This window comes from Zingiber officinale, chromosome 9B (assembly GCF_018446385.1).
Source record: "Zingiber officinale cultivar Zhangliang chromosome 9B, Zo_v1.1, whole genome shotgun sequence".
NCBI classification, from domain to species: Eukaryota; Viridiplantae; Streptophyta; class Magnoliopsida; order Zingiberales; family Zingiberaceae; genus Zingiber; species Zingiber officinale.
In genome coordinates, this window is record NC_056003.1 from 102,289,286 (window position 1) to 102,361,374 (window position 72,089).

At 39.8% G+C, this 72,089-nt stretch overlaps 1 protein-coding gene and 1 long non-coding RNA gene across 2 annotated transcripts; one reads left to right on the forward strand and one right to left on the reverse strand.

Moving 5' to 3' along the window:
- Positions 1 to 27,877: 27,877 nt before the first annotated feature.
- Positions 27,878 to 31,611, reverse strand: LOC122022258 (serine/threonine/tyrosine-protein kinase HT1-like). Its single transcript, XM_042580207.1, has 4 exons — positions 31,032 to 31,611; positions 30,558 to 30,923; positions 29,325 to 29,780; positions 27,878 to 28,306 (listed from the first exon to the last, which is right to left on the reverse strand). The coding sequence occupies exons 2-4, from the start codon at positions 30,921 to 30,923 to the stop codon at positions 28,094 to 28,096; spliced, it is 1,035 nt and encodes a 344-aa protein (XP_042436141.1). The 5' UTR covers positions 31,032 to 31,611; the 3' UTR covers positions 27,878 to 28,093.
- A 19,032-nt stretch (positions 31,612 to 50,643) lies between these two features.
- Positions 50,644 to 51,141, forward strand: LOC122022347. Its single transcript, XR_006122955.1, has 3 exons — positions 50,644 to 50,733; positions 50,810 to 50,902; positions 51,083 to 51,141. It is a non-coding gene; the product is annotated as an uncharacterized LOC122022347 (long non-coding RNA).
- The last annotated feature ends 20,948 nt before the right edge of the window (positions 51,142 to 72,089 follow it).

The window sequence follows — 72,089 nt, forward strand, 5'->3', positions numbered from 1 at the left end:
AGAGGGAAGGAGGTGAAGGTGAGGACGACGGTGTCTCGTCGGACTAGAGGAGGGGAGAGGAATCGGTGCCGGCAGTGGCGTCAGAGCTGGCTATGGCACAGAGTCGGTGAGGAAGAAAATGAGAAGAGGAATAAAAGGGAAGGAGAAGAAAACCGCCGGGGCCAGCGGTTAGGGCAAGCCGTCGGGCGCAAGAGAAGAGGCTGCGGCTCGGGTGCGCGAGGGAGAGAAGAAACAGCGAGGAAGAGAGAAAATAAAGAAAAAAGAAAAAGAAAAAGGAAATATAAAAAAATAAACATTTCCTCGCTTAAATGGGTAGCCTAAACATGCTTTTTCTCGGGCCCCGTTTTTATACCCATTAACTCGTCCGTACGAGCTCCGAAAAATTCCCGAAAAATTTCCAAAAATTCTGGAAAATTCCCTTATTAATATTCGCCTATTTTCGGTATTTTACATTCTCCCCCAGTAATAAAAATTTGGTCCCCAAATTTCGTTATCTACCATCAGCAAATATTAACAACAGGTAAAGCGTATAAATGCTGAACGGTAAATAAATCACATACCTCAAGTAAAAAGATGGGGATATCGAGCTCGGATAGTATCCTCGAGCTCCCAAGTAGCCTCCTCATCTGAATGATGCTGCCATCCGACTTTAACCAGCCGGATAGTCTTGTTCCACAATTGACGCTCTTTCCGGTCCAGAATCCGTACCGGAATCTCCTCATAGGTGACGTCAGGCTGAACTGGAACTAAGACATCTGTCAGCACATGCGTCGGGTCAGGTACGTATCTCCTAAGCATAGATACGTGGAATACATCGTGGACGCCTGCCAGGGACGGTGGTAGTGCTAACCGGTAAGCTACCGCTCCAATCCTCTCCAAGATCTCGAAAGGGCCAATGTATCGCGGAGCTAGCTTACCTCTGAGGCTAAATCTCTTCACCCCTTTCGTGGGTGAAACTCGCAGAAATACATGGTCCCCAACAGAGAACTCTAGTAGTTTGCGTCTCCGATCAGCATAACTCTTCTTACGGTCCTGCGCCTCTGACATCCTCCGTCTGATAGTACGGACCAACTCTGCATCCTGCTGAGCTCTATGAGGTCCCAACATCTAAGCCTCTCCAACCTCATCCCAGAGGACGGGTGTCCGACAAGGCCTACCATACAACGCCTCAAACGATGCCATCTGGATAGCCAAATGAAAGCTGTTGTTGTAGGCGAACTCTACCAATGGCAAGTGGTCCTCCCAACTACCTCCAAAATCCATAACACACGATCTCAGCAGGTCCTCTAAAGTCTGAATGGTCCGCTCTGACTGTCCATCTGTCTGCGGATGGAAAGCTGTACTAAATCAGAGCTGCGTGCCCAAGGTCTGCTGCAGACTTTGCCAGAAACGAGACGTGAACCGGGGGTCTCTATCCGAAATGATAGTCAAAGGAACACCATGTAATCTGATGATCTCTTGGCAATATAGATTTGCCAATCGATCCAGGGAATCAGTCCTCCGGATCGCTAAGAAGTGTGCGGATTTGGTTAATCGATCAACGATTACCCAAATCGCGTTATGGCCTCGTCGTGTCCTCGGCAATCCCACCACAAAGTCCATAGTAATATGTTCCCATTTCCACTCAGGAATATGAATCCGCTGAAGTAATCCGGCAGGTCTCTGGTGCTCAGCCTTCACCTGCTGACAGACAAGACATCTAGCTACAAATTCCGCGATGTCTTTCTTCATACCGTTCCACCAGTAAGAACGCCTCAAATCTCGATACATACGGGTCCCGCCTGGATGGATCGTAAATCGAGAGCGATGCGCCTCCTGAAGAAGCTCCTGTAAGACCGGATGAGACTGAGGTACGCACAATCTGCCTCAGAAGTATATAATTCCCTCCTCGTCTCGTGAAAACTTGGTCTACTGCCCAGAAGCTATCTGACTGCCAATAAACTGCAAATGCTGATCGCTGGCCTGGGCCTCTCGGATCCTCCTCCTGATCGACGACTGAGCAACTATGGTAACAATAATACCCTGCTCTGTCTGTCCCTGCTCCTCAAGGTCTAACTCAGAGAAACCCTGAACTAAGTCTGTAACTGAAACTCGGTGGCAAGCCAAAGTCCATCTGGATTTCCTACTGAGTGCATCAGCAACCACATTAGCTTTCCCCGGATGGTAGCTAATGGTACAATCGTAATCCTTCAGGAACTCCATCCATCTCCTCTGTCGGAGATTAAGCTCCTTCCGAGTAAAAATATATTTGAGACTCTTATGATCAGTGAGAATCTCAAATGTAATACCGTATAAATGATGCCGCCAAAGCTTCAGAGCAAAGATGATGACAGCTAACTCCAGATCATGAACTGGGTAGTTCTTCTCATGCTCCTTCAACTGTCGAGAAGCATAAGAGACTACTCTGCCGTGCTGCATCAGAACAGTGCTCAAACTCTGAAGAGATGCGTTGGTGTAGAGTACAAATCCATCCTCCCCAGAAGGTAAAACCAAAACTGGAGCCGACACTAATCTCCGCTTCAGCTCCTGAAAGCTGGTATCGCAATCCTCGGACCACGTGAACTTCACGCCTTTCCTGGTCAGGCGTGTCAGTGACATAGCTATGCGGGAGAAACCCTCGACGAAAGGTCTGTAATATCCTGCCAGTCTCAAGGACTGCGGATCTCCTGCACTGATTTCAGCTTCTCCCAACGGTAACAACCTCTATCTCCTGTGGAACCACGATATACTCTTACTGGTGACCGTGTGTCCCAAACATCTCATATAAGACAATCCAAATACACACTATTGATATTCACATATAGATGTTCTCGTCGAAACATCTCTAGAACTATGCAAAGACGTATACGTGACTCACCCCAGATCTGAAATAGACCAGATCCGAAATAGACCACAACATCATCAACAAAGACAATGGAAACCGATCCAAACATCCTAGAAATACCAGAAATCATCGAGTCCCTGAAAACATCTAAAGCTCCGCAAGCTCTAATGGAAAAAATCAAGGACTCACAACGTCCGTACTAAAGACATTCCTAACCATAAGATCTCTGACAATAAATCTGAAATCCAATCACCAATAATATAAATCATCAAAGAATAGATCCACCAATGTGAAAATACCACATATGTGGGAGCAACGCTCTACCACAATAAATCCTCACTATGTATATGGGGGCAATACTCCGCTACAAGAAATCCACAATAGGTGGGAGCAACGCTCCACTACAAACAATACATAACATGTGTGGGAGCAACGCTCTACCACAAACAATACATAAGTGCCCAAGGCACCTTAACTATCCGGCTAGAGACTGCACGAGATCTCTCTGTCACAGATCACTGTGAGTAGCCTAGGGTATAACAACCTAGTAAGCAAATCAAATCCATAGTCAACTCTATCATCATCCTAGTGGATCGGTCACCCACTAATAGGAGAATTAGTTGACAGGGTAATACAACCAAAGACATAATGATAAACACTCAACATAGGTAGAATCATCATGAGACTACCAATAATGCACCTAACACACGTGCACACACAACTAGGGTATGATCAACATGATCCTCTAATTAGTACACACCCAACACACTCATAACACAGGTATAAATCAGTGTGATACTTCCAACAAATCATAATCGACACGAGTGTACACACAGAACAAACATAATCAACAAGATACCTCGAATATTACACCGAACACATCTGCACATATCACAACTCAGATTAAATCGATAAGATACCTCCAATAAAACACTCAAACACATGTGCACATTTCACAACATAGATTTAATCGACGAAATACCTCCAATAAACAATCAGACATGTATGCCTAACCAATCGGGTATAATCTACTAGAAATTCACAATAATCATAACTGGATAAGTATACACCCATACGTGAAATTTAAACCGTCTATCAAGAACTCCTACAACACATAATAATCATATGTACACACCTCATAGATATGCAAAAATCAACATACTTAATCCAATCAACCCGACATTCCCTATTTTACCTTCTATGTTATCCAAATCCGACACAATACTCAACCATTTTCATCCAGCCTTGACATTGATGAAAAATTGGTTACATTTAACACTTCAATAAAATTTATATCCTCAATATCTGAAATCATTACTAATCATTCATATGGAGTTATATGATCAAAAAATTTGCCAGGATTCACAAACCAATCCAATAATAATCAACCGGATATCATGTTCCATACATGTATCCATTATAATTGTAATACTTGAAAGAAATCCATGCAAATTTGAAACCATCTTATACTAAACATGGGTTTAGTACATCTTTAGAATACTGCCCAGTTTTCCCGACTCATACACTGTTTAGAGACATTTTGCTTCATGGAAGTTTTAATAAGATTATATATATTTGAGAAGAGAAATGAATTTCTTGTATAAACAAACACAACGGTCAACGTATCCACTTAGCAGACCCAGAAAAATTTTTAACTATGACAACCAAAGGCAGCACAACAAAAATCCTACCAGTTCATTGATCCATAATCCATACAGAACTATCCGAAGGGATCCATCTTTATAGACACCAGAGCAAGTAACAACTTGACCCCCAAATAAATTGTCAAATAACTAAATCAGTTCATGGGTCAATTCAACACTAATTACATCAACTCAAACTAGAAAATGCCAACCCACATAATATCATATGTATAAATGTGTACGACCCAAAAGAAAAAGTCAGAATTCAAGAACATCAAGACACTCTCATTTTTATCCTAAAAAATATCAGCCCACATAATATCAGATGAATAAGTCTCTACTCCCCATGAGAGCAAGTTAGCATTCAAAACATCAAATCATTATTTATCCACATATTCCAATATCAGAGGAAGCAAATATCAATTTTATCATCCTATTAACTAACCACAACTAACCAGATTTATTAAAATCTCATAGGCACACTCAACCGTAAACTCTCTAGCACCCGATTTATAATCTGATCACCAACTATAATCATCAAACCTGTGAATATCATACATGACACTCACTATGTCACCATCAACGACAACCCAAATAATAGATCATCAAAATAGTTATCCACTAATAGATCATCAAAACAAATATCTAGTAATAGATCATCAGACAACCACATAACATTTACTCTCATAAATCATTAGAAATCAACATATCACAATATCTGATCTCACAATATCCCTCAACCTCAAACCATTCTCAACAATGATTAAACATAATAACTCCCCAATGACCAATTTTCATCGTATCGGGTACCCTAATATCCAAAAGATATGAGTTTAAAAACTCTACTGACTAAGTCAACAGGAATATGTAGGTATTATCCATTACCCAACTAACAATAACAGAGGCTGGTACGTGCCTCCATCTCCTACTAGTAGTAACAGAAGCTAAAACTACTGATGGTATGATATGAAAAATCACCAGAGACTATAATCCTTGATCTCTATTAAGGTCAACCATGCTCAATGGCTAACCCATCACATGTAATATGTGTTACAACAACCAGACAGGTACTAAATAAAGAATGCTAATACATGTCATAAACTATAAAATTAAACATCATACCTATATGCCGTCTGGAGATGTTCCATCGCTGTCCAGTCCCCAACTTCTGACCTCAAAATTCCGAACATGAAAATCACCGAAAATCCATATAAATCCGAAACAGAAATCCATAACATATACATAAAGGAAAATCCGTGCAATCCAAAATAACTACCCAGTTTGACTCGCAAACTTGGGCTAACCCAAATATCCAGAACACCAAAAGCAGGTAACATAACCCGCTCTGATACCAATAAATTGGTATCAGTTAAATCTCAAAAATTCGTAACACGAAAAACAACAAGTATCGCCAAACTTGGCGCTCTGATACCAAATAAATTGGTATCAGGTTATCCCAAATATCCAAAATACGAAAACAAAGGATCGTAAAACTTAAGCTCTGATACCACTAAATTGTCACGCCCCAAAGGAGTCCCTGTCCGAAGAAATTTCGGCAGCATCTCCCCTATACGGCGGATAGTCTGAAACTTTACTACATCACCATATACCTCAGCCACATGCGGCTGGAATAACAACAATAATAAATAGACAACAACATAGACAAACACGCATGATCCGGTGGTCAAGGCAGGGGACCCCATTGCAAGAGGTCAACGCCACGTGGAGATCAAAGGGCCAGGGGGTCCACCGGAGGAGGATGAGCCGACCGGACTTGGAAGAAAAGGATAGACCGATCGGCTAACCGAGGAGCATCCAACAGTAAAAGGTGCCCTGACAGGGGTCGGGGTTCCGACGCTCAGTTGAAACAATGTCTAAGAGCCGAGTGGAAGGCACTCGCCCGGAAGTCTCCCCAGCATATCAATGCAAGCGACAGGCGAGACATGAGGGGCGTGCCGCCCGGACGGCGCAGGGGATGAGGGCCGTCCGGACGACGGTCTCCGTCTAGCCGGCCGGACGTAAGTCCCAGCTGGCGGTGGGTAAAGGGGGACAGGAACATCTTCTGACAGCCGTCAAGTCCTATGGCTAGGCCATACTCCAAGTCTGACAACGAGGTGTTCTGTTGTCCCATCGAAGACGTGATTGGACTGTAGCAGTATGGTGTCAGGTAAGCTTTCTGACAGACACATACCGAAGTATGAGCTTCAGACATGTATGTGCCTCGGTGGATGCACAGGAACCCTTCCACCGTTCTATATAACGAGCCTCATACTTTGCCGGAGGTACGCGAAAAAACACCTTTGGAGCTAATTTTTCCACCACTTGCTTACCTGACTTGAGCGTCGGAGGGTCGCCGCCGGGAACCCCTTCCCGGCCTGACTTCTGTGCAGGTTGGCCGGAGCTTCGTGCCTCCAGTCGAAGATCCACGTCAGCAGTCGTAGAGCGCCCCGTGCCCAGCGTCCGTTGATTCAGCATTCGGACAGGATCAACGCAGTTTATATAAATTTCAGCCTCTGGTTGACACAACCATGCAGTTTAATAATAATCAAACTGAACAATAGTACGATGACTCGAAAACAACCCTACTCAACTACACCCATAAAGCTCAAAACATATTCCTACTCCACTACACTCGTAAAGCTCAAATCCGATGATAAAACCAACTTACCTCTTCTGCCATCTAGGTAGGCATGTAGTAAAAGTAAATCCAAAACCAAATCCATCGACATCACAAAATCCATACAATGTCCATACCATCAAACAGAACAAGTTTAGCATAATCTAAATAAGAAAACCAAAAGTCCAACAATATCCTCGTGGTCTGCAGGGGACTAGCAACTGGAACTCTCTCCTGACAGCATCAACCTGAAATAGCAACGGAGGAGGGTGTGAGTCCAACACTCAGTAGGTACAACTGATATGCAAAATAAGGAATATAACAACTAGCACTAATCATGCGTACAGTCTCTTGATACAAGAAAGATAAAATGCAACTGAAGAATGTAGGAGAAAAGCTGTACTAACCCGGACCAAGGTATAAGGGCAACATGGTCGTCAGACCGAGGGTGTCATAATCCTGTATGCATGTCAATCATATGCATCCATATAAATGCAGCAAGTAAATGCAACAGACACAAGCAATAAATGCATCATGCATATGATGCCAATGACATGGCCACCCCTGACGCCAGTCAACCATCTCACACACAATGGTGAGTCTAAGTGGGTAGGGCTGTGACAACCGTGTACTCTGACATCACTGCCCCTGATGAGTGACCGAGTGGACGGGATGCTGTCGGAGTACACTCATACTCCTACCCCAAATCATAAATGGGGGAGCGCAATGCTCTCATCTCCTGGTACACGATGACGGGGAGGAGTCTCTGCCGGCTACCACGCTGCGTCACACTACCCATGAGCGGACCAACGGAGCCAAACAAAGTCCAACTGTCTGCCGGCTACCACGCTGCTACACTAAACCAACGGAGCCAAACAGAGCGGAACTGTCTGCCGGCTACCACGCTGAGTCACCGACCAACGGAGCCAAACTGCAGAACTACCACACACCTGTCTGATATACCACTAACCCATGAGTGGTGGTGTGTACAGATACATGTAGCTGGCGATGTGCTCGACAATAATGGAGCAGATAATCGCACAGCATGCAATCATGCAAGATGATGCATGACACTAAACATGGCAATATCATGAACAACATAACAATAACCATATAAATAAATACAAAGTGTGCACCACAGGATAATGTATCAAATGGAAGGTACATCGATCAGATAGGGTATCAAATAAACCCTAGGTTCTGAACATAATGTATAATATGGTTGTGTCACTACATCTAAAGCATGTATGATCAGGTAAATAATAACATGTAGTGCATAATAAGTAAACAAGCATCATGTAACAGTTCATGTAGTGACCAACCGAAACAAATGAAAAACACAATCATTGCTATATGTTAAACACATTATTATGCATATCAAAAGACATAAGTTAAAGTACCCGCCTTAAATCGTAAAGTCCAATCTGGTCCAAATACGACGTCGAGATACTCGTCTCGCGTCAAAGTCCTGTGTCACGAATAGAAATACATCTTATTTAGCTACCATTCTTCTAAATAGCTAAATAAAATCTCAAATCCTAAATTAGGGCAAAACCCTAATTAACACATGTACCTAGGTTAACGTTAGTTATTAACCTATCTATCAATCATCGATAACAAAACCCTATCCTTACCTCACTTTTCACAGCAAGGATGTTGCTGGAAATTATGGCCGAAAATCACAACGGCTGCCGGGGACACCTGCTGTCGTTCCAAACCCAAATACCTCAAGTTAACATAACGTATGGATCTTAAATCAGAAATACACCAGTACCAATTGACTACCTCATACCAAGATGGTTCGGACCAAAAATTTCCCACAGAGCACAATCTCCCTGGATTCCAATGCACTGTTCGAATCAAGAGGAGTGGTGATCACAGATCAGTTTAGGGATTCAACCATAGAATATAATCAAATCCCTATTAACCTAACACCGACCATACTTACCTCCAAGATCCGGTTAGGGCACAACTCTGTGTCTTCTTCGGCACTGTCGAGCAGAAACACAAGTAGGACTCGGCACTGATGGCTCCTGTCCGAAACCAAACCCGAGCAGAGACGAAGTGGTGGTACTGATCCTTTCTTCCGGCGAGCTCTTGTGGCGATCTGTCGATGGCGTCAGTGGCTTCGGCGTCGCAGGAGGGGAGAGGGATCAGGAGGTAGAGGAGGGAAGGCCGGCGCTAGGGCACTCCTCGGAGGGGTAGTCGGCGACGGTGCTAGGGCACGAAGGTCGGCTGTGATGGTCGGCTCTGGCAGCACAGAGGGAAGGAGGTGAAGGTGAGGACGGCGGTGTCTCGTCGGACCAGAGGAGGGGAGAGGATTCGGTGCCGGCAGTGGCGTCGGAGCTGGCTAGGGCACAGAGTTGGTGAGGAAGAAAATGAGAAGAGGAATAAAAGGGAAGGAGAAGAAAACCGCCGGGGCCAGCGGTTAGGGCAAGCCGTCGGGCGCAAGAGAAGAGGCTGCGGCTCGGGTGCGCGAGGGAGAGAAGAAACGGCGAGGAAGAGAGAAAATAAAGAAAAAAGAAAAAGAAAAAGGAAATATAAAAAAATAAACATTTCCTTGCTTAAATGGGTAGCCTAAACAGGCTTTTTCCCGGGCCCCGTTTTTATCCCCGTCAACTCGTCCGTACGAGCTCCGAAAAATTTCCGAAAAATTCCGGAAAATTCCTTTATTAATATTCGCCTATTTTAGGTATTTTACACATATAATTGTGCCAACTGCTCTATAGAATGAGATACCTTGATGGCTAGGAAATGAGCAGACTTGGTCAATCAGTCCACTATTACCCATATCGCATCATGCCCATTCGTGGTTCTTGGGAGACCTGTTATAAAGTCCATGGATATTTCTTACCACTTCCACTCTTGTATTGGGAGAGGCTGTAGAACTCCTCCTGGTCTCTGGTGTTCTGCTTTGACCCTCTGACATGTCAGGCAGGTACTGACATATTTAGCAACATCTCTTTTGAGTCCAGACCACCAGAACCTCTGTTTCACGTCTTGGTACATTTTGGTAGAACCAGGATGCATGGAGTATGGTGTACTATGAGTTTCTTCTAGAATCTTCTTTCTTAATTCCTCATCATTGGGAACACAAAGGCGGTTTCCTTGATAAAGAACTCCACTGTCTGATACTCGAAATTCTGTATCTTCTTTTTGTATCCCTTGCTTGATCTTCTGGATGTCTGGATCTTCTCTTTGCTTTCTCTGTATATCCTTAAGCAAGGTAGACTCTAAGGTCAATGCAGAGAGTTGTCCATAAATAATTTCCATTCCAAAGTCTGACAACTCCTTCTGCAGTGGTAGGGCTAATGATGACAAATACATCAGGGATGCACTGGATTTTTTGCTTAGTGCATCTGCCACTTTGTTAGCTTTGCCTGGGTGGTAGAGGATTTCACAGTCATAGTCTTTGACCAACTCTAGCCACCTGCGCTGTCTCATATTTAAGTCTTTCTGGGTGAAGAAATACTTTAAACTCTGATAGTCTGTGAAGATTCTGCACTGGACTCCATACAGGTAGTGTCGCCAGAGTTTCAGTGCAAAGACCACAGTTGCCAGCTCAAGATCATGAGTGGGGTAGTTCTTCTCATAATCTTTGAGTTGTCTAGAAGCATAAGCTATAACCTTCCCTTCTTGCATGAGAACAGCTCCGAGACCCATCTTGGAGGCATCACTGTAGATGTCAAAACTCTTGTCACTCTCTGGAATAGTCAGAATAAGAGCACTGGTCAATCTCTTCTTCAATACTTGGAAACTTTGCTCACATTTGTCTGACCATTCAAACTTCTTGTTCTTCCTGGTTAAAGACGTTAGTGGAGAAGCTATCCTGGAAAAATCCTCCACGAATTTCCTGTAGTACCCCGCTAAACCAAGGAAGCTTCTGATCTCCCTGGCATTCTTGGGTCTACTCCAGTTGTTGACCGCTTCTATTTTGGCAGGGTCCACTTGAATACCTTCTTTAGAAATAATGTGACCTAGAAACGCCACCTGCTCTAACCAGAACTCGCACTTTGAGAATTTAGCATAAAGTTGTTTCTGCTGTAGGGTCTACAGGACTATTCTCAAGTGCGTGTCATACTTCTCTGGGGTTCTGGAATAGACTAGAATGTCATCGATGAACACGATGACAAATTTGTCAAGGTATTCTTTGAACACTCTGTTCATCAGGTCTATGAAGACTGCAGGTGCATTAGTCACACCAAAAGACATGACTACAAACTCATAGTGTCCGTATCTGGTCCTGAAAGCTGTTCTGGGTATATCACTTTCCTTCACCTTCAACTGATGATACCCAGAGCGCAGGTCTATCTTGGAGAACACTGTTGCCCCTTTCAATTGATCAAATAAGTCGTCGATTCTGGGTAGTGGGTACTTGTTCTTGATTGTCACCTGATTCAGAGCCCTATAATCTATGCACATCCGCATAGATCCATCCTTCTTCTTGACAAACAACATAGGAGCTCCCCATGGTGAATGACTAGGGCAGATGAAGCCTTTGTCAAGCAGCTCCTGAAGTTGTTCTTGTAACTCTTTCAGCTCCGCTGGAGACATGCGGTATGGAGCTTTTGAAATTGGACTGGTACCAGGAACCAATTAAATCTCAAACTCCACTTCTCTGCTGGGAGGTAGTCCAGGTAGCTCTTCTGGGAATACCTCTGGATACTCACATACTACCCGAACTTCCTCCTGCTTGGGTCTTTCTTGTTCTTCTGTACTCACAATGAATGCAAGAAAACTAGCACACCCTTTAGCTAACATCTGATGAGCTGTGAGGGAAGAGAGGAATTTCTGGGTCTTCCTCTTCGACACTCCCGTAAACTCAAAGGATGGGAGGGTCTGACTCGTTCTTTCTTTATACTTACTAGCTCTGAGTAGAGACGAGCTAGCCTATTGAACCTTTTGACTGCTTCTTCCATTGTCAGGTCACCTTGTCTGAATTCTATAAACTCCTCATAATGTTTATTGGTAATCCGTCGGCGGAAGAATTCTTCGTAAAAAAACTCTGTCTCGAAGTCAGCCCAGCTCTTCTGGTTGACTGCTCTCTTGCTCTTAACTCTCTCCCACCACATACGGGCATCTCCAGATAAGCAGAAAGAAGCACACTTAACCTTCTCGACCTCTGGCCAGTCAAGAAGCTTCATGGTGCTCTCTAGTGTCTTGAACCAAGCCTGAGCATCCCAGGGCTCAGTCGTGCCTGAGAAACTTTCTGGCTTCAGCTTCAGCCACTGTATTAGGTATGCTTCTTGTCTCCTAGGTGCTGTGACGACTTCCAAGGTGGCTGATGGGACCTCAGTCACCACTGGAGTCTCCACGTTTACCATTAGGGGAGTGGTAGGAACTAACTGTTGATTAGCCATCAGATTGACAATCACTTATTGCTGCTCTGCTACTTGTCTCTGAAGTTGAGCAACAACTTCAGAGAGATTAGGCTCAGTTATTCTGGGCTCTTCGTTCTCTTGAGCTCGGTCCTCAGTACGAGCGGTACGGGGACGCCCTCTTCTTGACATCTCGTCATGCAGAGGGAAAACTTAAAATCATCCCTATGCTTTCTAGACATATATACATATGTAAACAAAAGAAAACAAGAACTTTCATCTTACTTAAGCATATCTAAGCAAATACTCTATACTACAAATAATAAGGAAAGCATAAAAGAAAACTTAAATACTTTCTTACTTGAAGACGGCAAGGATGGTGCTGATGTGTGATGCTGGAGAATGGAACTGCTCTGATACCAACTGTAACGACCGCCCTTCTTACTACTACTCTCTAAGGGTGACCGTTACTTAACTACTGACTCTACTTAACCGGAATGAACGAAACCACGAAGAGTCTCTATCAAAAAATTTCGGCAGCATCTCCCCTGTACCGGTGACCATAAACTGAGATACATATAAAGTATACATCAGCCACAGGCGGCTGGAACATATATCAAACACCCACGCAATTAAATAAGGATCAAACTTATCCCAGCATACAATCTAAAACAAAATAATCTCAAATGACATGGATCTTAAAGTACAATTTCTAATGTTTCTTAATCACTAAAATGCGGAAACTTAAAAACATCCCAAGTCTCTCCCATAGTCCTGACATCACACACCATCTGCACCACCTTGTCGCCTTCCTTTGCTATATCTTTTCCTTTTCTTTATCTGCAGTAACAGGAAATGCAAACTATAAGCAAAATTGCTTAGTAAGCGCTATCTAACTCACAAAAACTCGGATATGCATGTATACAAGAAGAAATTAGAAATTGTATGCTTTTAAAAGAAAACATATATAGTTGCTCATGTTAAAAGTATTGAAACTAGGAAATAAATCTACTCATGCATATTCATTAGCAAGCACTAAAATCTGCATACTCATGATATATAAGGATAAAACTGAATGCTGGAAGATAAGTCTAATCATGCTCAATAAACTAATCAGGAAACAAATAAAACTAACACTGCATGCTTCGAATTAAAAGAAGCTAAACTTGCTGACTCTAAACATAAGTGAAGCTTGTTTCATTTGTTTCAAAACTTATACTTTAATACTTCAAAATAATAATCAACTTCTCTTGGGCCCAGGCGTAGTACCAAAGCGCGCTCCCTAATAGAGACTGTGGTAGCTAGTCACAAGTCCTACGAGGGTAAAGACCTTGGTCTTACCAGGGCCAAGACCTTGGAATTGGTCACTTGGATTTATTTAACGACAACCTTGGAAGTCGGGTACTAGCCTTTCTGTAAAATAAAATACTTGTTATCTTTTGATATTCTTATAATAAAATGCCTTGGCATTTCTTTGAGCACTTGGCGTGCTACTGATCCCAATTCTTAAACTTAGGGATCCTATTAAGACCTTGGTTTCTCTTTCTTATAACTACTTATAAACCTTTAAGGGTTTAATAGAACTCTTATTTTTTTCACCTACATGCAGATCCTAGAGTTTTTATAGAGCAACATGATTCTTTAAGCATATATCAACAGAATAAATCAGAGGAAAGCAAATCTAACTTCTTTAAGCATGCTACAACAAATATAAATCAAAGGAAAAACTGAATCTGACTTCTTTAAGTATGCTACAACAGAATTAAATAAAGGAAACCACATTTGAATTCCTTAAGCATGCTATGTCAGAATTAAAACAAAGGGAAGCAAATCTAAATTCTTTAAGCATGCTTCAAAATAAGAAACAAAGAATCTACACTGCTAAAGGAGATAAACTGCAATGCTAAAAAATGTAAAAATCTGTACTACTACAAAAGGTAAAAATCTGCACTGCTTCAAAATGTAAAAATCTGCACTTAATGGGTCTACACTTCTAAGCTGTTTCCAACAAGGCAAAGCATGAGGAAAAGATAATTACTGCTGCTATCAAAAGTTGATACGTGAACATGATAATATACTAGAACATACTAGGAACCAAAACATAATGCAATGCAGAATAATTCCTTAAACTACTCTTTAATTCCAAGCTATCCTAATGCTGTACAGGAAAGAAATCCGAAAGCAAGACAACAAGGAACACTTACTACTCTTACATTTCAAACCATCCCAATGCTGTACAAAACCGAAGCAAGGAAAACAAAGCCATTAAAATTCACAGAACTCCCAAATTAAAGTTATCCCCACCCAATGCATGGCACAAACCCAAATCCGAATAGCAAGTTTAAGGAATTGTTCATGCCCTTTTTTTTCCTAACACTAATCTGATTTGCACAGCAAAGTCACAAACCCAAATTACTCAACAATGAGGTGATTTCATATTCATATCAGCAATCATCTAAAATAATAAAATGTGGAGTAACCTCAATATGAATAACTTTAAACCAGTAATTAAAAGCCTAAATTATATGCCAAATCCATTTAAAACCCCTTCTCATCTTCCTATAAAAACTCACGACAACAAGCACAACCAACCATCTGTACAGTATGATCCGAAAGCAGAGAAGACAAGGAAACTCAAGCAAAGCTTCGGGAACAAGGAATAAACCTTGGAGCTATCCTACTGCAGGTGAGTAGCAACTTACCGAGGTGTTCTTGGACTTACAACCGAAGAGAAGGACTTTCTAGGGTTCGGGTGAGCTTGAGATCTCGGCGATTCCTCTGTGTCTGCGTCCCTTCTTGAAGAGAGGAACTCGATGGTGTGAAGACCTCACGGAGAAGGGTGCTCGCCGGTCGCCGGAGACGCCCGAGCTGCTTGCTGCGTTTTCGCCCGAGAAGAGGAACGGCGTCGCACGCGAAGAGAAGAAGGGAAAAGGTTTCGGGAGAGAAAACCTAAGTTTCTTTTCTTATAACTAGGGTTTTTATTATCTAACTATTGCTTAAATATTATTCATCCTTTATTTGATCAGTAACGACCGCTTGCACACTTGGTCAGCCATATTCGCTTAAGACATTGGTTCGGCCGGAGGTCTCGGGTTCGAATCTCGGCTTGAACATTTTTTTATTGAAACTTCTTTCGTCTAGTAAAAATACCAAACGACCTCCAAAAATTACATAAAAATACTCTAAAAGTTTCTAAAACTCTCTAGAATATTTATAAGGCATTTTTGAATATTTTTAAATTATTTTTGAGACTCGAAATGAGGAAAGTTGGGTTGTTACAATACCATTCTTGATATTTGTCACATCTGAGCAAGCTCATGACAAAATCCCCTAATCAAATTATCTTGCACATTCTTTACAAAATTGATACATGTCCGGCTATTCACTCTCTCACCATTTACCACTTTATACAAAGTTTAGAACAAGATATGAAGTAATAAGATGAGCTTAGATCATCCAAATGGCAATCAATGCTCTTCAACCAGATGACTGGTTGGTCACATTTAAATATAGAATTGCTGCAGCATCTTTGGCGTTTGGTTTGCATACTACACAAAGAGCTGGTCTAAAGTATTGCAGATCACCTTGATGCCTCATCTACAAGGACATGCACATGTCAAGAAGTTGCAAATGCATACAGTTGTCTAAAATTTTCACTGCTTGCACATAGAGATAGACATTAGATGAATAGTGTGACTATCCAAAAAGTAGTAAATTAAATATATCAACTTTTGATGCAGGCAGATTTACGAGAATATTTCATTTCACAGATAGGGAAGATCTGACTTACCCCTTGTTGTCACCTACTTTGCATTAGCATTAAATTCTTTGAACTCTGCAACATGCTGATCCAAGAACAACTAGATTGTTCGCCAATACTGATCACCGCTAGAGTACCATGTATCCATGTGCATGCCATTTGGAAAATCCACAAATCTACAATCTAGTTATTTTCTATAGCTTTAGAGTGCAGCATCTGCATATGCAAAGGGGGAACTAATTCATCTTGCAACCCATATAGAAACAATGCATGGACAAAATTAGTTGGATAAAATTGAGTTAGCTTTAATTTAATTCATTCAGGTTTGGTTAACTACTTTAAACCTAGGTCTATCTTACCCTTTTCTAGATTGTCAATCAATGAACCTTAATAGATTTGTGAGATGGTTAGTTTAATTTTCAATTTAAATTATCATTTAAGGATTGATTTATATTTAAGTTAGACTCAGGTTTTACAGTTAGTCAATTAAATAATTATTTCAATGATTGACTTTCAGGCTGTGGTGAGGCACTAGGCCTTCTTGGGTATGAAATCATCCACCACTTTTAGACAAAGTCTTTCAAAGAAATTGAATATTTTTTTTTTTTGAAACCCCTAGGTCTAACTAGTCAAGTGTGAATCAAGCCTAGGTCCTTATCTAACCATTCTAGATTATACAATTAATAATCATGATTGACATTTATCAATTTAGCATATGCACGATCATGGTAATTTGCATGGATCAACTAAGTCAAGCAATTTATTAGTTAAGTTAACAAATTTAAGTTAACTTTTGAGTTTTAATTTGATTTAGTTTAGATCTAAGTTAATTGAATTTAAGGTTAGATTAGATTTTAGTTTAGGTTAGATTTTATTTAAGTTTAGATTTGATTTAGAGTTAATTTAGTTTAGGTTAGATTTTATTTAAGTTTGTTTTATAATTAAAAGGTACTTGATTATAGCTTGGTTTGTAGGATTTAAATTTTACCTTAGACTTGTAACCCAAGTCTAGATTTTGTGGATTAGTTAAATTATTAACAATCTTTTCTAACTTATATATTTTATCTTTTAAAATATTACTTTGTTTCTCTAATTTTCTGAAAGTTAATTTCTTATGTTTATTAAATAATTTTGAGTTATTCTTATTTAGATTTGAATCAAATTTATTCATTGTATTATTAGAATGCATATTTAATTTTCTAGAGAAATCTATACTAGAGTAAGCGGAATTAGTTGGGGGACAAACATGCGTTGCAAAAATTGGATTTTCATGTAATGTAAATTTACTTACCTTGATTTCTCCCCCTAGATTTTTGGGTCTTTTTTCTGGACATTTACTTTTGCAATGACTCATTCGTTTGCACTTGGAGCATTCAATGTGCTTCTTCCATTTCCGGGTCAATTTCTCCTTCTTCTCCGGTTGTGCCGGCCGAATCTTATGAGTAGGGCACTTGTTTCTATAGTGTCCTCTCTCCCTACACTTAAAACATGTTATGTGAAATTTACAATTTGAATTTACAATTTTACCTTTTAGATCCATGATAGGATTCTCCCCCTTGACTATTGCCATCTCGAATTCGGGCTCAGATTCAACTATCTTTTCTTTGGCCATCAGTGCTATGAAATCGGTCTGATCTGATTCTTCTGAGTCTGGTTCGAAGGTTAACTCTGGAGATTTATACTCTGATTCGAACTCAGGTTTGACTTGATTTTCTGGTTCTGAAGGAATCTCATGAAGCTTGATCACCTTCTCCCAACGCTCCTTAGCATTGTTGAACTTTCCAACTCGATCAAGCTTAAATTTGTTAGTCCGTATAGGAGAGTATATGTTGCTTTTGCATTTGCCTCGAATTTTCTTCTTGTTTCTGCATCCCACTTGTCACAGGCGATGGGTACACCTTCTTCAATGGGGAGAATAAATCCGATCTGGACTATAATCCATATCTCCACTTGAGTTTTCAGTTGGTGCTCCATCTGGTCTTTCTAGTATCCAAAATTTTCACTAAGCAAGAGTGGTAGGCATGCAGTGCTTTCCTCATCTTGGTAGGGCATTAAAAAGGAATCTCACACACAAAGAAAAACAAAAACAAATGTTCCAAGACTTGGTCTTGGATTAATAGTGCGGGAGAAAGATAAAAATAATAATTTACTAATTTTGAGAAAAAATAATAAAATATTTTAAAAAATATTATTTCAAACTTTTGAAAATGCGATATTTCGCTAATGTCGACCAATGGTGAAAAGATGAAAATGATTTTTTTTAAAATAGGTTTGGAGGGAAAAACGAAAGGCGTAAGGTTTTATTTTTAACAAAAACGGATGAAAAAGTGACGAATAAGAATGCTCGAACGGTAGTTGTACCGATTCAGAGCGACCCCACTTTGATACCAATTGTTGGATCGAGAGCGCTAGAGGGGGTGAATAACGCTCATGGTCATTTCGTTCGTTTTGGAAAACTCAGAATTATGCAGCGGAATAAAGAAAAGAAACCAACGCAATCGCTAACAAGTTTCTTTTACTTGGTTGGAGTCTGTGGCGACTCCTACTCCAAGGCCCGCGATCGTTGATCGCTTTCGGTGGGCAATCACTATAAGTCTAGAAAATTACACTTGGAAGTACAATATAAAAATAGTACAGAAAACTTATACCGACAATTTAAGAATAAAGAATTTGAAGCTTTTGCTCGTCGGTGTCTTGCTACAGCTTTATCAGATCATCCTTTGAGTAGCACATGGAAGAATGGTTGCGAGTTTTTGTTGTCTTTCTGCTGCTAGTCGAATCAGGCATATATAGCCTATTGAGGGTGCCTTTAACCTCATTGAGGGCGCCTCCAATCCCCGGGTCAACCGCGCGTGGATAAGCCTTTGCTTCATTGTTGCTTATCCTCCTGAGGGCGCCTCCAAGCTCATGGAGGGCGCCCTCCACCCAGCATCCATGGCGCCTCCAGCTCCATGGAGGGCGCCCTCCACCCAGAGTCCAGGGCACCCTCAGCTCCATGGAGGGTGCCCTCTTCCCTGCTGCGCGGAGGGCTTCAACTAGTGACCTTAGGCGCCTTCAAGCTCCATGGAAGGCGCCTCATGACTGTTCATCTAAGGTTTTTGCTTCTTTTTCACCCCCTACAAGATGGGTTAGTCCAAAATATAAAACATATCATGCAAGACAGAGTTTAGCACAACAAAATAAGTCAAACATAAGTATTTGACAGTCTTCGAACTGTCCGGTTCTAACTTCGGATTTTCGTCCGGAAACCTTAGGTCGAACCGACACCTACCGTTCCCTCATCGGGGAATGCGTCCTCACTTACTCCACTCAGGAGAGTATACCTGTTGCCAGATCGGTCCTCCAGACCAACTGGACTTTTGCTCAGCGCCTGAGGCTCCTGGACTTTCTGCTGGACGTCCGCTCCATGACCCGTTTAGTCTTCCACCTGGTTCGCGACACCAGGACTTTCTACCTAGAGTCCCCGACTCTAGGACTTTTGCCCGAAACCCTTGACCCGCCAAGACTTTCCGCCTAAGGTTACCACCCCCTAGGACCTAAGGTTACCGCCTCCTAGGGTTTTCCCTTTGCTTAACCACAGCTAGGACTTTTCCTCACCTAGGGTTACCACCCCCTTGGATTTTCCACCTGCCTAACCACAGCTAGGACTTTTACCTAAGTACACTTAGCACTTTCCTGCAATCTCATCAAACTTATTAGATAACAAGACAACCTAACTTTGAACCCTTTGACAAAATCAAAATACAGGTTTGACTGTCGGATGCTTCCTGCACTAACAAGTTGGGTGTTCTCTGCACTGATCGCTGACAACGACATCAAGCTCATTTCTCATAATGAGCTTGCAACTAACTCTCAATTTAATCCTTTGGTTAGCAGATCCACTAGGTTATCTTTTGATCTCACATAGTCAACAGTGATAACTCCTGTTGAGAGTAACTATCTAATGGGATTATGTTTACGACGTATATGTCTAGACTTACCATTATACAGATGGCTCTGTGCCCGACCAATTGCTGATTGACTATCATGTATGCAAAATTTTGACACAGGTTTCGACCATCGTGGAATATATTCAAAGAATTGTCATAGTCATTCAACCTCTTCACCACATTTATCAAGAGCTACAAACTCAGATTTCATCGTGGATCTAGTTATTACAGTTTGCTTAGAAGATTTCCAAGAAATGACTGCACCTCCCAGAGTGAATACATATCCACTCATAGACTTAGAGTCTTTTATGTCAGATATCCAACTTGCATCGCTGTATCTTTCGATCACAACAGGATATCTCATATAGTGTAGACCATATTCACGAGTATACCTTAAGTACCGCAGTTCTCTTGTTATCCCTTCCAGTGCTAACACTGGGATTACTCGTGTATCTACTCAGTTTACTTACTGCGTAGGCCAAGTTTGGTCATGTATAACTCATCATGTACATCAGACTTCCAATCACTCGAGAGTACTCTAGATGAGAGATACTTTCACCTCGATTTTTTGATAGATGTTGATTCGTATCTATCGACGTTCGTGCCAACGCAGTATCACTCTTGGTGAATTTCTCAAGAATTTTGTCAACGTAATAGGTCTGACTAAGAATAAGTTCTTCTGTTGTTCTAAGAATTTTGATTTTTAGAATTACATCAGCTTAGAGATGGTAATGGGGTGGGGCGGGGCTGAGTTTGTCATCCCCATCCCCGCTCCGTCTTCATTTTTTCGGGTTCGAGGATTCCCCGAACCCGAACCCACGGGGATCAAATCTCCATCCCCGCCCCATCCCCAAATTTAATTATTATTATTATTATTTTAGTATTAATGATAATATTAATAATAATAATAATAATAATATTAATATTTTCAAAAATTTTAATATTAATATTAACACTATTATTAATACTTTTAAAAAATCTTATTATTATTTATTAATATTAATAATAATAATATTCGGGGCGGGTTCGGGGATAGTATTCCCATACTCACCCTAAACCCGCCGCAACCCCAAAAAAATCGGGGATCCCCCTCCCCGTTTTGGATTTTCCCCGCGGGGCCCCGAACCCGCGAGGAAAATTGTCATCCCTACATCAGCTAGACCCATGTCTTTCATGTTAAATCTTGAGTTCAACATATCTTTAGTGGATTTGATTATCTTATCATTACTACTAAATATAAGTATGTCATCTACATATAGGCACAAGATGACATAGTCACTCGACCCCATGGGTCATCCGAGATGGTAAGTGGTGGCATGCTTGCCACATGAGGTCGTGGCGTCGAACCGCAGGGTTGTCGGGGCGTAAATCCCCGGATCCTGTGCAAGACACCCACCACCACTTGTCCTCTCGGCTGTCGTGATTTACCTCCCTCGTGATGGCCTGGGGTCGGGTGCGGCGGGGGCGCTTGGGCGAGCGATTTCGCCTTTTTGCCATAAGATGACATAATCACTCTTTGTGGCTTTCATGTAGACACATTTATCACATTCATTAATCTTGAATCAACATTCCTTCATGGCATTATCAATATTTTCATGTCACTACTTTGGTGCTTGTTTCAAGCTATATAATGACTTCACCAATTGACATACCTTATTTTTCTGTCTTGGCATAGAAAACCCCTCAGGTTGCTCCATGTAGATTTTCTCTTCTAAATCCTCGTTTAGAAAGATAGTCTTTACATCCATCTGATGTATTTTGAGATTTCATAGAGCGACAATAGCCAACAATACTCTAATAGAAATTATTCTCTATACCGGAGAATACGTATCAAAGTAATTAAGACCTTCTTGTTGTCGGTATCCTTTGATTACCAATCTAGCCTTATACTTATCAATTGTGTCATCTGATTTCATGTTCTTTTTGAAGATCCACTTGCCACCTAGTGGTTTACTTCCCGGAGGGAAATCCATAAGTTCCCAAGTGTGATTTTACAAGATTGAGTCTATCTCAGATGCAATTGCCTCTCGCCATTGAAGTCTATCAGAAGAGCCTACAACTTCTGAGTAACTTTAGGAGCTCACTTTCTAACATGAAACTGATAGAATCTGATCTATAAGAATTTTCTACCCGAGCTTTTTTGCTCTGTCTAAGCTCAACCTCTACTAATTCCTCATCATCATCTTCACCTTATGTTTCATATGCCCGATTTGAGGAGCTAGCATCCTCTCGGGTCTTATACGGAAACACATGCTTGAAGAATGAGGCATTTCTCGATTTTATTATCAAGTTCTTGTGTATCGGTATTTGTGATTCATACACAACAAATCGATTAACACTACTGCTTTGTGCATATCCAATAAATACACAATCAACAGTCCTTGGTCCTATCTTAATCCTTTTCGGACCAGGCACCAAAACTTTGGCAAGACACCCCCATATTCGTAAATATTTGTAGGACGATTGTCTTCCATTCCACATCTCGTAATGACTCTGATCTATTTTCTTTCGGGGCACCTTATTTAAAAGGTAATTAACTGTTAACCCAGCTCCCCTCACATGAACTCTGACAATCTAAAGCTCAATAAAAGAGCATTCATCATCTCCTTGAGAGTTTGATTTTTCTGCTCAGCAACTCCATTTTGTTGAGGGGTATAAAGAGCTGTTGTTTCGTGTTTGATCCCATATTCAGCACACAACTCAGCAAACGGTGACGCATATTCACCTCATCGGTCACTTTGAACTACCTTAATCTTTCTATTAAGTTGGTTTTCCGCCTCATTTTTATAGAGAGCAAATTTCTCTATACCTTCATCCTTACTTTTGAGAAGATACACATAACAGTATTTTGTATTATCATATACAAAAGTGATGAAATACTTATTCCCACCACATGTTGGTGTATCTTTGAGGTCACACACGTCGATGTGAATTAACCCAAGTGGTTCATTACTTCTTTTAATATGTTGAAAGGATGACCTTGTCAATTTTGCTTCAACATAAATCTCACACTTATGTTTTGGGTCAAGGTGGAAAGTAGGTATGCTTTATATATTTATTAATCTATCCAACACATCATAGTTAACATGTTCTAGTCTACCATGCCACAAACATGAAGACTCACACATATAAGTGGAAGAGCTTTCGTTTTTATTTATCTTGGGCCTAATGGCCATTACATTGAGCTTGAATAGTCCATCAAATACATATCCCCATCCTACAAACATTCCATTCTTGAACAATACAACTCTGTCCGACTCAAAAATAATGCGAAAGCCATGTTTGCTTAATAGTGATCCGGACACTAGATTCTTCTGAATCTCTGGAACATACAACACATTGTTCAGAGTAAGGTCCTTACCCGAGGTCATCTTCAGCACCACCTTTCCTTGGCCCATGATGTCCGAGGTTGCTGAGTTTCCCATAAACAGTTTGTTTCTAGTGACTTCTTCGAAGTTGTGGAACAACTCCTTGTTGCAGCACACATGTCTGGTGGCTCTAGTATCGATCCACCATTGCCGTAGGTTTGAACCGACCAGGTTCAGTTCTGAGACCACTACGCAGAGGTCGCCCATTTCTAGTCTCTTGTTCAGGTTGACCTCTTACTTCTTCTTCGGCTTCTTGCACTCCGAAGATTTGTGACATACTTTGTCACAGTTGAAGCACTTCCCAGAGAGCTTCTTCTTGTTGATGCCTCCTCTGGGTCCCATCTTGGAAAACTTGGGGTTCTTCCATTTTGAGCTTTAATCATGCTCGACCACGTTGGCTTTCATAGTAGCCTGAGAGAATAGTTTTCTCTCTGAACTCTTGTTGTCTTCTTCGATGCGAAGTCTAACAATGAATTCCTCCACATTCATCTCCTTCCGCTTATGCTTCAGGTAGTTCTTGAAGTCCTTCTAGCCGGGAGGCAGCTTCTCAATGATAGCAGTCACCTGGAAGGTTTCACTCAGAACCATCCCTTCTGAGTGAATCTCGTGCAAGATCTCCTGAAGCTTCTGGACTTGGCTAATCACCGTCTTGGAGTCAACCATCTTGTAATCCAAGAATCGACCCACAATGAACTTCTTGGCCCCTGCATCCTCTGTCTTGTACTTCTTGTCCAGGGACCCCCACAGCTCCTTAGTCATTCTCTTTATGATAAGCATAGCGTACAACGCGTTGGATCTATGAGTTCGATAGAGGTTAAAACTTGTCGAAAGAGTATGCAGCGGAAAAGTACATGCAAAAGGATAAATCAATGCTAACACGAGTCATTTTTTACTTGGTTCGGAGCCTTTGTCAACTCCTACTCCAAGGCCCACACACAAGGGTGCTTTCGATGGGTAATCACTAATAATTCAAAAAATTATTACAAACTAAGTACAGGAATTATGTAGTAAAAAAAATCGATAATTATGAAACTAAGATAGGAAAGAAACAAAACTTTGTCGGAGATCTTTTCGCAGCGTCGCAGGAGCACAAGAGAGTAGATTCTGAGTTGTTGTTGGAGCTTCAGACTTGACCCTCCTTATATAGGAGGTTCGGGGCGCCTGGAACCTTCAGGGCAGTGCCCTGAACATGGCGTTGCCGAGCCAACTAGGGTGCTCCACGTGATGAGGTGACACTGAGGATAAGTTTTCACCTTCGGGCGCCCGAACCCCAATTTTCTAGCAGCTTCCTTCCTGCAAGAAAACATTAGTCCGGAGGCAAATATATAATACATATATCCTGCAAAATAAAGTGTTAGCACAGTTCAAGTTTAACAAGTAGAGTATTAATTAGATTCCGTCTCTGCGAGACCGGAATCTAGTCAAGATCTCGACTTAGAGTTCCGAGATGGTTCTAAGTCAGATCGACACCTAAGTTCCCTTCCCGGGAACGCGTCCTCACAGTCACTCCCCTCGAGTGACTTACCTTCACTTACCTGCCAGACGTCCGGTTAGCCCTTCGACCTGTCTGGACTTTGTGCCAGCTATCCGGTCAGTCCGTCAACCTAGCTGGACTTCGTGCCAAACGTCCGGTCAGCTCATCGACCCGTTTGGACTTCGTGCTAGCTATCCGGTCGGCCCGTCGACCTAGCTGGACTTCTCCTGCACACTCGATCAGAGTGTTAGATAACAACGAAACTAATTAACTTAACCTATTTTGTCATTCATCAAAACTTGAGTTAGACCGTTAGTGCTAACCGCACCAACACAATGAGCCGGAAAAGTAGTTGAGGATGTAGTTTCGATAAAGGAACTCAGAATGAGTCCATGCCTCCATTGCATTGATAGTTTGCGCATTAGTATCCTTAGCACGCTTGGGAGGGTCCTCAGTCAAGAACCGAGCCAGATTAAGTGTGGTTTGGTAGAAGAGCATCTTATGCTGTCACCTCTTGAAGTTCAGTTCACTTAACTTCTTTGGGTTTTCCTCGTAATTAATTGACACAGTTCCAATCGGGGCGAAGGGGGGCTTGCATGTGTTGAGTCTGTTGCATCTCAACATTCTGTTCAGTGGTCATCTCATAATCGAGTCTGTTTCAAGATTGTTAGACAATCTGTTGCCGGAGATATTGGGGAATTAATTGAATTGAAATTATACAAAATCAATTCTAATTTATCTGTCGAGATGACCTGAGTTGATAATCTCAGGCTGCCAGCGGGCTTGGTTCTGCCAAGCTTCCGGTGGTCTGAGTGGCGGAGTCGATGCGGTGCATAGCAAAATCGGGAGGCGATCGCCGAGTCGAAAAGAGAATTCACCGAGTATGATGTTGAGGCCTGCGCTCAACGCAGTTTCCTTGAAATATATTCGCCCACCTCCGGCTATGCTTCGAGGTTCTCTTAGGTTGTCTGTTTCTCAGGATACAACGGCAAAACCACAAACACAACCAAACACTGGTTGTTCGTGGTGAACTGAGAATGCACCTGAGTGTTATCACGAGTAGTTCAGCTAGGGCTGTAAACAAGCCGAGCCGAGCCGAGCTTTGTGGTGTTCAAGCTTGTTTGATAAGATAATCGAGCCGAGCCGAGCTTAAAATGAACCAAGCTTTTGAAATGAGTGTTCAAGCTTGGCTTGGTTTATTTTTTATAAGCTTGAGCTTGGTTCGTTTAGATGTTATCAAACTTGGCTTGAGCTTGGTTCGTTTAGATGTTATCAAGCTCTCAATTCAAGCTTGTTTAGAGAACACGGGTAGACAGAGGTTCGCTCTCTGCTCTTCCTCTCGCTTTCTCTTTCACTTATCTTCCGCTCAAGATCCAACCTCCTTATATATGAGCTCTCATCTTGCCATTAATACTAAGACGTTACGAAATCATCATTAATGAGTTTAATGCCGCTATTAATGTCGAGAATGCTTCCGTTACACTCTTGAGCATGTAGCAAATAGCCTCCAAATAGCTTCGACCGGTCCGACATTCGACATGCGTAGGTCATGCTCACACACGAGTCAACCTTGGTTCAGTACAATCTGAGCCCTGAATTTACACCCACCCTTGTGCACTCACGCGTAAGAGAATCTCTTACCATGTATATATTTACAATATCAATATATACGTCATAATTTAAACCAACAATAAAATTAATAGAACTAGACTTACTACTTTGCCAATAAAAGGGTCTGATTCTACATGGAAGCTTTTTAATATCATCCGCATCATATTGTAAATGAATTTGTCTTGTTTATGTTTACATAATTTTATTGTAGATTATAGAATTTGACAATTTAATTCCTTTCCTTTTGTCTAGTAACGTATATTTTTGAAAAAGGTATTTTTGTACTTTGTCTTCATAAATATGATAACCGATATACAAAAAAGAGAAAACGGCATGTGATACATAACGACAAATGAAGCTAAAACGGTCGGGTTGTATTGACTTGTAACAAGTGTTAAAAGATTTCTTTAAGCGTTACAACTATTCTCGAACAAATGTGCAAACGATTCCGTAGACACCACAACTCATCTTCTATAAATCCTCGAGAGATTGCGTGTATATTCTATTGCATTACTCTTAAGTTAAGAGAAGGCATTTTTTTTTTCAAAAAAGCAAATAAGTCTTCTTCCTCCTTGATTTCCATATGAAATTGTTTTCTTATATGTGCTATACTCCTTATCGGTTTCGATACAAATTCTTCAAACTCGATTGCCTCAGCCTCTCCTTATGAGCTCAACATTGTCAAAATGGCTTATTGTTTGCAAACACTGACAACATCGCATGAACAACGCATATCGTTAAACCTTTGTGATGTCAAGTAGGTATCATCTCAAGCTTTGGATGGATCATGGATACGACTAGCAACTCTACACTACCAACACAGAGTTTTCTGTGCTATTTTCATCAAAATGATAACAGCAAGGCCGCTTCGCCGGGCACGATACATTGAATGTGCCGAAGACATCGTGGAAGAATCTTTTATGAGCAACAAAGTTCCACAACATCTAAACAATTCAAACAATTTTGGTGTTCAAACATTCGATTTGGATGAAGGCCTTACAATTTAATGGATTAGAGAATAAATCACTTAAGTTCTCTTTATTGCTATCAAATCCTCTCTTCTAGTTTATAAACAAACTAAAGGATCACTATCACTTGTGGTTCCTAGATGTCACATTTTCTTATATAACTTTTATATAAAATTATATGTGCCTTAATACAATTTTCTTTTGATTAAAGTTAAATTGAATATCTTTGTTTACTTCACTTGTGCATCTGCATAAGATTGATGTTGTGTATCAGTGAATGAATGCTTGGATGAGTGGCCAAGTTCAAATGAGTTAGCTAGTGATAGAGAGAACTAATTAGGATAAAGAACAGTGGAGACATTTTCTGCAGAAGCTACAATACTTTCCATTTGGTGGAAGAACATTGTTTTTCTTTCTAGATTACTGCATAAAAAGGAAATGAATTGCCCAGACAAAGTCAAGCCCTTCATTCGATTTCGAAGAGGCAAACATAGGCAACGAAAAAGAAAATATATAATACAGATTATACCTTGGACAAAATCATGTTTATGCTTCGGGAGAATTGTTCTTCCGCAGGGAATTCACCTTGGTAAACATCCGAACCGAGTCCGCAATTTAATTGATTCGTCGGATGAGAAAAACATAGGATCTGCTTCAAATGATTCTATGTAGCTCTCAAGTATTGCGACGATTTCATCAAACTGTGGCCTTCGATCAGGGTTTCTAGCCCAGCACCTGTTTGTTAGATGGCTAAATGCTAGAGGACAAGAAGCTGGTAAAGGTGGCCTGGCATTCTGTATACATCAATGAATAATCAGTGAACACAGGGTACAAATAAAGTAAATGATCCTATTAAACTTGTTTATTAACACATCTCCTCAGTTCAAGAAACTAAACACATTCATTAATAGGATAAAATGAGTTCATAGTCACCTACGACAACAAAACTATGAAAACACACTTTGTTTGGCTTTGTTCTTGTAAGAAAAATACCAGGTGAAATACTGAATCAATAGAAAGGATTTATAGAAAAAAATATTGCAAATTATTTCAAACGTGCAAGGCTACTTTAGATTTTTCATTTGAGCATTTGAATGGTTAATCCTCGTACCAAAAAAAAAAAAAAAAAAACAACAACAACAAATAATCTAGCAAACAATGAAATCATGAATTTCAATTATCCCCAGCTCAAGTAAAACTTTCATACAAGCGATGTTCAAATCGTTTGATCCATTTTAATTATATTGCAAACTTAATGTTTTCTTTTGCTCCCTCTATCACCTCTCACCTTCAATCCTTATTCCTTATTCATTTAAGGTTTTTCATAATAGAATTTATAGATCACCTTTAAACATGTCTCCTTCTAGACATGTCTGTGATCTTAATTTATATTCTCTCGTTTTATCATATTAATGAAAGTTATGCCTAACTATTAAGTTTTATCGATTAATTTTTTGATTATTGAATTTAGAGATCAGATTTAGACAAGTCTTTGTCATCATATTTCATTTACTTTCATTGATCATAATTTATCAAAAACAACAAACGAGGTGAACACCTCCAAAACATCTAATTGAAGCATCAACAGCATTAGCATCAAAATTGGAGTTTTGGAGTAATCTTAAAACTCCACTAGTTTTATCTTTTAGAGCTGCTGAGGAATAAGAAAAGCATAAGAGAACACATTTAATTGTTTTCTGTTGGTTGTCATTCACTGAATTTTTATACAAACTATAACAGGTCAGTTAATCTGACTGCACAATCAAGTTCTACAAGAATAATTCGATCGACAAGGATGAAATAAGAAGATACCTTATGCGCAACAGCATAAGCTGCTTGTTCAGGTGTCATATCGTTGAAGGGGACCAATGCAGTTAGTAGTTCCCATAAAACAATACCAAAACTGTACACATCGACTTTTCTGGTATGACTTTTTTCCTTGATCATCTCAGGTGCCATCCACCTGTAAGTACTTGTAAAACCCTTTCCACTGCTACACTGAGATTCCAAGCATGAGATTCCAAAATCTGCTACCTTCACAGACAGATCATCTCCAACAAAAATGTTCTCTGACTTGAGATCCCTATGAATTATACCCTGGAAATGAAGATAGCTCATTCCACGAGCAATGTCGAGAGCTAATTTCAAAATCAGAGCATTTGGGACTGAATAAGGTTCTTGCTGGTGAAGGTATTTGCGGAGAGAGCCACCAGCCATGTACTCAGTAATGATGCAGAAGACTGGAGGTTTCTTGCATGCGGCCACCAACTGTAGGAATAATTATGGATTTGAATTAGCACAGTCAAAATTATCATAAACAAATTCAAACACACGAAGTTGTAGAAGGCAGCAGAGGAAACTTTGGAACTAGCCCTTCTCCCGGTCAACTTCACCTCGATATTTCTTTTGGAACTGGAAGCACATTGATGTTCGGTTGCTCTTTAGGATAACTATATTAATGGAAAATCTATTGAACATTGCATTGAATGCTATGCTTGAAGCCTATCATTTACCAAACATGAATCCTCATTACTCTGGATTAATAGATAAAACTATGCATATGCTTTTTTGTCTTATTATGTTTTTGTCACCTATGCACAATTTTTATGTTCCGAAGAGTTTTACCATTCTGAATGTTGATTGACTAAAACATAATAGCACAAATTGTTTGAAGCTAGGAGGATTTAAATGTTGTTATTGCTCAAGATAAAGGTTCTGAAGTGTAAGCTCAGATTCTTCCAATAAGTTCTTGAGTTTTCAGAATTTTTTTCATCATTCAGGAAACGTTGATAACAACATTGATAGCTCAAGGAAGAGACTTAACTATAATAGTAAAGTAAGCACCAGGTGTAAGCTAATGTACAAGGAGAATGACTAGCAGCATTAACTAAAAAGATATTGAAGAGTTGTTAAAATTTTGATTGAGATGAATATTGGTTAAACAAGATTCTAGTTTTGGTTGGTAAGGCTAGGAAGGCATCAGCTGTTCAAGTAGATGCTAAATTATTAATCTAAACTTGCTGAAATATAGGCATCATTCCTTACCGTGATAATATTGGGATGGTTGAGGTGAAACAGCAGAGCAACCTCTGAGGAGAACTGCTGCTCAAGGGAAGCAGCAAGGATAGGATCCTCCTCCGGCTGGCTCATGATCTTGATAGCCACCTCCCTACCCTTGTATTTGCCATGATAGATCCTACTATAGCGACCGGTGGCAAACTTATTCCCGATGAGCAGCTGTGACATGTCGGCACTCCATTGTTCCTCCCTGCCAACTTTGATCTCTCCACCAGAAGAAACCAAGTACATAGACCACGACGCGGCCCTCTTGTACTCACCAAGAGAAAGCCTCCTTTGCACTTTACTAATCCTAGTTGGTTTCCCCCCGAAGCAATCCCAGACCTTCTTCATCTACTCAACTCAGAACTCTATTTCGTCAGTCAGTCGAAGAAAGCCAAGAAAAACGTCCTCCTTTGAGAAAACTAAGGCAACAAGTCAAAAAATGCTACTAACACTCACCAGTACTTAACCTACATTCCGCAGATTCCACCCAAAATCAAGCACAAAGTGCCACCTTCAGCCACAGCTAACAAGAGAAATTACCCCAAGAGACGGCATCCGTAACATCCGCATGCACATAACTCCTAGATCAAACTTTAGCAGCAGAAAGATCCAGATCAAGACGGCACCTTTCTTACATCCACTCCGATTTCTTGCACGTCCAGATCCCCTACTGATCGCAGCCTGTCCTTGGTCCTCCCAGCTCAAACCCGAAAGAAAAAGTGAAGGCTAATGTGCGTTATAAAGAGATCCCGCGGCGAGGGGAAGGCAGAGGAGGAGGAAGGCTACCATCGGCGGCGCCGGCCCATCAGAGCGGAGGCGGTGGTGGCGAGGACGGAGCAAGCCAAAAGATAACTCCCATTTACAAAATGCCACCCTACCGCTGCTCCTCGAGCCAAGCCGGCGATGGCATTTTCGTAGTTTTCCCTTCAGACAGGGGCGTTCAGATCAACGGGAAGGGGACATCTACAACTTTTTTAAAATAGAGGACGCCTCGAGAGAAGTGCCAATCCGGTCTCTTCTCGAGGACACTAGTCAGCCACAACAACCAATGGGGATCAGTTGAAGAAGCAAAAACTCGCGCCCCTGTCCTGAGGGGAGCATCCGATCCAGGTCGAGGAGGACGAGCCGTATCACTCCTTCCGTATACGGCCCTGTTACGGCCTCCTACCGGTAACTCCTCCCTCCTTTCCTTCCAGAGGAAAGCTGGCGCGACGGGCCCTGGAGGTGCATGGGGGAGGGAAGTGCATAAAAGGAGCATGCGGGCCCCAACAGCGGTGGCTCTCGGAGTCTGGTCTCTGGGTTGCGAGTTGGCAAATTTTATTTAGGAACCTTAATTGGGCGGGGCCCGCGAGGGGGAGGGGGTGCAATTAATGTAGTAGCTAAATTACAGCCCGCATGCAATTATTTATGGGCATGTGAAGCGTGGAGTGGGACGCCATGCACTTGTCACCTTATAATGCCAACTGCCAAGAGCATGTTATCTGACACATGGATTTGTCCCTTAACTATTCTATCCAATTTATCTAATATATCTATATACCGGCAGATCAGTTCGGTGTGTGATTCTGGACGACTCAAAATGAATTCATACGTTGTTCATCGAACGGATGTACGGAGTATAGATATATCTTGTATAATTTAACTTATATAACGGTGAGTGACAACATATGTAGATAATTTGACATAATTAAAATTTATTTTTTTATTTCTCTATCTCATTTATATATAATGATTTATTTTTTCCTATATGTAATTCTTTCTTGTACATACAAGATGGTACTGATCTTTAAAGACTAACACACTAATGCTAGAAATCAAGATGAGAGACTTGCATACAAGGTGGTGCTGATTTCAAACTAGTGTTGGTACTGAGACTAGCATCGCTTTGTATATAGGAGAGAGACTTGCATGTAAGAGAGAAAAAATGTTACATGTATATGAGAGAGAAATAAAAAAAAAATTTGATCGCGTCAGATCATCCACATATGTTGTTGCCCACTGTTATGCAGGGTAAGTTGTGGAGGGTATCATTCTTTTATATATATAGACACACACGATTATGTTACCTAACGGACGATGCCCTGCTGACTTCATCCACGACAAAGGTCAAGGCTTTTGGATTCAATACCTTTTTTTTTGTTTTTAAATTTTTTTTAGCTCCGATGTTAAGCCAATTAGATTTTGCTTTTATGATTTAGGAGTTGAGTTATAGTGTTCAAGTTAAAAAAAATTTAAAACTAAAAAAAATTATGTGCTCATGGGGTATATATTTAGGATATCTAATAGTATTTTTTTTGTTTATTTGTTAGCTCTGGGGTTAAGTCAATTAGATTTTACCTTTAAAGTTTAGAAGTTGGGTTATAGTTAAGACTGTGAACGAGCTGAGTCGAGCCAAGTTTTGGGATGTTCAAGCTTGTTTAATAAGGTAATAGAGTCTAGCCGAGCTTAAAATGAACAAAGCTTTTGAAATGATTGTTTAAGTTTGCCTTAGTTTATTTTTTATGACTTTGAATTTATTTGAAGTTTAGCTTGAGCTTGGTTCGAGCTTGACTTGAGCTTGGTTCAAGTTTGACTTGAGCTTGGTTATAGCTTGATTCGTTTAAATGCTATTGAGCTATCAATTCAAGTTTGTTTGATTGTTTGAAACTTTTAGTTGTTTGATTAGTTATTGATCTTGATAATTTAAACTTATTTATTTATTTTATTTTATTATTTATTTAGCATATTAAAAAAAGTTTTATTAATGAATATGATTTGTGAACTTTGTTCATGGACATTGTTCACAAACGTTAACGAGTTGAATATATGTGTGTTCAAATTGTTTGTTTAATTTAACGAGTTGTTCAAGTTTGTTTATTTAATTAATCTTGTTTATATTGAATGAACATAAACAAGCTCTTACCAAGCCATATAACAAGCTTGTTCACGAATGCTTGGTTCATTTACAATCCTAGTTATAGTGTTTAAGCTAAAAATAATTGAAATTTAAAAATTTTGGATGCTCAAGGGGGGTATAGTATATGTATGTAGAGTTTAGGATTTAAGGAAGTGTTGATTTTTAAAAAAATTTAAAAAAGGAATCGAGGCGTCTGGAATTATATATATATAATGCTATGTTGCTCGATGCCTCGTGCGTAATCGGGAGCGGTGCACTTATATGGTGTTGTCACGTTAATTTCTTTACATTATTAAATTCCTTTTATTCTCTCTCCCCTTTCACCCTCTATTAAAAACCCCACCCATGACTTTTAATCTCTTGACTTTCCCAAATCTAAATTTCCCTTGCTTTGGCTCCTTCATTTGTCGTTGTCTTCCGTTGATCTCGCTCCTGCTGGCAAGCAAAGCAAAGGCAAATTTTTGTCGCTTTGGCTCCTTCCTTTGTTGCCATCTTTCGTTGATCTCTCTCCTACCGGCAAGCAAAACAAAAGCGATGCAAGATAAGTAGCCGCATGCTTCACTACAAAAAACCAATTAATTAGGGATAAAATTTAGGGACAAATAATTTTGGTCCCAAATCGACAACAAATTTAGCAACAAAACATAAATTTGTCTCAAATTAGTAATGAACTTTACAACCAAATATTTTCATCCCAGAATTAGCAACAGATAATATTTTGTCACAAATTTCATTGCCAAATTGCAATGAAATTCAATTTTGTTCCAAATTCTATGATAAATAAAATATTAGTTAGTAATTTTGCAACTGAAACGAGATTCGTTGCAAATTATGCAACAAATTAATAATTCATTGTATATTTCACGACGAATATAAAATTAGTCGTAGAAGTTTATTATTATAACGAAGCCAAATCTAGGACAAATCAAGGATTCATCCCCAACTCTGGGATGAATCTAGGATTTGTCCCCAAATCTGGGACAAATCCAGGATTCGTCCTAAAATTAAAAAAATAAAAAAGAAAAAGAAAAACAAATCTGAAGCTCTATTTATGAACCTAGAGATGTCAGAATTTTATGAAATAAGTTTCTATGTGTTCATATTATTCTCCTAATCATTATAATATTCTCATCAATAATTTTGACCTAATATATTGAGTCTAGTGATTTTTTAAAACCTGAATTAGGATAAATTCAGATTAAAAAATCACTACACTCAAAATATTAGGTTAAATTTATGGATGAGGATATTTCTATAATCATGAGAAAAATATAAACACATAGAAACTTGTTTCATGAAATTTCGATATCTCTAGGTCCATATTTAGGGGTTCTGATTCTTTTTTCTTATTTTTTAAAATTTTTTTTCAATTCTGGGATGAATCCAGGTTTCATCGAAAATTTAAAAAAAAACTTAAAAAAAATAATCGGAAGCCCTAAATATGGGCCTAAAGATATCAAAATTTTATGAAATAAGTTTTTATGTGTTCATATTTTTCTCATGATTATAGAAATATTCTCATCCATAAATTTAACTTAATATTTTAAGTGTGACGATTTTTTAACCTAAATTTGACTTAATTCATGTTAAAAAATCACCACACTTAATATATTAGGTCAAAATTTTAGATGAGTATATTATAATGATTAGGAGAATAATACGAACACATAGAAACTTATTTCATAAAATCTTGACATCTCTAGGTCCATATTTAGGGCTTCTATTTTTTTTAAAAAAATTTTAAATTCTGGGATGAATCCATGGATTCGTTCCCAAATCTGGGATGAATCCAGGATTTATCCTAGAATTAAAATTTTTTTAAAAATAATTAAAAGCCCTAAATATGAATCTAGAGATGTTAGAATTTCATGAAATAAGTTTTTATGTATTCATATTTTTCTCTTGATCATAGAAATATGCTCATCCATAATTTTAGCCAAATACCTTGAGTGTAGTGATTTTTTAACCTGAATTTGACCTAATTCATGTTAAAAATCACCACACTCAATATATTATGTCAAAATTTTAGATGAGTATATTGTAATGATCAAGAGAATAATAAACATACATAGAAATTATTTTTTAAAATTCTGACATCTCTAGGTCTATATTTAGGGCTTCTTATTGTTTTTTTTTTAATTTTTTTCAATTATGGGACGAATCCATGGATTCATCCTAGATTTCGAGATGAATCCTGGATTTGTCCTAGAATTAGCGACAAATCCTGGGTTCATCCTAGAATTGATAACGAATCCATAGATTTGTCCCCAAATCTAGGATGAATCTTGGATTCATCCCAGAATTATAACATTAAAAAAAACAAAAAGAAAGAATCAGAAGCCCTAAATATAGACCTAGAGATGTCGAAATTTCATGAAAGAATTTTCTATGTGTTTATATTTTTCTCTTGGTTATAGAAATATCCTCATCCATAATTTTAACCTAATATATTGGGTGTAGTGATTTTTTTAACCTGGATTTGACCTAATTCATGTTAAAAAATCACCACGCTCAATATATTAGGTCAAAATTTTAGATGAGGATACTATAATGATCAGGAGAATAATATGAACATATAAAAACTTATTTCATAAAATTTAGATATCTGTAAGTCCATATTTAGTGAATCATATATAGTTTGCTATTAAATAAGAAAGTTAATGTTCAACGCTTGTTCGTATACGTGTTCGAAACCTTAAATACGGACACAGAGATGCCAGAATTTTATGAAATAAGTTTCTATATATTCATATTATTCTACTGATCATAAGAATGCCCTCATCCATAATTTTAACCTAATATATTAAGTGTGGTAATTTTTTAACCCAAATTTAATCTAATTTAGTTAAAAAATCACACACTCAATATATTAGGTTAAAATTATGGATGGGGATATTTATATGATCAAGAGAAAAATATGAACATATAGAAATTTATTTGATGAAATTCTGACATCTCTAGGTCCATATTTAGGGCTTCCAATTGATTTTTTTTTACAATTCTGGGACGAATCCAGAATTCATCTTAGAATTGAAAATTTTAAAATAAACTTAAAAAAATTGAAAGTCTTAAATATGGATATAGAGGTGTCAGAATTTCATAAAATAAGTTTTTATGAGTTCATATTTTTCCCATGAATATAGAAATATCATCATCCATAAATTTAACATAATGTTTTGGGTGTAGTGATTTTTTTTAACCTAAATCATGTTAAAAAACCACCATACTTAATATATTAAGTCAAATTTTATACGAGGATATTATAATGATCAGGAGAATAATACGAACACATAAAAACTTATTTTATAAAATTTTGACATATTTAAGTCCATATTTAGGGCATCCAATTATATTTTTTATTTTTTAATTTTGGGATGAATTTATGGATTCGTCCCTAAATCTGAGACAAATCTAGGATTTGTTCAGAATTGAAAAACTAAAAAAAAATAATCGAAAGCCCTAAATATGGACCTAAATATATCAGAATTTCATGAAACAAATTTCTATATATTCATATTTTTCTCCTGATCATAAAAATATCCTTATCCATAATTTTAACCTAATATATTGAGTGTGGTGATTTTTTAATCTGAATTTGACCTAATTTATGTTAAAAAATCACCACACTCAATATATTAGGTCAAAATTTTAGATGAGCATATTATAATAATCAGGAGAATAATATAAACATATAGAAAATTATTTTATAAAATTCTGACATCTTTAGGTCTATATTTAGGGCTTCTGATTGTTTTCTTTTTATTATTATTTTTTATTTTTTTCAATTCTGGGGCGAAATCATGGATTCATCCCAGATTTGGGGATGAATCCTAAATTCATCCTAGAATTGGCAACAAATCTGGGATTCATCCTAGAATTGGTGGCGAATCAGTAGATTCCTCTCCAAATTTGAGACGAATCTTAGATTCATCCCAGAATTATAAAAAAACAAAAATAAAGAATTTGAAGCCCTAAATATGGACCTAAAGATATCGAAATTTCATGAAACAAGTTTTTATGTATTCATATTTTTCTCATGATTATAGAAAATCTTCATCTATAAATTTAGCCTAATATTTTGAGTGTGATGATTTTTTAACTTGAATTTAACTTAATTCATGTTAAAAAATCACCATACTTAATATATTATGTTAAAATTATAGATGAGGATATTATAATGATCAGGAGAATAATATGAATACATAGAAATTTATTTTATAAAATTTTGACATATTTAGATCCATATTTAGTGAAACATATATAGCTTACTATTATTAATTAAGAAAGTTAATGTTCAATGTATGTTTGTATACGTGTTTGAAACCTTAAATACGAACACAAAGATGTCTGAATTTTACGAAATAAGTTTTTATATTTGTATTATTTTACTAATCATAAAAATATCCTCACCTGTAATTTTAACCTAATATATTGAGTGTGATGATTTTTAACCCTAATTTGACCTAATTTGGATTAAAAAAATCACCACACTCAATATATTAGGTTAAAATTATGGATGAAGATATTTCTATGATAAGGAGAAATATACAAATATATAGAAACTTATTTCATATCATTCTAAACTCTATAGATCTATCTTTAATGCATTACTTAATTTTTTTTTATTTTTTTCCCTTTGGGACGAATGATGTTTTCGTCCCAAAACTTTGGGAGGAAAATACCTTTCGTCCCAAAATTTAGGATGAAAATACCTTTTGTCCCAAAATTTGGGATGAACTCTCTTTTTTGTCCCAAAATTTGGGACTTATTCCTAATATCCCCACCCACCCGAAATCCCTAATTCACTCTCCCTCGCAACCTCCTCGATCGCGTTCTTCTTCTCTTCGATCTCCCCTCCCTGGCGATAGCGGCGAAGGAGATGGGGACAAAGGTGATGAAGCATAAGCTCCCCCTCTCCTCTCTCTTTTCTCCTTCTCAACGGTGGCCGGTTGTGGGTGCCCTCGGCCGACTCCTATTTGTCGCGTTTGCCCCTGGTGGTCGGGAGTGGTTGCGTATGGTCGGGCCTGGCTGCCTCCGACCCCTGGTAGTGAATCACTCACTTGATCCGACGCATGTGCTTGAGTTCGTCGTGCTTCTGGGGTCTATTTACACCTCTCCCTTATTTTTTTCGCATGCGTTTGGTTTTGGGATGTGCCCTGTTCTTTTTGTAGTTGTGACATCGAATGTGTTTTGGTTTGTGGCTGAATTTACTTGTGTCAAGCTGGGCATCGTGAGGAGGGCTGCTGGTGGGCGTCGTGAGGAGAGTACATCTTAAAATGAAATGACTTACTATTGGTTATGAAATGTGGGAAATGATGTTTGGCAAGTTCTCTGCAAATTATATAACCAAAAAAATGCTAAGAAAAGGTTGTTTGAACTGTCCAAGTAGCTGCTACATGTTGTATTAGTTAGGACTTATATGTTGTAGGATAAATCTTAATACATAATATTGTATAGAGCTAAAAAATAGACAGTAGCGTGGAAAGACTTACAATTAAGAATGCAGAGGGGTGCTATGCAAAGCAACGTCGACTATGTTTGTGGTGACAGTTTGGGGAGCTTCTAGCTAGCTCAAGAATAAGCATGCGGCTGCTTATCTTGTAGCGCCTTTGCTTGCCAGTAGGAGCGAGATCAATGGAACACAATGGCGAAAGAAGGAGAAATAGCGAGGGAAATTTGCCTTTTCTTTGCTTGCCGACAGGAGCGAGATCGACGGAAGACAGTGGCAAAGGAAGGACCCAGAGCGAGGGAAATTTAGATTTGGGAAAGTCGAGTGATTAAAAGTCGAGGGTGGGGTTTTGAATAGAGGCAGAAGGGGGGGGGGGGGGGGGAGAATAAAAGGAATTTATTAATGTAAAGAAATCGATGTGGCAATGTCACGTAAGAGCGTCACTCACGGTCGCGTAAGAGGCGTCGGGCAACATAACATTCACACACACACACACACACACACACACACACACACACACCCGCTGTGGGCGTCCAGCATGGGTGCTCCTCACAAATCGAGGGGCCTCAGATGATTTGATGCACCTTGATCAATTTTATTTATTTATTTTTTTAAGCTCCTAGTTGTGCCAATAAAATTTTATCTTTAGGGGTTATGTTATAGTATTATGTAAAAAATTTAAATTATATTTTTTTTGGATGTGCACAGGGAGTGTGAGATAAGATGTGAGGGATATCAAAACTACACACACGCACTCGATTGAGCGCGACTAAGTGTGATTCCAAGCAACTACTCAATCACCCATGCATCACGTACAGATCGGGCGTACAAGCTAACACACACACACACACACACACACATATATATATATATATATATATATATATATATATATATATATATGCTAACATTTATATATACAGATAAGGTGTGTAGGCTAATTCACACACGTGCGCATGCGCACACACACACATATACATGGTGCACATCGATTATATGCGTCTGTAGACGATTGAGTATGATTTTGAGCACTTGAATTATTTTCGAATGTCCCAAATCAATTTTGAGCATTTGAGGTGCTTGGAAATGATTTGGACACTCAAAATCCCACGACTGTGGGTGAGTGAGTGTGATTTTAGGCATCCCAAGTCCTTGAAATTGACTCCGAGGCGGCCGGAAGTGATCCGGGCGCCTGGAATTGCACTCAGTCGCCCATGCATCACATCCAGATTAGGTGTGCAAGCTAACATCTCTCTCTCTCTCTCTCTCTCTCTCTCTCTCTCTCTATATATATATATATATATATATACTAAGAATGATACCCTACACTTTATATGAGTGGCGGTGGGTGGCATCCGACGTGGGCGATTTAACACAACCAAAATTCAAAATTTTTAATCTCTCTCTCTCATTTGCCTGTACAATAACTCTCTTCTCTCTCTTGCATGCAAGATGATGCTGATTTGTAGCCTTGGTGCTGGTTTATAGAAATCAACACCAAGGTGGTGCTAATTTCTACAAAAGTACTGATTTGTAGAAATCAACACCAAGTAGTGCACCAAGGCTACAAACTAGAATCAAGGTGGTGTTAATTTGTAGAAATTAACACCACCTTGGTGCTAATTTATGGAAATTAGCACTACCTTGATGCTGGTTTGTAGAAACTAGTATTAAGTGGTGCACCAAAGCTACAAACCAGCAGTTATGTTAGTTTGTAGAAATCAGTATCATCTTAGTATTGATCAATGTTCTAAAACGTAGGCTAGGCGACCGCCTAGGCGCTTGACGGTCGCCTACTGCATTGGAAAGGTGTTGGGAGGCTAGCCTAGGCAGCCCTGTGAGGCGCTAGACAACCCTGAGCAGCCCTGGGCATCGCGGAAATTTCTTTTTTTTTTCCTTTCATTTAAAGCTCTAAATCCTATCCTTCAGCGATTCACCTGCCTCTCATGGTGATTCGATTGCCTCCCACCTCCTTCGAAAGCATCTGCTCGATCGGTAAGTTTTTCTCTAATTTAGTTTATACAAATAATTTTTTTGGCCTCCTGCGATGCTTTTGGTGTCGTGGGATGCTTCCGATGGCATTGGACGCATTACGGGAAGCTTTTGGTGGTGCTAGAAGTGTCGCTGGACGCATCCAGCACCAGCATCGTAGACACTTTCGACGGCGAAGGGTGTAACGCCTCGCCTTCTACTGACTAGGCTGTAAGGCCGGGGGTTATATTTTGCTAAACTATTCTTGGACTATCACTAAATGTCCAGGTGCGGAAGAGCTGAAAAAATTTAAAACTCTCTGCTATTTACTATAAAATCTGGAAATCATACTCAGAATACACTTCTGAGTTGTACATATGCTAAAGAAGGAAACTTAACCTTCTGTTTGGTCAAAAACCTGAAATTAGACACTTCTAGCTGAAATCAGACATCCCAATCGATCGGCTGATCGATTGGAGTTGTCTGATCGATCCACTGATCGATTCAACGTGCTACTCTGCACGGGGTAAATTCTGGATCGATCGGCTGATCGATCCAGCCTGACCAATCGATCTGATAATCGATTCAGAGGCTCTCTGTTCGCGGAAATCACGTTTCAATCGATCGGCTGATCGATCGAGGGCTCCTCAATCGATCAGCTGATCGACTCAATGGCATTCTGTACGCGGGGACTTCTTCCAATCGATCAGCTGATCGATTGAGGACTCCTCAATTGATCGGCTGATCGATTGGGTTTCTGATTTTTGCAGAAATTACACCCAACCTCGTACAGGACCTTCAGAAATCAACAAAAAAACACAACACTACTACTAGGCATGTCATTCCTCATGGTTAGCTATCTAATATCCAGACAATGAGTAATCTAAGCATAACTTTCGTAATTCAAGACACTTAAACATCTAAAGGTGCGGAAAAGTAACGCTATAAGAAATAATAAGTCTTTAGACTTGCTAGTCTCCAAGGGTCTTTATTCCAAGTTCCTTCTCACACACATCTGGTCGCATTGAACTCCAGCCTCCGCTAATCCATCTTCCCTTTACCTTTATCTGCAGTATAAGGAAAATGAAACTATAAGCTTGAGAGCTTAGTAAGAACCATCTACTTCACAAAAACATGCATTCAAGAAATCATGCTTTCTTTTAAAAGATGCTATGCTGACATACATGATGAGAATCAAACCAGAATATTGAAACATGGCAAGCAACTACTAAACATAGCTATTTGTTATATCAACGAGAAAACTAAAATGATACATAAGCTAAGCTATCTGTTATAACAATAAGAAAACTAAACTGAAGCTAAGCTGTATTCACATATCTGGTTTGTGAAGTTTGAAAAACTATTTTCATAAATAGATAAAAATACTAATCATGCTGCTGATGGGCCCGGCAACTGTACTTGCTATGCGTGCGTCCCTAACTAGGCCCGAGGTAGCTAGTCCCGAATCTAGTATGGTTACTAGGTTATCTAAACCTAGGGACTACTATGGGAGCCCAACCCAAGGACAACTGACAGTCCAGTACAGTGCTACTGATAAAACTAAAATGCTGTTTATAAACTGATTTATCTTATCTTGCTTTTACTAGGTTATCTGAACCTAGAGCTAAGTTATCTGAACCTAGAGGCGACTATGGGAGCCCACCCATTAGACCGTAGTCCCATATAAACTGAAGCAAGGCTATGTATGTTGTTTAAAATGCATCTATAGCATTTATCTGGGTTATTAAAATGTTTACTGTGGCATATTACTGTGCTAGTCATTCTATCGAGCACTTGGTGTGCACTAATTCTGTATATGGCTAAACTGAGACTGAAAACACATATGTTTAACTACTTATACTGCAGGTGAGGGGTTGCTTACCTCCTGCGCTAGTTTTCTTACAAATCTGCTAGGCTTTCGGAGAAGATGATCTCTTCAGCGATCCTCTCACGTCTATATGTTCTTCTCGTAGAGAGGAGCGTCCTCGTATCGGAGACGTCGTCGGATGGTGCTCCTACAACCCTAGGGATGGAACCCTAGGTCTCCTTGGGCTTGGCGTGCCGAGAGGGTGCGGGAGAAGAGAGGGCGGCGTGTGAGGGTGAGGGAAAAGAGAGTTGTCGTTTTGAAAATAATAACTCCTCTCTTAATTCCCTAATTATGTTAAGTGATAAATATGACCCAACTACACCTTAAATATAACTGCTCTCCTTTCCTTTCAGCACACCCCTGCTGGGGCCCCTTGGTTACTAGAGTCATCTATAAGTCGTAGGGCCCATAAGTCGTGGGTTCAATTCCCGCTTAGGCTGTTTATGTTTTTATTTAAATTTTGCTACTTCTGCTACTCTAACAATTTTATAAAAATATTCTAAAATTCCAGAAAAATCATAGAATATTTCTAAAATTTATCTTGAGAATTTTCGGACGTTACAATCCCCCATACCTTATAAAAAGTTTGTCATCAAACTTAGAATAACTCTGGGTACTTCTGTCTCATACTAGCTTCTGTCTCCCAAGTTGACTCTTCTGTTGTGTGATTTTGCCAAATGACTTTTACTAATGGTACTTCCTTGTTCCGCAATTTCCTAACTGCTCGGTCTACTATCTGAATAAGCCAACTGTCATAGCTGAGGTCTTCGCGGACTTGTACCGTCTGGGGCTCAATCACCTGGGTGGCATCTGGAATATGCTTCTTCAGCATAGAGACATGAAATACATTATGGATAACTGACATCTCCTGGGGTAGCTCTAGCTCATATGCTACCTTGCCAACTCTTCTGGTGATAAGGTATGGTCCCACATATTTGGGACTTAATTTGCCCTTCTTCCCAAAACGCATGACTCCCTTCATGGGAGCTACTCGGAGAAATGCTGTATCCCCAACGGAAAATTCTAAGGGTCGGCGCCGTGTATCAACATAGCTTTTCTGGCGGCTCTGAGCTGTCTCTATCCTCTGGCGGATCTGCTGTATAGCTGCTGTGGTATCTGCTACTAGATCTGTTTGAAGTTCTAGCTCTTTCTGTTCACTACTTTCATACCAGCAGATTGGAGATCTACACCTCCGCCCGTAGAGAGCCTCGTAGGGTGCCATGCCGATAGTGGCCTGATAGCTATTGTTGTATGCAAATTCTGCTAAATACAGATATTTGCACCAACTTCCCTTGAAGTCTAGGGCACAAGCTCGGAGCATATCTTCGAGTACCTGATTTACTCTCTCCGTCTGACCATTTGTCTGAGGATGGAAAGTTGTGCTAAACTTTAACCTGGTGCTCAATGTTGACTGTACACACTCCCAGAAGTGTGACGTGAATCTACTGTCTCTATTTGATATAATGGTCTGTGGGACTCCATGCAGTTTGACAATCTCCTTGAGATATAACTGAGCTAGCTGCTCCATGGAGTAGGATATCCTGATAGCTAAGAAGTGGGCTGACTTAGTCAATCTGTCGACTATTACCCAGATGACATCAAAACCATTCATGGTTCTGGGTAGTCCCACTATGAAATCCATGGAGATATCCACCCACTTCCATTCTGGGATCTGAATAGGTTGCAGAATTCCTCCTGGTCTCTGGTGTTTTGCCTTGACCCTCTGACAGGTCAGACAGGTATTGACATATCTAGCGATGTCTCTTTTCATCCCAGGCTACCAAAAATGTCTCTTTAGGTCTTGGTACATCTTGGTGGAACCAGGATGCATCGCGTAAGGAGTCCTGTGAGCCTCGTCTAGAATCTTCCTCCGTAGTTCCTCCTGATCCGGAACGCATAGTCTGTCACCAAAATACAATGTCCCACTATCAGATACTCTGAACTCTCCACTTTCTGATTCTGCTAACCCTTGCTTGATTTTCTGAATTTCAGGGTCCTGATCCTGAGCTGTCTGGATGTCACCAAGCAGGGTAGATGCTAATGTCATAGTGGAGAGTTGTCCAACTATAAGTTCGAGACTGAAATCTATAATTTCCTTTTGTAGGGGCGGTGACATGACTGCTAGGGATAGTAAGGTGGCACTGGACTTCCTTCTAAGTGCGTCTGCCACCTTATTGGCCTTTCCTGGGTGGTAGAGGATGTCTATGTCGTAGTCTTTGACCAGCTCGAGCCATCTGCGCTATCGCATATTCAGATCCTTCTGAGTGAAGAAGTACTTCAGACTCTGATGGTCTGTATACACTCTGCACTGAGCTCCATACAAGTAATGTCTCTAAATTTTGAGGGTGAAGACAACTGTTGCAAGCTCAAGGTCATGAGTAGGGTAATTTCTCTCATAATCCTTGAGTTGTCTGGAGGCATAGGCGATCACCTTGCCATTTTGCATCAGTACTGCTCCTAGTCCCAATTTAGAGGTATCACTGTAAATATCAAAGCTGTCTGTGTTTTCTGGCAGAGTCAGAATGGGAGCACTGGTCAATCTTCTTTTGAGCTCCATGAAACTGTTCTCACAGTCCTCTGTCCACTGAAATTTTCTGTTCTTCCTGGTAAGAGCTATCAGTGGGGAGGCTATCCTGGAGAAATCCTCTACGAATTTTCTGTAATAGCCTGCTAGTCCCAGAAAACTTCTGATTTCACTAGCGTTCTTAAGTCTCTTCCAGTTACTCACAGCTTCTATCTTACTAGGGTCTACCATGATACCATCCTTGGAGATGATATGACCCAGAAAGGATACCTGATCGAGCCAGAATTCACATTTCATGAACTTGGCGTACAGCTGATTTTGTTGAAGGGTCTGCAGTACTATCTTCAGGTGCTTTGCGTGTTCTTCATGAGTTCTGGAATAAATGAGAATGTCGTCGATAAACACGATAACAAACTTATCTAGGTATTCTCTGAATACTCTATTCATGAGGTCCATGAAGGTAGCTGGAGCATTCATCACGCCAAAGGGCATGACTACGAACTCATAATGTCCGTATCTAGTCCTGAAAGCTGTCTTGGGTATGCCACCTTCTTTAACTCTAGCCTGGTGATATCCTGATCTGAGCTCTATTTTAGAGAACACTGCTGCTCCCTTTAGCTGATCAAGCAGGTCATCTATCCTGGGAAGAGGATACCTGTTCTTAATCGTGACTTGGTTTAGTGCCCGGTAGTCTATACACAGACGCATGCTCCCATCCTTCTTCTTCACGAATAATACAGGAGCTCCCCATGGTGAGTGACTAGGGCGTACAAAACCCTTGTCAAGCAGCTCCTGTAGTTGCTCCTGAAGTTCCTTCAGTTCGGCTGGAGCCATGCGGTAGGGTGCTTTGGAGATGGGATTTGTACCGGGGATGAGTTCTATCTCAAACTCAATCTCTCTGTCCGATGCTAGGCCCGGTAACTCCTCAGGGAAGACTGCTGGGTAGTCACATACAACTCGGACCTCTTCTAGCTTTTGGTCCTCATCTTGACTGGTATTGACTACAAGTGCTAGGAACCCCGTACATCCTGACTCCAATAGTTTCTGTGCTTTCAAAGCTGAGAGAAACTTCTTGGCCTGTCTCTTTGGTTCTCCTATGTACCCAAACTGCACTCCTACTTCAGGTTGGAATACAACTTTCTGTTTACGGTACTCTATAGAGGCACCGTACTTGATCAGAAAGTCCATTCCCAAGATGACATCGTAGTCAGCCATATCTAGCACTATCAGATCACCAAAAAGCTCTCTGTCTGCTATAATGATTGACACTGCTCGGAGCCAGTGCGTGGATGCCATGATTTCTCCTGAAGGTAGTGTTGTCAAAAACTGACCACTAAGTGCCTCTGGAGGTATCGCCAACTTTTCGACGAATGTCCTGGATATATAAGAATGGGTTGCCCCAGTATCGAATAAGACAGTTGCACTTTGCTGTAAAATACTGATCTGACCTGTAACAACTGTCGAGGCATTCGCTACGTCTTCTCTGGTGAGTGAGTAGATCCTCGCGTTCGTCGTGGCTGAGGGGGCTTTTAGTCTGCCTTGGCTGATGTGTGGACCATCTAAAGTAGCCTGCATCTGGTGCAACTGGGCTGGTTTGTCTCCGTACTAAATCGGCTGCGGTGGGGGAAAACTGGTCTTGTTTGGGCATTGCTTAGCCATATGCCCTTCCTGACCACATTCGAAACATCCTCGTGTGCCCTTGCGACAAACTCCGGGGTGGAATTTCCCACAAGTAGAACACTTGGGATAGCTAGGCTGTTTACTAGCTGGTCCTCCTTTTGGGTAACTCCCTGGTTTACGTTTGTTACTGGAGTTCCCTTTTCAGTTAGAGCTGTGGCCCTGGTGTTTCTAAGTACCTGAGCCTCCTTGGCCTTTGGACTCTGAGAAGGTTTGCTTCTGCTGCTTGATGCTGTTCTGGTAATGCTCGGTGATTAGAGCATTACTTATCAGTTCTTCAGTGGTTTGTGGCCTGCGGACGCTGCTGGCCACGTTCAGTGCTATTTCCGGCCTTAGCATTTTGTGCATCAACCAGACTCGTTCTCTCTCAGTGCTGACTAGTTCAGGGCATAGACGAGCCAGTCTGTTGAATTTCTTCACGGCCTCCTCAATTGAAAGGTTGCCCTGACGAAATTCAGTGAACTCATCGTAGTGGCGGTTCGTGACCCGCATGTGAAAGAACTCCTCAAAGAATTCTCTCTCGAAGTCGGCCTATGTCATCTGGTTCACCGGGCGCTTCACTTTAATCCTCTACCACCACATACGTGCGTCTCCTGTCAGGTAGAATGAGACGCATTTCACCTTTTCATACTCTAGCCAGTCTAGAAGCTCCATCGTACTCTCTAGTGCTTTGAACCAGGCTTGGGCATCTCATGGTTCACTGGTGCCTGAGAAGTTCTCTGGCTTGATCTTCTGCCACTGGATCGGATAGACTTCTCTCCTTGCCCCCGCTGCTGGGGCTCCTGGTGCTGTAGGTTGGATTGGTGGAACCTCTATCACTACTGGGGTTGCTAAGTTAGGTTCTGGAGTGACAGTGGAAGTGGTCTGCTGATTAGCCCTTAGGGTGGCTATTTCCTGTTGCTGTTCAGCTAGTTGCTTCTGTAACTGAGCCACTACTGCTGTAAGGTCTGGGGGAGGCACTGAGCTGCCTGCCTCATGCTGGAGCTCAGTAGCTGGTGTCTTTTTAGCTGGGCGTCCTCGTACCATTTTCTAAGGAAATAAAGGACATACATAACTAATACAATCATATTTGCATAACTACTATTATCATGTTAGATGCTATCATATATAAACATGCTTTAGTTGTTTATCTATGAACATGAAAGCAAGAAACATAAGTAAAGTAAGAGATGTTCTTACCTGGAAGCTGCAGGTTCAATGCTGATGTGTGTGTGGAGGAAGTATGGAACTTTGCTCTGATACAACTCTGTAACGCCCTGCCTTCTACTGACTAGGCTGTAAGGCCGAGGGTTACATTATGCTAAACTATTCTTGGACTATCACTAAATGTCCAGGTGCGGAAGAGCTAAAAAAATTTAAAACTCTCTGCTATTTACTATAAAATCTGGAAATCATACTCAGAATACACTTCTGAGTTGTACATATGCTAAAGAAGGAAACTTAACTTTTTGTTTAGTCAAAAACCTGAAATTAGACACTTCTAGCTGAAATCAGACATCCCAATTGATCGGCTGATCGATTGGAGTTGTCTGATCGATTCAACGTGCTACTGTGCACGGGGTCAATTCTGGATCGATCGGCTGATCGATCCAGCCTGGCCAATCGATCTGATAATCGATTCAGAGGCTCTCTGTTCGCGGAAACCACGTTTCAATCGATCAGCTGATCGATCGAGGGCTCCTTAATCGATCAGCTGATCGACTCAATGGCATTCTGTACGCGGGGACTTCTTCCAATCGATCGGCTGATCGATTGGGTTTCTGATTTTTGCAGAAATTACACCCAACCTCGTACAGGACCTTCAGAAATCAACAAAAAAACACAACACTACTACTAGGCATGTCATTCCTCATGGTTAGCTATCTAATATCCAGACAATGAGTAATCTAAGCATAACTTTCGTAATTCAAGACACTTAAACATCTAAAGGTGCGGAAAAGTAACGCTATAAGAAATAATAAGTCTTTAGACTTGCTAGTCTCCAAGGGTCTTTATTCCAAGTTCCTTCTCACACACATCTGGTCGCATTGAACTCCAGCCTCCGCTAATCCATCTTCCCTTTACCTTTATCTGCAGTATAAGGAAAATGAAACTATAAGCTTGAGAGCTTAGTAAAAACCATCTTCCTCACAAAAACATGCATTCAAGAAATCATGCTTTCTTTTAAAAGATGCTATGCTGACATACATGATGAGAATCAAACCAGAATACTGAAACATGGCAAGCAACTACTAAACATAGCTATTTGTTATATCAACGAGAAAACTAAACTGATACATAAGCTAAGCTATCTGTTATAACAATAAGAAAACTAAACTGAAACTAAGCTGTATTCACATATCTGGTTTGTGAAGTTTGAAAAACTATTTTCATAAATAGATAAAAATACTAATCATGCTGCTGATGGGGCCGACAACTGTACTTGCTATGCGTGCGTCCCTAACTAGGCCCGAGGTAGCTAGTCCCGAATCTAGAATGGTTACTAGGTTATCTAAACCTAGGGATGACTATGGGAGCCCAACCCAAGGACAACTGACAGTCCAGTACAGTGCCACTGATAAAAGTAAAATACTGTTTATAAACTGATTTATCTTATCTTGCTTTTACTAGGTTATCTGAACCTAGAGCTTGGTTATCTGAACCTAGAGCTAGGTTATCTGAACCTAGAGGCGACTATGAGAGCCCACCCATTGGACCGTAGTCCCATATAAACTGAAGCAAGGCTATGTATGCTGTTTAAAACGCATCTATAGCATTTATCTGGGTTATTAAAATGCCTACTGTGGCATATTATTGTGCTAGTCATTCTATCGAACACTTGGTGTGCACTAATTCTGCATATGGCTAAACTGAGACTGAAAACACATACGTTTAACTACTTATACTGTAGGTGAGGGGTTACTTACCTCCTGCGCTAGTTTTCTTACAAATCTGATCGCTAGGCTTCCAGAGAAAATGATCTCTTCGGCGATCCTCTCACGTCTATGTGTTCTTCTCGCAGAGAGGAGCGTGTAAATACCGGAAAATAGGCGAATATTAATAAGGGATTTTTTCAGAATTTTTGGTAATTTTTCTGGAATTTTTCGGAGCTTGTATGGACAAGTTTTCGGGGATAAACGAGGTTCCGGAAAAAAAGCCTGTTTAGGTTACCCCATTTAAATGAGGAAAAGTTGAATTTCTAAATTTCCTTTTCTTTATTTATTTTGCCTTTTCTTTATTTTCTTTACTTCCTCTCCTCCTCGCCGAAAACCCCTGCACGCCCGAGCCATTCCCGACGCCGAGCCCTAACCGGCGCTCACGACGGTTTTCTCCATTTCCTCTTCTCGCTTTCCTCCTCTCCTCTTACATCTTCTCTTTTTCTGCCCTAGCGCTTCGCCGACGTCGCTCCTCCTCAGCCTAGCGCCGGCAGCCGGCTGCCTTTCCTCTGCCGATCCGTTGCCGCTGAGACTCCCTCTCTTCTCCTCTGGTCCGACGAGCCACCGCCGGACACCTTTGCTCTCGGCCCCATCGCGGTGATCAGTAGCCACTAGACGTCGACGCGCAGAGATTACACCGTGCCCTAGTCCTCCATCTCGCTGGCAACCGAGTACCACTGCCGGTGTTCTCCCGTGCCTGAGCTTCATCTCCTCTTCAGAGTAAGGTTGTTCGGATGAGGTAACAACAAGTGATTTCAGCAGTGATTCAGCAGTGTAAATTTGAGGTTTCCAGCAGCAATCAACCCTTGTTGGCAGTAACAAACCTTCAGTGGATCAGTGATACTTGCTGTGAATTTAGGTAAGGTGTAGGTGGTATAATTTTTACTGAGTTTGGGTTTAATTTGATTAATGAAGGTGTTGGAATTGTGATTTAGGTTTATCGGTTTGGGAGATTGGCAATTTAATCTTGCTCCGACTGTTGATTTACAGTAGCAACGTTTCCAACCAGATTTGGACAAGTTGTAGAGGTAAGTTTGTATATGTACTAGATTTCATTCTAGTTGTGGACTTGTTAGGGTGCCCTAATTCTATTTAATCGTGATATGTGGCTTGAGTGGATTTGGGTTTTGCCTAATTTAGCCTTAAGGATTTTATTTAGCTATACATTTGAGTTAGCTAAATACATTATGTTTATATTGGTGACACAGGACCTTGACGCGAGACGGGTATCTCGGCGTCGGAATTTGACCGGATACGATCCTTTCTATTTTCGGAGGCGGGTACTTTTGACTTATGTCATTTGATATACATAGTAGTGAATTTAACAAGTTGCATTAATTATGTCCTTTATTTGTTTTGGTTAGTCACTACCCAATATCTGACACATGATTGATTGATTGCTTGATTTGCATTCCATGTATACTTTATTTGTTTATACATGCTTATAGGGGGTAGTGATATACCATGCTTCACCATGTTCAGGACCTAGGTTTTATACCTTCTGTGTACCTTTGTTTCGATATGATTCGTTGACCTAGGGTGCACTTTTCTATATATATGGATTAGGTCAGGATGTTTTTATGGTTATTTCCATGCACCATTTGCATGATTGCATGCTGTGCGATAGTCCGCTCCATTATTGTTGAGCACATCGCCAGTTACATGGATCTGCACACACCACCACTCATGGGTTATTGGTCGATTCAGGCAGAGTGTGTTGCAGCAGGGACTCTGTTAGGCACCGTTGGTCCGCTCATGGGTAGTGTGACACAACGTGTTATCCGGCAGGGATTCCTCCCCGTCATCGTGTACCGGGAGTTGAGAGCATTGCGCTCCCCCATTTATGATTTGGGGTAGGAGGATAGGTGTACTCCGACAGCATCCCGTCCACTCGGTCACTCATCAGGAGCAGTGACGACAGAGTGCACGGTTGTCACAGCCCTACCCACTCGGCCTCACTATTGTGTGAGATAGTTGACTGTCGTCAGGGGTGACCAGGACGCATCATTGGCATCATATGCATGATGCATTTTATTGTTTGTGATTGTGTTTGCTGCATTTATATGCTGCATATTGTTTGGATACCTATGTTTGACATGCATACAGGTCTTCTATACCTTTCAGATTGTTTGTCCTTATACCGGGTCCTGGTTAGTACAGATTTTCTCCTGTCTACTTCGGTTTGCATTTACCTTTATTTTTATCAGGAGACTGTACGCATGATTAGTGCTAGGTGTTATTTCTTTACTTTGCATATCAATTGTACCTGCTGAGTGTTGGATTCACCCCGCCTCCATTGTTGTTATATTTTCAGGTTGAGGCTGTCCGGAGCAGTTCCAGTCGCTAGTCCTCACTGCACGTAGTGCTAGATCCCTGCAGACCTCGACGTTTTACTTATCATTTAGTTTGGTTCTTATTTGGTTATGTGTGTACTTGGTTATTTGGATACTTGGGCATCGTATGTTTTTCTTTTGATATTGATGGATGTTCTATTCGATATGTTTTACTACATGCCTGCCTGGATGGCAGAAGAGGTAAGTTTGCCGAATTTGTGTTTTACGAGTGTAGTTGAGTAGGGTGGTTTTCGAGTCAGAGTATTACTGCTTTGTTTGATTATATATAACTGCGTGGATGTTTGTGTGGTTGTGTTATATTTATTGTTATTATTCCAGCCGCATGTGGCTGAGGTATGGAGATATGTAGAAAGTTTCAGATTGTCCGCCGTACAGGGGATATGCTGCCGAAATTTCTTCGGACGGGGACTCCTCTGGGGCGTGACAATTTAGTGGTATCAGAGCACAGGTATACGATCTTTTGTTTTCGTATTTTTGATGTTTGGGATAACCTGATACCAATTTATTTACTTGGTATCAGAGCGCCAAGTTTGGCGATACTTGTTGGATTTTTATATTTTGGATTTTCGAGATTTATCTGATACCAATTTAATGGTATCAGAGCAGGTTATGGATACCTGCTTTTGGTGTTCTGGATTTTTGGATGTCTATTTCGGTTTGTACGGATTCCGTTATAGTTATGTTTCGGACTTCCATTTCGGATTTATATGAATTTCCGGCGATTTTTTCGTTCGGAATTTTGAGGTCAGAAGTTGGGGACTGGACAGCGATGGAACATCTCCAGACGGCAAATAGGTATGATGTTTATTTTATGATAGTTAGGACATCTATTAGCACTTTATATTTATTACCTGTCTGGTTGTTGTAGCCATATTACATGTGATGGGTTAGCCACTGATCCTGGTCGACCCTAATAGAGATCAAGGATTATGGTCTCTGGTGATTTTTCTTATCATACCATCAGTAGTTTAAGCTTCTGTTACTACTAGTAGGAGAAGGAGGCACATACCAGCCTCTACTATTGTTAGCTGGGTAGTGGATGATACCTACATAATTCCTGTTGTTTTAGCCAGTAGAGTTTTTATACTCATATCTTTTGGATATTAGGGTATCCGATATGATGAAAATTGGTCATTTGGGGAGTTACCATGTTTGATCATTGTTGAGAATGGTTTGAGGTTGAGGGATATTGTGAGATAAGATATTATGATATGTTGATTTCTAATGATTTATGAGAGTAAATGTTATGTGATTGTTTGATGATCAATTACTAGATATTTGTTTTGATGATCTATTAGTGGATAACTATTTTGATGATTTATATTTGGGTTGTTATTGATGGTGACATAGTGAGTGTCATTAATGATATTCACAGGTTTGATGATTATGATTGGTGATCAGATTATAAATTGGGTGCTGGAGAGTTTTACGGTTGAATGTGCCTATGAGATTTTAATAAACTTGGTTGGTTATGGATAGTTAACAGGATGATATAAAAAAAAAATGATATATGCTTCCTCTGATATGGGACTATGTGGATAAATAATGATTGATGTTTTGAATGCTAACTTGCCCTCATGGGGAGTAGAGATTTATTTATATGATATAGTGTGGGCTGATATTTTTGAGGATGAAGATGAGAGTGTCTTGATGTTCTTAAATTCTGACTTTTTCTTTTGGGTCGTACACATTTATACATATGATATTATGTGGTTGGATATACCTTAGTTGCTTGTGGAGGATTAAGGTATTCTTGATTAGTTAGTAGATGAATGATTTAGTTTTGTTGGTTGATCAGTAGAGGATTGTCATACTCTATTTTTAGAGGTTCGAACCTTTAGGTTATTTGTGCTTAGTTATGTATCTAGAGCACCTTTGAGTACATGTTTTGTACTGACGTGGGAAGGATTGATTTAGTCAGAAATCATTTTCAGCTTGGATAGTTTATAAAGGATCGATGTATCCTATTCCATGAAGACTTTGACCGTGGACTGTATATACCTGGTGGGATAACTTAGAGGGTGCGTTGGGATATGTGACCCCGCTGGTGTAAGGAAGTGTAGAGCTAATTGCTTAACACTTATGGGATACAATCGTTACTAGTGTAAACTGGGAGAGTACATTTGGATTTATGATGATAAAATTTTTCCCATTGGATATAGTCTTGGTAGTGTATGACATTGACTGACAATGTTATACCACGGTGTGTATATTTTTCTTGTCCGATACCAGTTCCTTTGAACCTAGAGCAGGGTTGTTACTGGATGATTAGGCTGCTTTATTTTGGGTTGCCTTTGATTGATGTATTCATGCTTGATACATATGCATGAATTTTGTTTAGATATACCGGTAACCCATGAGTGTTGGTAGCATAAGGTTGGTCTCTTTGATTGAGCTGGTATGCTAATTTTGCATGTATATCATGATCGTTTTGGGTTGTAGGAATCCTGTGGTAGACTGTCCATTTGCAAGTAGTATATGTATCCATGTTCTGATATGGTTTGAAGGTTCCTTGTGGATCATAGATATGTAGTTGGGTGTATGTATCTGGAGGTATTATTGAAGATGTCTTGTTGATTAAATCCGAGATGTAGTATAAGTACATCGGTGGTGTTTTGATGGAGGCATTTTGTCGATTTAATCTGAGTTGTGATATGTACATATGTGTTTGGTGTGGTATCTGAGGTATCTTTTTGATTATGTTTGATATGTGAGTGCACCTGGGTTTAGTATACTTTATTGGAAGTATATGTTGGTTATACTCTTGGCATAGGTGTATATATGTCATGTGAGGTTGTTTGAGGTGTATTATCGATTATACGTATGTTGATATATGCACACGGGTTCGGTATGCATTGTTGGAGGTAGCACGATGATTTATGCCTATGTTGTGAGTATGTTTGGTGTGTACTAATTGGAGAATTATGTCGATCATACATATGTTGTGTGTGCATGTGTGCCAGGTGTATGGTGGGTAGCATCATGATGATTCTACCTATGTTGAATGTAGAATGCTGAGTGTCTACATTATGTTATTGGTTGTATAACCCTGTCAACTAATTCTCCTATTAGTGGGTGACCAACCCACTAGGATGATGATAGAGTTGACTATGGATTTGATTTGTTTACTAGGTTGTTTATACCTTTGGCTGCCCACAGTGATATGTGGTCGAGTGATCTCGTGCAGCCTTTAGTTGGATAGTTAGGTGCCTTGGACACTTATGGATCGTTTGTGGTGGAGCGGAGCTCCCACCTATACATATTTCGGATTGCTTGTAGCGGAGCATTGCTCCCATATCTATTGCAGATACATGTTATGGATTATTTGTAGTGGAGTGTTACTCCTACATATTGAGGATTTCTTGTGGTAGAGCGTTGCTCCCCATATGTGGTATTTTCTGTGATGGAGCGTTGCTCTCACACTGGAGGATCTATGCTTAGGTGATTTTTATCGTTGGTGATCATATTTCAGACTTATTGTCAGAGATCTTATGGATAGGAATGTCTGTGATACGGACATTATGTGTCTTGGTTTTTGCAATATAAGCTTACAGTGCCTTAGATGTTTTCAGGGACTCGATGATCCTGGTATGTCGAGGTGTTAGAGTGTATACTAAAAGCCTAGCTTTTGGTATAAACATTTATCTAGAAATAAGAATCACATTGGTCAAATGTCTACATTTATGATAAATGTAGTTGTTCAATTAATTTATATTGTAGATGACATGGTGTGTGGTGTCACACACAGAAGATCATGTTATCAGTACCTTATAAATTATAAACAGTAGCTCACGACCATGATGGAAAGGAACAAACCATTGGAAGGTCGTAGTGTAATTAGGTATTAGTTTATCTTGACTATATAATTACACTAGTACACTCAGAGTGTATTGAGTAGGACCATTTGAGGTCGTTTCTTTTATACTGACTTTATAAAGAAACAAAGACCTCGGTTATTATGGAAGTGTGTGCTCTTAATCCTAATGTAATAACAAGCACATATATTTGATATTTATTTCTTTAATTTATCAATGGGTGAGATTTAGTTCGTTGAATCAATAAACCCGATAAGTTGGGAAATGGTATCACTTATAGTGTGTGTTGTTGATTATAGAAGGAAACTGTGTCCTAGAGATACTAGGTTGATAATGTCCTCAAGAGGAGCTCATAAAGATTGTCATGTTAAACCCTGCAGGTGGACTTAGTCCGACATGATAGTAAGGTTGAGTGGTACTACTCTTGGACTTAGATATTAATTAAATGAGTTGTCAGTAACTCACTTAATTAGTGGACATTTGATATCTTAAACACAGGGAGACTAACACACTCATAATAAGAAGGAGCCCAAAAATGTAATTTGGGATTGGTGCGGTAGTTCAATGATAATTCTCTAGTGGAATGAATTATCATTGATAAAATTAAGTTGTGTGTTCGGGGCGAACACGGGATGCTTAATTTTATCGGGAGACCAAAACCAATTCCTCCTCTCGGTCCCTATCGTAGCCTCTTATTTGTAGAAGTTTTATACCCACCTATACCCACCTTCTATACCCACTAATAAGGAGCCGGCCAAGCTAGCTTGGGAACCAAGCTAGGGCCGGCCTAGGTATATTATTGGGTGGCCAGCTTGAACCCAAGCTAGTGGGGCCGGCCAAATTAAATTAAAAAGGGATTTTAATTTTAGTTTTATTATGTGGAAGAAATAATTTTTAAAGAGAATTAAAATTAAAATATCTCTCTTGTAAAAGATCTATAAAGATTAAAGAAAGAGATTAGATCTCTTTCCTTATTTGTAGATTGATGAGTTATTTTATTTTCTCTTTAAAAATTATCCACATGTTGATAAAATTAAAATTATAGAAATTTCCTTTATCAACCATGAAGAGATTTTAAAGAGAAATTTTATTTTAAAATTTTCCGAAACAAATTAGGAAGTTTTAATTTGTTGATTAAAACTTGTCTAATTTATTTCCTCTAGAAGTGGCTACCATTAGAGATTAAATTGGAAAATTTTATTTAATTTTTCTCAATTAAATCATGTCAAGGAAATTAAGGAAATTTTATTGTAATTAAATTTCCTAATTTGCTTAGGCCAAGGAATATAAAAGAAGGGTGAGGTGCCTTCACAAGACACAACATCTATTATTCCTCTCCTCTTTTGTTCCTTGGTGTGGCCGGCCAACCTCTCCCTCTCTTCCTCTTGTGGTGGCCGAACCCTCCCTTCTATTGGAGCTCTTGTGGTGGCGGATACTACTCGGAGAAGAAGAAGAAGAAGAGAGAAAGCTAGCATCTCTTGGAGCTTGGTTAGTATTTTGTTTTCTTCCTTGGTGAAGCTTCCTCTTTGTTGGCGAACCTAGCTAGGAGGAGAAGAAGGTGATTGGTGGTTTCTCGTCTCAGATCGTTGCCCACATAACGTCCGGGGTTAGAAGAGGAATACGGTAGAAGATCAAGAGGTTTTTCTACAAGGTATAACTAGTAAATTTTATTTCCGCATCATGCTAGTTATTTATGGAAATAATACCAAATACAAGAGGCTTACGCTCTAGAATTTCGAATATGTTTTTTCGAAGTTGTGTTCTTTTGTTTCTTTCTTTTCCTTGTGATTTGATTGTTCTCTTTGGTTAACCTAAAGTTATTTTAGGAAATTAAATATTAGCTTTCTATTAAAGGTTTTGTCTAGTCGGTGGTGGTTGCTCCCATATCCAAGAAGGCCATGTGCCTCGCCACGTCAGTACTGGGAACCTTTTATGGAAATTAATATTTAATGGAATTAATAACTTAAGGAGACTTGGGTCGAACGTGTTAAGTTCCGCAGGAGATCCAAGTCAAAACCTAAAAGAACAAATAGATTAAGTTTTGGATCAAACGTGTTAAGTTCCGCAGGCGATCCAAAATTTAATTTAAAAGAACACATGGTAGCTAGGAAAAGGTTCAGACCTTTGTACAAAATTTTTGTACAGTGGAACCTATAGGTTTTCCAAGTAGCAACCAACACGAGGATGTTTGGATAGGTTTCCATTATCTTTGTGGATGATGTTGTGATCTATTACGGATCCGAGGTGAGTCACGTACACTACCTTTGCATAGATCTAGAGATGATTCGACGAGAACATCTATATGTGATTATCAGTAGTGCTGGTTTGGATTGTCTTTTGTTATGATGTTTGGGACACACGGTCACTAGTAGGAGTGTACCGTGGTTCCACAGGAGATAGAGATTGTTACCGTTGGGAGCAGCCAAAATCAGTGTAGGAGATCCGCAGTCTTTTGTGATTCGCAGGATATTACAGACCTTTCGTCGAGGGTTTCTTCCGCATAGCTATGCTACTTTCACGCGTGACCATGAAAGGCGTGAAGTTTACTTGGACTGAGGATTGCAAGACCAGTTTCTAGGAGCTGAAGCGGAGACTAGTGTTATTTAGGTTCCTGGTTAGTACAGATTCTCTCCTGTCTACTTCGGTTTGCATTTACCTTTATTTTTATCAGGAGACTGTACGCATGATTAGTGCTAGGTGTTATTTCTTTACTTTGCATATCAATTGTACCTGCTGAGTGTTGGACTCACCCCGCCTCCATTGTTGTTATATTTTCAGGTTGAGGCTGTCCGGAGCAGTTCCAGTCGCTAGTCCTCACTGCACGTAGTGCTAGATCCCTGCAGACCTCGACGTTTTACTTATCATTTAGTTTGGTTCTTATTTGGTTATGTGTGTACTTGGTTATTTGGATACTTGGGCATCGTATGTTTTTCTTTTGATATTGATGGATGTTCTATTCGATATGTTTTACTACATGCCTGCCTGGATGGCAGAAGAGGTAAGTTTGCCGAATTTGTGTTTTACGAGTGTAGTTGAGTAGGGTGGTTTTCAAGTCAGAGTATTACTGCTTTGTTTGATTATATATAACTGCGTGGATGTTTGTGTGGTTGTGTTATATTTATTGTTATTATTCCAGCCGCATGTGGCTGAGGTATGGAGATATGTAGAAAGTTTCAGATTGTCCGCCGTACAGGGGATATGCTGCCGAAATTTCTTCGGACGGGGACTCCTCTGGGGCGTGACAGAGCGTCCTCGTATCGGAGACGTCGCCGGATGGTGCTCCTACAACCCTAGGGATGGAACCCTAGGTCTTCTTGGGCTTGGCGTGTCGAGAGGGTGCGGGAGAAGAGAGGGCGGCGTGTGAGGGTGAGGGAAAAGAGAGTTGCCGTTTTGAAAATAATAACTCCTCTTTTAATTCCCTAATTATGTTAAGCGATAAATATGACCCAACTACACCTTAAATATAACTGCTCTCCTTTCCTTTCAGCACACCCCTGTTGGGGCCCCTTAGTTACTAGAGTCATCTATAAGTCGTAGGGCCCATAGGTCGCGGGTTCAATTCCTGTTTAGGCTGTTTTATGTTTTATTTAAATTTTACTACTTCTGCTACTCTAACAATTCTATAAAAATATTCTAAAATTCCAGAAAAATCATAGAATATTTCTAAAATTTATCTTGAGAATTTTTGGGCGTTACAAAGGGCGTGTCCCGCGAAGCTTCTAGCGGTGCTAGAAGCCTTTGTCGACGAGTCTAGTGCTACTGTGACGCGTTCAGTGCCGCCGGAAGCTTTTGACGACACATCTAGTGTCGCCGGAGGCATCATGATGCCGATGGGATTACGATGTTTTATTTATTTATTTATTTAATTCAAACAATTCCCCACTTAAATGGAGTAATTCGGATAGACTTTTATAAATTCTAATTAAATTATCCCAATAAAATATATAAAAAATATATTTAAAATTAGTTTTTAATAAAATTTTTTAATTAATTTATATTTTAATAATGTTATATTTAAAATTTAAAAATTCTAATAAATATTATCAATTAATTTATATTCTGATAATTTTATATTTAAAAATAAAAAATTCTAATAAATCTTATTAATTCAGATAAATCAAATTTATATTTTTGATAATTTTTTTTATTAATTTTTATTGATTTTAGTGGTCTTAAATCTTAATTTCAAATATAATATTTACATCAACTCGAAAGGATATTTCTTTTATATATTAATTTTTTTCTTAGAATTGTTAATGATCCTAGAGTTCATAAATTTATTCTTAAATCACTTTTCATGTCATCATAATTACAATGGCAAGCAATCTATCTTTGATGGTGCCACCTCCAGCTTCGTGCCATCGCCTTTGGCTCCATGCCATCTCCGGCCTGCTCTTGTAGGTCTAGTATGCCTTTTACATTCATTCTTTATATTCTTCATTACTATACTATTTGCCTGCTTCATATGCTCCACCAGAGCCTGACTTGAGCATCAGAGTGGATATGCCTGGACCACCCCTAGGCCTCCATTCTAACCCTCTCCGTCGCTCTTCTACAACCCACAAGCTCTTCAGACGATCCTTGTGGCACACTGTGACGCTCTTCTATAGTTTCACAGACATCTCTAATGACCCTACCGCCTGTAAAAATCAATAGGTAGAGGAAAGAAATAATATAAAGCTTTTTGATAATCTTATTACTAAAGCCAATATGCTTATTTATACAAATTGTCCAAAATAATAATGGAAAGATTAAATAAAGCATACAATCATAATAATTATAAACATAGTAATATAATAGACTTGGAAATATTATTTTTTCTATTTGATTCATGTCGATCTTGATTATGTGCCAAATATAATAAATCTCAATTGATTGAAATCAATTAGAGATTATTTCTATTATTATTATTACCCCCGACAAACTCAACGGGAGTGCCTGAACGTTGAGTTTGAGTGCTAACTTAGTGAAACGTTGTTTAGATAATAACTTGATAAATATATCAGCAATTTGATCTTCCGTAGATATATAAGCAATCGAAAGTTGTCGAGTTGCCACACACTCGCGAACAAAATGAACATCAATCTCTACATTCTTGGCACTAGCATGAAAAATAGGATTTGCTGCAAGATTAGTTACTCCAATATTATCACACCATATTTTTGGTGTAGCAGTTGGGAAAAAGTGTAATTTTGAAAGAAGAGATTGTAGTCAAATAATTTCTGACATTGCGTTAGAGATAGTTTTATATTCAGCTCCAGTACTTGAGTGAGAGACTGTAGGTTGCTTCTTTGAAAGTTAGAAAATAAGATTTTACCCAAGAAATATAGTATATCTACTAGTAGAATGTCTATCTTCGGGAGATCCAACCCAATCTGCATCACTGTAGGTAATAAACTCTCGTGAAGATTGACGATATAAAAGAAGACCATGTAGAATAGTGCTTTTGAGATATTGAAGAAATCTCTTAATACCTTCCCAATGATGTTCAGTAGGAGCATGCATAAACTGACAGACACGATTCATAGCAAAAGCAATATCGAATCATGTAATTGTGATATATTGTAGGGCACCAACAATACTACGGTAGATCTGGGGGTCATACATCAAAGAGGAGGATGAAGGTGCAGTGAAACCACCCTTAATGATTGATGTGGAGATAGGATGTACACAATCCATTTTAGCTCATTGTAGAAGCCTAGTAATGTATTTGCTCTGAGAGAGAAGATAACCTTTAGAATGTGAGAGAAACTTTATGCTAAGGAAAAAACGAGCATTGCCACGATCCCGAATAGGAAACTCTTGACGGAGAAGATGTAGTAAAGTAGTAATGTCATTTTGATCACTACCAGTTATTAATATATCATCCATATAAATCAGAACAAATATTGAAAATTCCTCATTACATTTGTAGAATAGGGAAGAGTCTATTTTTGAGCCATAAAATCTCTGAGTATGAAGCCAGGTAGATAGACGATGAAACCATACACGAGGTGCTTGTCGAAGACCTTATATAGACTTCTGAATTTGACACATATCTGTTGAAAGTTGCGGGTGGATGAATTCAGGAGGTTGCTTCATATAAACAGTTTCTTCAATGTGTCCATGAAGGAAAGCATTGGAAATATATAATTGGCGTATTGGCCAATTGGAGCTTACAGCTATAGATAGTAGCAATCTGATAGTTGTAATTTTGATGAATGGACTAAAAGTATCATTGAAGTCAATACCTGGCTGTTGATTAAAGTATTTAGCAATAAGACAAGCTTTGTAACATTTAATAGAACCATCTGCACGATACTTAATTCGGTAAACCCATTTAGCGCTCACAATATTCATAGATGAGGTACGAGTGACTAAGATCCAGGTTGCATTACAAAGAAGAGCATCAAATTCTGTAGCCATCACAGCACGTCAATTTGGATCTTTGACTGCCTGTGTAAAACTAGAAGATTCAACAAAAATTAAAGAAGCAATAAGAGCATGTGGAAGAGGATAACGAGTGGAAACTAGTTGACATCATGTATAAATATCGCTTAGAAGAAGCATTCGCCAAGGAATATCATCATCAGAGCTACTTGGAGATGAGTGGTCAGACGGATGAGAATCGGAACTAGAGAGTGGATCACCACTAGTCGCCAAGTCTATAGGAACTTGTGGAGATGGAGAAGGACCCAAGATACCATCCCCCCTTGTGCTTTCAATATGTCCTGATGAATTAATATGTGGGGCTTCTAGTATATTGCTTGGTGATATTAGATAGTTGCCTTGATTATCTGAAGGAGGATCTAAGGTAGCAATTGCAAATGGAAATAGAGATTCATCAAAAGTAACATGTCGAGAAATATTTATCCGACCATTTGAAATATGGAGGCAACGGTACTCATGATGCAAATTACTATAACTAAGGAAACACATTGTAAAGAGCGAGGGTTTAACTTGTGCTTAGAGTAAGGTCGTAGCCAAGAATAACATGCGCAACCAAAGATACGAAAGAAGGAGTAATCTCGAAGACAATTATAAAGTCTTTCCAAGGGACACTTATTTTGAAGTAGTGGAGTGGGTAAATGATTGATAAGGTAGACTGCAGTTTGGACGACATCATCCCAAAATTTAAGTGGAACCAAGGCATGATTAAGAAGAGCTAACGCAATTTCAATCACATGACGATGTTTTCTCTCGAAGGATCCATTGTGTTCAGGAGTGTGGGGACAAGAGACTCGATGGATGATGCCAGAGGAAGTAAGATGATAATGAAGTACTTGATACTCTCCACCCCAATCAGAATGAAGGGAGAGAATTTTACGATCAAAATAGCGCTTAACTTATTTTTGAAAGCAACAAAAAATATCAAAGAGATCAAACTTTCTTTTCATAGGAAAAATCCAAATAAACTTGTTGAAATTGTCAATAAAAATAACATAATAAAGCAAACTTTGATTAGATATAATAAGAGCAGGATCCCACACATCAGAGTGAATAATTTCTAAAGGAAAACTAGAAGTGAGAGAAAAAGACACAAAAGGTAATTTATGAGATTTTGTTTTCATGCAAGCTTCACATAAATAAGAAGAGGAGGCTAAAGAAATTGGTAAACCATACTGATTAATGATATTCTGAACAACACGTAGAGACGGATAACCAAGACGTGCATGCCAAGGGAATTTATCAGTGTGTTCTCCAACAAACGCATTAGTATAGGTGGGCTGAAGATGATAAAGACCATCTTTAATATTTCCTCGGAGTAGAATATTTCCTGTTGTGGGATCCTTCACAAGACAATGATGAGGATGAAATTCAAAGAACACATTATTATCAAGAGCAAACTAACGAATGGAAAGTAAATTTTTAGTAATAGAAGGAGCATGAAGAGTGTTGTGCATGCGAAAAATACGACCATATGAATGAAAGGATGTATTTCCAATGTGAGCAATTTACAAACCTGAGCCATTGCCTAATTATATCATGTCAGGTCCATGATAAGGTGAAGATTCTGTGAAAATATTATACTTCGGTGTAACATGATGAATTGCTCTAGAATCCGGATGCCATCCTGGGGTTTCAGGAATTGATGACGTTGCATTAGGAGGGATGGAGAGTGAAAATGCTCCAGAATTAGATAATTGAGTACTAGATTGCTAAGATGAGGGAGAGGGTCGATATGATGATACAGGTCCTCCTCAAAAATTTGAATCATATCTTTTATAACAATTTTAAGCATAATGACCATAATTGAAGCAAATCTGACAGCGTCCTCGACCTCGACCTCTACCTCGACCTCGACCCTGGCCTCCGAAACCTCCAAACTGATTTTGGTGATCATATTGGGGAGTAGGCTGATTATGTTGATCAGGTTGTAGAGCCTTGCTAATCATGTGTGCCGATAAAGATACAGAATCTGACATCCTTTGAGATTGTATTTGTAGATGCCTTTCATAAGAGGATAACATACCATGAAGCGTTTTAAGTGGTACTTGATCCATGCGAGTCGTCACACTGAGAATAAAACTATCATATCGAGGACCTAAACCTGCAAGAACATATATTAATAGTTCTGGATCAGAGACTGGATGTTCAATTGCAGCTAGGTAATTGGCAATGATCTTGATTGATTGCACATAGTCATTGATGGATGGATCTCCTCATTGTACAGACTGTAATTGTAGACAAAGTTGGAGAACTCATGCTTGAGAGTGAGATGCAAAAGAATGATTAAGAGCTTCCCAAACATGGCATGAAGTGTTGAGCCCAACGAGCATAGGAAGTATAGACTCAGTAATTGATGAAATTAACCAAGTCAAGACTAATTGATCATTCTTAAACCAAATAGTATAGGATGAATCATCTATTTGAGTTGGGGATAAACTACCATCAATATGACCAAGTAAATCATGAGGACAAAGTAAAGGAGAAAATTATAATTTTCATAGTAAATAATTATCATGGTCAAGTTTAACAGAGAAAGAAGGAACCATAGGAATTGAAAAAGAGGTATTTTGTGATGGTGAAGAGATTTCAGTAGACTCGAGAGAAGACATTTTTTTTCTCGATTTTTTTTCACACTTTTTTTCTCAGTTTTGTTTCTCTCACTTTTTTTTCTCTCACTTTTTTCCTTGATTTTTTTAATCCAACTGAATAGAAATCTTAGGAGCAAAACATGAAAGCGAGCAGAGACGCCAACCAAAATCAAAATTTTTTTTCCTTCAATACAGAGAATCGAAACCGAACTAGCAGAAAAAAAAAATTTGTTACTGTAGTTGTCGAAATTCCCGAGGTTGCCGCACAAAATTAGCAAGAAAGAATGTTGGCGATGAGACTGCAAAATGTTGCTGGGGCATGCTGATCTTTGGGCTGCTCCAAGTTGCTGTTGTGCTCCAAGATTTTCATGTTGTTGCTAACTAATGTTGTAGAAATTTAGTGCTGGAATTGAGGTGCTGGAAGAGGAATTAAAGAAGAAAGAAACTAAATTTTGAGGGAAGATAAGGAAAAGGGAAGATCATGACTCTGATACTATGTAGAAATCAATAGGTAGAGAAAAGAAAATAATATAATTTTTTTTGATAATCTTATTACTAAAACCAATAAACTTATTTATATAAATTATTCAAAACAATAATGGAAAGATTAAATAAGGCATACAATCATAATAATTATAAACATAGTAATATAATAGACTTGGAAATATTATTTTTCCTATTTGATTCATGTTGATCTTGATTGTGTGCCAAATATAATAAATCTCAATTGATTGAAATCAATTAGAGATGATTTCTATTATTGTCATTACCACCCTCCAGCTCACAGGGATTTGATCAACACAGAAGACAATTCAACCTCACATTCTTCCTGGTCCTAGTGACTTCATCAACGTTCTAGATAGCTCATCGATGGCTCGTTCTTTGAGGGGTCTCAGTGTAGGATTAGATGACATCTAACACTCAATCCGAATATGAGATTCTTAAGAGAAAGTCAAATCACATTGGATGAGAGTTTGAGATGTTGATTAATCCTAAGAACCTCAATAAAATTAAATGTAAGTTGTGTGAAAAAATGATGTCAAGGGGAGTGTATAGGATGAAGGAATACATAGGAAATATACTTGGAAATGTATCTGGTTGTTGAAAAGCATCTCAAGAAGATAAAAATAAGTACGAAATGCTATTTTAGAAAGGATAAATAAAAAAAAAATAATAGAAGAACAATGTTGTAGAGTAGAGGTGACTATTTTCCTAGACAAAGAAAAAGGTCATGAAATTGAAGGAATAGATGGAATTAAAAAACTTCTTCCACTTCAGCCCATAGATAGATATGCATCGGTAATTGCTCTAGAAAATATAGGTTCAAGTGGAAGTAAAGCGTTTCGATAAAAAAAATATAAATGAGGCTCTTTTCAAAGAGATAACTCAACAAGTTCAACAATATATTGGGAGAGGGGTTTATGAAAATGGAATTCCATTTAATACTGTTGATAATGATAGCTTCAAGCAACTAATAAAGGTAGTGGGTCAATTTGGACTAGGATTCAGGACTCCAACTCAATATCAACTTAAGGAGTCACTAGTGAAAGCTGAAGTTAAAAGAACAAAGCAACTGTTGAAAAAAACATGAAGAAGAATGAGCAAAAAATGGGTGCTTAATCATGACAAATGCCAGAAGTGATAGAAAAAGAAGAAGCATCTTAAATTTGTGTATTAAATGCACTGAGGGTACTACTTTTTAGAGTTTAAGGAGTCTTCAAACGAGGCACATATGGCTGAACTTATTTTTGAGTATATTGATAAGTATGTTGAACAAATATGAGCTCAGAATATTGTTCAAATTGTAACAGTTGATGAAGTTGAGCTTATTTTTGCATGGTGGGGAATGATGAAGTTGAACTAGGTTTGGGCTCATAAGGTAAATGATTGATGAATCAAGTGTAGGAGGATTGGTGGCCGGCTTAAAGGGGGGTTAGATAGACGGTGCTCCCAAATACTCGCTTCTTTCTACAATGTTAGTGCGCAAGTAGAAATAAAACAAACAAGTAGAAAGAATAAAACTAAGAAAGGAAACACAAACCGCTAACACGTTCGTTTACGTGGTTCGGAGATAACTTGCTCCTACTCCACGGCCGTCAGTAAGGTGGACGATCCCTCAATCCGTCGGTGGATTAGTCCCCGGAAACTCCGACTAGCACAATCCTCCTTGTCGGTGGAGAAACCTCGCCACAACTCGATCAAGAACACTTGGATTGCTAGAGCACTAGATGACTACTAATTAGGCTTTAACCAAGTCTAATTTCGTCACCTTGGCCGGTCATCCCAAGCTCCTTCTTATAGAGCTTGGAAGAAATCAACAAGCTGATTTGCCCGTTACCAGTCGACTGGTCCTTGCACCAGTCGACTAGTGCTTGCACCAGTCGACTAGTGCCAGCCCAATGACATGCCAACGACTATCTACCAGTCGACTGATCCCAGGACCAGCCGACTGATCCCAGCCATTTCGGGCACAGAGAGCTTCTGTGCTCACCACCAGTCGACTGATTCCAGTACCAGTCGACTGGTACAACCCTATACCTAGGGTTCCCATCATTTCTCTTAGTACTTGGACCCTCACGACTCACTTAACTCTTCTTTGCAGCTTTGACCTCTTGCCTTCAAGCCTACTTCCTTTGGCTCTCGTCCCTCGGATGCATCCAAGCCCGTGGCTCGTCCACAATGCCATCCTTCGCGTATGCCTCGAAGTCGCTTCCCTCAGCCCTTGTCCTTGCTGCCTTGTCCACGATCCCTCGGATGCTCCATCCTTCACCGGACCCGAAGTCATCAAGCTGAATCATATGTGTATCCTGCAAACCTGCACACTCACATACACATATCAAATAACGAGGGTAATCCTAACTTAAACCCTTTGCCCAAACACCAAAACACATGGTCGCACGGACCATTGGGATTGCTCCAACAATCTCCCCTTTTTTAGTATTTGGCAATACGTTTAAGTTAGGGAAAACAAATAGCAAATAAGCATGCTAAAAACAATGGACTTACGATGCCAAGGCTACACACTTGGACTTACACTGCCGAATGGACTTACGTTGCCAAGGCTTCACACTTGAACTTACATCGTTGAATAGAAATACGTAGTTAAGACTATACGCTTGGACTTACACCGCCGAATGAACTTACGTTGCCAAGACTACACACTTGGACTTACATTGCCGAATGGACTTACGTTGCCAAGGCTACACACTTGGACTTACACCGCCGAAACAAAATACAACATGCATTGGAACCTATCACAAGGCTCCCCCTACACCTAAGCTCCCCAATGAGCTAGGATTTTACCACAGGGATATTTAAGAACCGATCACAAGGCTCCCCCTACGCAAAGACACTTAAGGTTTTCCTAACTAAACCTTACTTCTTCCTCTTTGCCTAACATCCAAAAAGTTCTCCAACAATATCTCAATTGTTGAAAATTTGTCATCCAAACTGACCCTAAACTCATGTATTTATCCCCCATGGATCCCATACATCTAAATGAGTTGACATGGTCAAGAGCAGCGCTGAAAAACACTATCAGGCTGGTATCAGTCCCAGTCTACTGCTGATAATCATGATTTTACTGCATTATTTTGATTCATTTATGCATGGTTTTGATGTTGGTTTCATAGTTTAAATCATGGTTACATTACATTTTTGTGCATTGTATAGATTTTGGACTTAATTGCAAATTATATTATTTTTGGTGTTATTTGATGCTAATATTTGATTCTTATTTTGTAGGCATCAAAGGATCTTGGATTTGGATCTATTTGGACCAAAATTGGGCTCGAATCGGAGTTCAAACAAGAAGATCAAGCTTTGAAGCATTATGGGTCGTTTATCAAGAATAGGAGAGATCTGAACCATCTGTTGAAGATCTGGCCGATCCAACCTAATGGGGAGCAGATCTAAGCCATTGATGAAGATCCAGAAGTTTTGATCTAGATCTGAGTTCATCTAGCCATTGATCAAGCCGAATCAAATCTGGACCGTTCATTGAAGACTGGGCAGATCTGGACTATCCAGTGATGATCTGTACGATCCGACCTAAGGGAGGGTAGATCTAGATCCTAGATCAACATCAGTACCTTCGGATCAGATTTTGGATGACTTTTCACCATTGATTTAGCCCGGAATCATCTCAACCGTCCATTCCAGATCCAGATCTGATTTAAATGAGAAGCTACAGCAGCCAGCTTCTTCGTCGATTCTCCACAGCGCTGAGCTTCGCGTTCCGCAGCGTTCTTCGAGATTCCGACCCCATCTCGAATTCTAGATCAATTTTCCGGCAACTTCATCGACGACGACATTCTCAGTGCTTGCGACCAGCTTCCGGCCATCTGAGCTCGCTCAAAGGTGGTCCTGTAGCGAGAATTCTGCTCCGCAAACCTCTGCTTCTGCCGCTGCCGATTTTGAGGTGTTCCTCCAATCGATGGTTCCGTTTTCCATCCGAGAGCATTGGCGGCGTTCCTCCACTGGTTCTGGACCATTCCCGACGACAATCCATCCACCATCAGCTCCATTTCAGATCTGAGATTGCAGTCACAGATTTACAGATTTCCTGAGGTTGGCAGCATCGATCTTCATCAGATTCGTTTGGAGTGGTCTCCGATGGTGCTGGTGAAGGCTGAGCTGAGTTCAGTTGCTGAGGTTGTCTTTCTCTGATTACAGTTGGAGTGTTCTCTGCTGTTTCCTTGCGTGACGGCAAGGAGAAGTTGCCAAGAAGATTGGTTTGGTGTTGAGATGGTTTAGGGTTTAACTTTTGCATTCTTTTACTGTTGATAGATATAGATTTCAGTTTATGCTATTTAGATTCCTTAATTATAGATCTTTTAGCTTAATTGATTTAATTCAAGTGTTTGAGTAATTTAGTTTCAATCAATTTTGAAGTTGTTGTTAATTTTGATTTAGCTTAAATTTCAGTACTGTTGAGTAGTTTCATTACTGTAGTTAAGGTTTAAATGTTACTTTAGATTGTATTTCATTTAGGCGTTGCTATTTTATTCTTAGTTTAAGTGTGTCGACGGTTAAATTATAATGTAAGGTGACAATGCGTTGTTGATTGCTTGTTGACACGTAGTTAGGTTTCATTTATGCATTAGATTAATTTCTTAATTTCTGTGTTTTCATTTGTTAGATTTAGATTCAAAGCATCAACCCCCCATTTATATATTAAAACCCCCAAAAATAGGAATAAAATACGATCCTAAGATTACATCCTACCGTTTGTTCCTCGAGAGATCGATCCTGGGCTCGTTACTACAACGTTATTGTGAAATTAAGGGGTTCAGTGGAAATACATTGTTAATTTAATTAGCGGATGTGACAGACTTCGTCTTATCAAATTTTGGCGCCGTTGCCGGGAAAATTGTAATATGCAATGTTTAGTAATTTTAGGATTGTTGTTTTGATTGCTTTCATGATTATATATTCATGTGTTGATTTTATTTGTTCCTGAGTCTTCTAATTTTATTTGCTAGTGTTTCAGTGTAAGAACAGGAAATTCATGTGACCATGGATCCATATCATCAGTATTTTGGAGATGGGATGTAGAGCTATTATTATCAGCCTCAGTACTACCTACCTATGGAGCAACGGAATAGGTACGAGGATATACAAGAAAAATTTGCAGAGTCAATGTGGAAATGCAATGAAGTTATGCAACAAATGAGAGAGCATCAAGAGCAACAAATTGCAAGGATACAGAATATTCAGAGTCAATTAGATCAGATTGCATCATCCATTACTCAGTTACAAGCACAGAACTCCAGTGGAGAGATGGAGAGTAGTGATTTTGTCAGGCCTGACCCTATTCCCATTTATTCACTAGATTCTTTATCTAATTTTTATTGTTGTGATGATGTAGTTGAACCTATTTTTGATTCTACTAATTGTAGGACCGTTGGGCCGGCTAGAAGGGGGGGGGGGGTTGAATAGCCCTGCAAGTATCAAAACGCAAACACCCTTCTCGAACTCTTAAACTAACACTTGCATAAAATAAGAGAAATAACTAAAAGCATAAGAGTAAAAGGCACACCGAGATTTACTTGGTTACAACCGGGAAGGTTGTTAATCCAAGAAAGCGTAGCACTAGTATCTCCTTCAGGCGGAGAAGCCTTTTACAGCAATGAAGCGCACAACAGAAGCTTAAAACAGAAAAGCGTACAAGTGTAGAAAGAATGCTTGAGTTCTCAGTTAATTAAAAGCTTCTGGACCAAGGCTATATTTATAGCCTTGGTCGGGGCGCCTGGAAGGGTTTCGGGCGCCCTGGAGGGATAAATTTTATCCCCCAACGGTCGGATCGAGTCAAAACTCGATCCTGTTGAAAAGTCGATTCCGGGCGCCCGGAAGGGTTCCGGGCGCCCCGGTCGGTTCCGGGCGCCCGGAGCCCTAAGGTCAACATAAGTTGACTTTTCGACTCCGGTTCAACTCGTCTCAGTTCGGCTCATCTTGGTCCGGGTCTGTTCGCTCCGGCTCCGCTAGCTTGGGTGATCTCGGCCTTCCGGAATAGGGCTCACCCGAACCCATCTTCCGGTCTTCTCGAGCGTGCTTTCCTCCGGCTTCTCGTCCCTCGGAATTGCCGCGTGTTCCTTCTCGTCCACCAGGGTACTCATCCGCAGACTTCGTCCCTCGGTGGCACCCCGTGCCGACCTACGCGCTAGCTGCGTCTCTTGCTCCCCGAGCAATCTTCCGCTCCGGCTTTCGTACCTCGGAACCACCGCGCGCACTTCCTTCTCGTCCGCCGGTGTACTCTTCCGCAGCACCTCGTCCCTCAGACGCACAGCGTGCCGTCCTTCTCTCTAGTTGCGTCTTCCGCTCGAGTACCTGTGCTCCTAAGCTCCTGCACACTTAGACACAAGGTTAGAAACAACGCAGGACCTAACTCAACTTGTTGATCACACCAAAACAACCTTGGGGTTCCAACACTAATGATGTTGCTCTAGATGTTGTGAATGATGCAGGTATTATTGCAGAAGATGATATAATTGTAGGGGAATGCTTACTGGAAGCATTACCTCAAGAATC

What these genes read in the sequence shown, in the direction of transcription:
- LOC122022258 (XM_042580207.1), bottom strand. Translation starts at nt 30,923, where the DNA reads ATGAAGAAGGTCTGGGATTGCTTCGGGGGGAAACCAACTAGGATTAGT. An exon ending in ACCATCCCAATATTATCACG is followed by an intron (nt 29,781 to 30,557) that starts GTAAGGAATGAT and finishes TTATTCCTACAG; the next exon opens with TTGGTGGCCGCATGCAAGAA. An exon ending in CTTATGCTGTTGCGCATAAG is followed by an intron (nt 28,307 to 29,324) that starts GTATCTTCTTAT and finishes TGATGTATACAG; the next exon opens with AATGCCAGGCCACCTTTACC.